This window comes from Macaca thibetana, chromosome 11 (assembly GCF_024542745.1).
Source record: "Macaca thibetana thibetana isolate TM-01 chromosome 11, ASM2454274v1, whole genome shotgun sequence".
Classification (NCBI taxonomy): Eukaryota; Metazoa; Chordata; class Mammalia; order Primates; family Cercopithecidae; genus Macaca; species Macaca thibetana.
In genome coordinates, this window is record NC_065588.1 from 31,901,552 (window position 1) to 31,973,232 (window position 71,681).

Genomic DNA, 71,681 nt, shown 5'->3' on the forward strand with positions numbered 1-71,681 from the left:
AACCTCCGCCTCCTGGGCTCAAGTGATTCTCCTGCCTCAGCCTCTCAAGTATCTGGGACTACAGGTGTGCACCACCACGCCCAGCTAAGTTTTGTATTTTTAGTAGAGATGGGGTTTCACCATGTTGGCCAGGAAGGTCTCCATCTCTTGATCTTGTGATCCACCCACCTCTTCCTCCCAAAGTGCTAAGATTACAGGCATGAGCCATTGCACCCGGCCCTGGCTTGGTATTATTTTTGATTGGGAAAATAGCTGGGGTCTTTAAGCTGTGTTTTGACTGGCACTCTTGTTTTAGCCTTCCCCGGTTTCCCAGTATACCATGTTAGCAGGTTAACCTGTTTATTAATGTGGTCTGGCACACTGTATTTTTGACTATTAGCAATTTCACTGACTGATGCTTCAGTTGTAGTAGTGCCCCTATTTCAACCACAATATCTCTTCCCAACAGGAGGACTGGGCAGCTTGGACTACTAGAAATTCCTGTTGGAAGATTTGTTTCTCAAATTGACAGATCAACGGAGGAGTGAAGAATCTTCTTTGTGGCTTTCCTTCCATTTCCATAACACTCATGAACTAGGAGGAAAGTCTTCCTGCACAAGCAGTAAGGACAGACTAATTTGCTCCTGTATCAAAAAGAAACTGAATTTGGGGGCCCATCACGGCCAGAGTTACCTAGGGCTCCTCAGTAGCAATTATAATGTTCCTGGACAGGGGCAGTGAGGAAGACCCCAGGCCCCTTCAGTCTTCATCTAATTCCTCCTTTTGCAATGCTAGAGTTTTGATTGACTGAGCCCCTCAGTGGGAGCTGGGGCAGTCAATCCTCCAGTGCCAGGGGTCATAACCAGTACCCTCACAGTTTTGGCAAGGGCCTGGCATATGCTTAGTACAATCCTTTGCCCAGTGTCTAGCTTTCTTGCATTTGAAGCAAGAACCCTTGCTGACATTATCCTTATGGCCCTTCTGGTTTCCTTTGGACACTCTTTGGGCATTCAGGGCATTGCCAATGATGGCTGCCATAATTTTGGCTTGCTATTTTTCTTTCTTTCTTTTTTTTTTTTTTTTTTTTGAAACAGTTTTCACTTTTCTTGCCCAGGCTGGAGTACAATGGCACAATCTTGGCTCACCACAACCTCTGCCTCCCGGGTTCAAGCAATTCTCCTGCTTCAGCCTCCTGAGTGGCTGGGATTACAGGCGTGTGCCACCAGGCTCAGCTAATTTTGTATTTTCAGAAACAGGGTTACTCCATATTGGTCAGGCTGGTCTCAAACTCCCAACCTCAGGTGATCCGCCCTCCTCGGAATCCCAAAGTGCTGGGGTTACAGGCATGATCCAATGCGCCTGGCCTGCTTGCCGTTTTATTTTGCTCCCTTCTTCCTTCCTCCAGGTCACGACTGTTATACACCATAAAGGTGATATCAAGAAGCTGATTTTGACTAGTTTGTGGCCCCATCTGTAGTTTTTGGAGCTTATGTCTAATAGCTGGGGCAGATTGGCTAATGAAATGTTGTGCCATTCATATTTTGCCTTTGGGAAGGAAGGGTCCAGATTAGTATATTTGTTAAAAGTTTCCTCCAGCCTGCCATGAAACATGGCTGAATTTTCCTCCTTTCCCTGTGTAACCTCCCTTACTTTATCATAATTTACTGCTTTAGTTATTCCCTTTCTCATTCCTCCAAGAAGAGCCTAAAGAAATTTAGCCCAGTTGTTCACTCCCGTGGGTGTGTTATAGTCCCAGTTAGGATCAGTAGTAGGGACTGTGTCTGGTCCTGGGTGATTTCCCTGAGAGTTTCGGGCAAATAAATCATTTGCTTCCTGGAGGGCAGCCTCAAGGATGCATTCCTTTTCAAAGGGGATGTAACAGCTTGCTAGAATGAATTGAATATCCTTCCATGAGAGATCAAAGGCAAGGTCAAAGTCTGGAGCCCATCTACAAATTTCCTGGAATTCTCAGAATAGCTTCCTCGCTTTCCCTTACATTATTGTATATTAGTTATAGAGAAGGGGACCTGCACTAGGACTGGCCCCTCAGCTCCTGCTACTTCCTAAGGGGTAGCAGGGCTGGAGGGAGAGTTGAATGTGCTGTTCCCCTCTGAGTTTGAGGGGAACCCAGTAGGGTCCCCAGTGTTTGGGTTTTAGCCTCAGGAACACTTGGCAAGGGGCTATATGGGGGCAGGTGCTGTCCACTCTGAGACAGTTGGCCCTTGTAAAAGGGGGTCATCTACAATATCTAGTTCTGCCTTTGGACTTTCCTTTGGGGGAATTATTAGGTTTTGGTATAGGGCCATGAAGTCCTATACATATGGGATTTCTGACCATTTGCCCTGCCTTTTAAAAAATAGGTCTAATTGCAGGATGGTGTCATAATTAAGGTTACTATTGACCACCCATTGTTCTAGGCTGGGCAGCTCATAATGGGAGCAAAGAGTATTGCAGAAACAAAAATTATATGTTTTCTCTTTAGATTGTCAGGGTCAAATTGATTTCAATGCTAGAGGATGCAGCCAAGTGGGGAATCAAGTGGAATCAATGGAGAATTGCCCAAAGTGGTCTGGAAAAGAGAAGAGAACTTTGAAAAGTCAAGGGCTCATTAGGTAACCCAAATTTTAGCTGGAGCATCCCACTGAAAAATTCTGGCCCCTGACTGGGGTTCCCAGGGGGCGTACCCCTTAAGGGCCCCATCTTAGTCTGTCAGACATCACTAAACTCACATGGGTGCTAGTACCACTTTGGAATGGTTCTCTCTACTACTGATGGCCCAACATGAGCTTTCCCTCTTGTCCTTGGATGAAGGCCTTGACTTTTTTTTTTTTTTTTTTTTTTTTTGAGACAGAGTCTCACTCTGTCACCCAGGCTGGGGTGCAGTGGCCGGATCTCAGCTTACTACAAGCTCCGCCTCCCGGGTTTACGCCATTCTCCTGCCTCAGCCTCCCGAGTAGCTGGGACTACAGGCACCCGCCACCTCGCCCGGCTAGTTTTTTTTGTATTTTTTTTAGTAGAGACGGGGTTTCACCGTGTTAGCCAGGATGGTCTCGATCTCCTGACCTCGTGATCCACCCGTCTCGGCCTCCCAAAGTGCTGGGATTACAGGCTTGAGCCACCGCACCCGGCCTACTTCTATAATTAATTTGTAGTTCAACCTTTGGATTTTTTTCCTATCCCACTTAAAATAATTCTTTAATTCTCTACATTTAGGCAAGATTAAATTGTATATAAATCCCCTCTTATGAATCCACCCCCATAACTCACACAGACCATCTACAACATGTCCAAGCCCTCTGACTTATCCTTAGCCAGTTGAGTAGGGAAGGAAAGAATTCAGCATAAGGAAAGAAGGTTTAAGTCACCTGAAACACGGAGAGTGGCCCTGGCCAGAAACATGCTGTTGCCTCCATGCTTAGGTACTGTCCACCAAGGATCCCAAATTGGAAAGGAAGAGAGAAAGAGAAAGAGGAAAAAGAGAAAAATAAATCCCAAACTTTGGGCTTACCTCCTGGCTGGCTCACCAAAATGTGTTACCAGTTGAGGGTAGTTGTCCTGGTTCTTGGCATTTTAAACAAAGAATTGGACAAACACACAAAGCAAGACAGCGAAAGCAAGAGATTTAGTTTAAATGAAAGTACACTCCCCAGGGTTGGAGCGATCTCCAGCAAGTGGTACCGAGGTACAGAATTTTCTGGGGTTTAAATACTCTCCAGAGGTTTCCCATTGGTTCCATGCAAATGAAGTAGTGCCAACAATCAGTCTGATTGGATGTGAGAGAGGTCCAATCAGAAGTGCCTTCATTTTTCCTATTTTTTGAGAGGGAGTTTCGCTCTTGATGCCCAGGCTGGAGTGCAATGGCAAAATCTCGGCTCACCACAACGTCCACCTCCCAGGTTCAAGTGATTCTCCTGCCTCAGCCTCCTGAGTAGCTGGGATTACAGGAATGCACCACCACGCCCGGCTAATTTTGTATTTTTAGTAGAGACGGGGTTTCTCCATGTTGGTCAGGCTGATCTCGAACTCTCGACCTCAGGTGATCCACTCACTTCAGCCTCCCAAAGTGTTGGGATTACAGGTGTGAGACACTGCACCTGGCTGTATGTTCATTTTTCAACTGCCATTCAGAAAAAGGAGGGGTTGAAAAGGGAGTGGCCTCTGATATCCAGTCAGCAATTGGCCTTAGGTTCCCTGCCTCCAGACCATATTTTTCTGCCTCAAATCTAGAGGCAGAAAAGTGGTGTTTTCATTCAAGAATGAGGGCTGAGCAGGGCACAGTGGCTTTTGCCTGTAGTCCCAGCTATGCAGGAGCCTGAGATGGAAGGTTTGCTGAGCCCAGGAGCTCAAGACCAGCCTAGGCAACATAGCAAGGCTCCATCTCTAAAAAATAAAAGAACAATAAGATCTGAATGGCTTGACCATGAGGTTAAGTGAAGCTACTAAGATTAAGTCTTCAGTGGCTTTAGTTAACTTTGCAGCTGCAAGTACCCAAAGAAGGTAGGCATCTGCTACAGGGCCAAATGAGAAGATATAAGAAGAAATGGATGTTTGATGTCCATCATACTGTTAACACCTCTAAAACTTCTCCTGATTTTTTATACACAAACAGAAAGTAGAGTTTATAACAATTAGGGAATTTAAGGGTAGTGAGTTTATTTGGGACAAGAACTCAGGTGTGTCGACTAGTTTTGATTATATAAAGTGGGAGCCAGTATAGACAAATTCAGAATCCAGTGTCTACAATATCATGAGTCCAAGAAATTCTCTAAATTATATTCTGGTAATTGGCCAGGTAAAATCATAAACAACTTCCTTTCTCTGAAGGTAAAGAGACTTTCTCTTTTGCATGATGATGTCATGATCAAGATAATTCACTTTAGTCTAATAAAACTGGATTTATCGCCAGGCATAGTGGCTCACACCTGTAATCCCAGCACTTTGGGAGGCTGAGGCAGGTAGATCAGGAGGTCAGGAGTTCAAGACCAGCCTGGCCAAGATGGTGAAACCCCATCTCTACTAAAAATACAAAAATTTAGTCAGGCGCGGCCACAGGTGACTGTAATCTCAGCTACTCGGGAGGCTGAGGCAGGAGAATCACTCAAGCCTGGGACACGGAGATTGCAGTGAGCTGAAATTGTGCCACTGCACTCCAGCCTGGGCGACAGAGTGAGACTCCATCTCAAAAACAAAATAAAACTGGATTTATCCTTTGAGAAGTTATATCCCTAACTAATTCTTCAAGATTTGGTTGGGCACAGTGGCTCACACCTGTAATCCCTGCACTTTGGGTGAATGAGGCAGGACAGCTTGAGCCCAGGAGTTTGAGACCAGACTGGGCAACATGGCATAATCCTGTCTCTTAAAATATATTTATAAAAAATAAAAATTCTTCAAGATCTTCTATCTGGAGAGCATAAGAGAAGATCCATTAATTATATAAGAGTTTCATCATCTCTGAATTCTGTAAGGAGATGAATTCATGGATAGAGATTACAGTATCCATCCTATAAATTCTTTTTTCTTTTTTTGAGATGTAGTCTTGCTCTGTTGCCCAGGCTGGAGTGCAGTGGCATGATCTTGGCTCACTGTAACCTCCGCCTCCCGGGTTCGAGTGATTCTTCTGCCTCAGCCTCCTGAGTAGCTGAGACTACAGGCGCATGCCACCGCACCCGGCTAATTTTTGTATTTTTTTTTTTTTTTTGGAGACGGAGTCTTGCTCTGTCGCCCAGACTGGAGTGCAGTGGCCGGATCTCAGCTTACTGCAAGCTCCGCCTCCCAGGTTTACGCCATTCTCCTGCCTCAGCCTCCCGAAAAGCTGGGACTACAGGCGCCCGCCACCTCGCCCGGCTAGTTTTTTTGTATTTTTTTTTTTAGTAGAGATGGGGTTTCATTGTGTTAGCCAGGATGGTCTCAATCTCCTGACCTCGTGATCTGCCCGTCTCGGCCTCCCAAAGTGCTGGGATTACAGGCTTGAGCCACCGCGCCCGGCCAATTTTTGTATTTTTAATAGAGATGGGGTTTCACCATATTGGCCAGGCTAGTCTTGAACTCCCGACCTCATGATCTGCCCATCTTGGCCTCTCAAAGTACTGGGATTACAGGCGTGAGCCACCGCACCTGGCCTCCATCCTATAAATTCTTAAAATAATCCTAAATTCTTCAACGAATTTTCCTCTTTATGTAGGAGGATTTAAAAGTTTCTTAACTAGATTATGCAAACCTGAACTTGACTAAGGTTTAAAACAATAAAGTTAGCTAAGTTGGTCATCATCATCACTTAGGTGTAAAGCATCACAAAGGGATATTGTCCATTGAAAGGGGGGTGTTTAGGAAGAAGCAATGAAGGAAAGCGAAGAGGACCTAAGGAAGACACAGCAGGAAGGGAATGAGTAGAAGAAAGGTGTTACGGGAAGTAAAGGACCCTGAACGGAGGGACCTGCTGAAGCCGCGGCAGAGGAACATAAATTATGAATATTTCATCTTAATATGGACATTTATCAGTTCTCAAGTAATACTTTTATAATTTCTTATGCCTGTCTTTACTTTAATCTCTTAATCCTGTTATCTTTGTAAGCTGCGAATGTACATCACCTCAGGACCACTGTGATAATTGTGTTAGCTGTACAAATTGATAGTAAAACATGTGTGTTTGAACAATATGAAATCAGTGCACCTTAAAAAACAACAGAATAATAGCGATTTTTATGGAACAAGGGAAGACAACCATAAGGTCTGACTGCCTATGGGGTCGGGCAAAAATATTTTTCTTCTTGCAGAGGGCCTAAAAACAGACGTGCAAGTAGGAAATATACTGCTAAATTCTTTTCCTAGCAAGGAATATTAATATTAATACCCTGGGAAAAGAATGTGTCCCTGGGGGGAGGTCTATGAACAGCCGCTCTGGGAATGTCTGTCTTATACAGTTGAGATAAGGACTGAGATAAGCCCTGGTCTCCTGTAGAACCCTCAGGTTTACTAGGGTTGGGAAAACTCAGCCCTGGTAAATTTGTGGTTAGATTGGTTCTCTACTCTCGAACCCTGTTTTCTGTTGTTTTGTTTATCGCTCTTGGCTTTCGGCTCGGAGGAGGCCAAGGTGCAACTTTCTTCGGTCATCCCAAATCCGGGTTCATCCGACACCAGCTGCCTCTACCATGCTGCCGAAGTTCAACCCCAATGAGATCAAAGGATACCTGAGGTGCACTGGAGGTGAAGTCGGTGCCACTTCTATGCTGGCCCCCAAGATCGGCCCCCTGGGTCTCTCTCCAAAAAAGGCTGGTGATGACATTGCCAAGGCAACAGGTGATCGGAAGGTCCTGAGGATTACAGTGAAACTGAGCCTTCAGAACAGACAGGCCCAGATTGAGGTGGTGCCTTCTGCCTCTGCCCTGACCATCAAAGCCCTCAAGGAATCACCAAGAGACAGAAAGAAACAGAAAAACATTAAACACAGTGGGAATATCACTTTAGATGAGATCATCAACATTGCTCAACAGATGCAGCACCTATCCTTAGCCAGAGAACTCCTGGAACCATTAAAGAGATCCTGGGGACTGCCCAGTCTGTGGGCTGTAATGTTGATGGCCGCCACCCTCATGACATGACAGATGACATCAACAGTGGTGCTGTGGAATGCCCAGCCAGTTAAGCACAAAGGAAAATATTTCAATAAAGGATCATTTGACAACTAGAAAAAAAAAAAAAGATGTTTATCAAGACAATACATACACCGCTGAACATAGACCCTTATCAGTGGTTCTGCTTTTGCCCTTTGCCCTGCGATCTTTGTTGGACCCTAATCAGTGGTTCTGCTTTTGCCCTTTGCCCTGTTCCCTCAGAAGCATGTGATCTTTGTTAGACTCTTATCAGTGGTTCTGCTTTTCACTCTTTGAAGCATGTGATCTTTGTACCTACTCTCTGTTCTTACACCCCCTCCCCTTTTGAAACCCTTAATAAAAACGTGCTGGTCTGAGACTCAGGCAGCCATCACAGTCCTACCAATAAGTGATGTCACCCCGGTGGCCCAGCTATAAAATTCCTCTCTTTGTACTGTCTCTCTTTATTTCTCAGCCAGACGACACTTATGGAAAATAGAAAGAACCTACATTGAAATATTGGAGGCAGGTTCCCCCAATAGAAAGGCAGGAGGAAGTTGAGGGCCAGGGGTCTAGGATGTAAGTTAATCCCGGGTTAGGCAAGAGACAGAGAAGAGATTTCAAGGTTGGCTTTTAGGTTCTCTACATTTTTATTGGCCTTTTCTAATAAGTCCTTAATAGAAGCTATTTTAGAATTTTCCTTTGGGAGGGCTCTTCCTGGTCATTTAAAAACACTAACTATTGAATATCTGGAAACTTTTAACCAGTGATTGTAAGGTGCCAAAAATGGATTAGCTTATTCACATCCAAAGTTCACCAGAACAGCCACTAAAGTTCTAGAATGTCCTTAGTAAGATTCTGCCACAGCATCCACTGTTTAATTCTATTTGCCCCACGATATTGAGCTCATATTGAAATAAAAAGAACAAAGAAGAAATAAATATACAGGCCCCAAAAATCTCTTGGAACTATGAGCCCAGGTCATCTGTGAGAACCTTGAGTAGTAAAAACAAATCACATCCAGAGGTTTATATCAAGGACAACAAAGATAACAAAGGCTTAAGTGGGGCTGGGCATGGTGGCCCACACCTGTAATCCCAGCACTTTGGGAGGGCAGATCACCTGAGGCCAGGAGTTCGAGACCAGCCTGACCAATATGGTGAGACCCTGTCTCTACTAAAAATGCAAAAATTAGCCAGGCGTGGTTGCCCAGACCTGTAGTCCCAGCTACTCAGGAGACTGAGGCAGGAGAACAGCTTGAACCCAGGAGGCGGAGGCGGAGGCGGAGGCTCCAGTGAGCTGAGACTGTGCCAGTGCACTCCAGCCTGGGCAACAGAGTGAGACTCTGTCTCAAAAAAAAAAAAAAAAAAAAAAAAAAAAAATGGCTTAAGTGGGCGAGGCACAGTAGCTCACACCTGTAATCACAGCACTTCTAGAGGCTGAGGTGGGTGGATCACTTCAGCCCAGGAGTTCAAGACCAATCTGGGTAACATGGTAAAACCATATCTCTACAAAAAAATACAAAAATTAGCCAGGCGTGCTAGCACACACCTGTGGTCCCAGCTACCCTGGAGGGTGAGGTGGGAGGATCTCTTGGGCCTGGGAGATTGAGGCTGCAGTGAGCCGTAATTTTACCACTGCACTCCAGCCTGGCAACAGAGTGAGACCTCACCTGAATTAAAAACAAACAAACAAACAAACAAGGCTGAGGTGATGATTCAAACTTGAGAGACGGTTGGAAGCAGGGCTCATTCAGCTGAGCAGTCCCTGTGACTTGTAAAGGAGAAATAAAAACATCTTAGGACCCCCAAACTTGTTATGCAAAGGGAAAGTTATGCCTAGAGACTGGGTCATGCAGCACTGCTATCCTTTTCCCAAATAGAGAGCTATTACTTTACGACCTGGTGTCAAAGCATCACACATTACCCAGACCCTCACAGAAAGGCAGAAGGCCTCATACATCTCCAGATGATGGCCCTCATAAATTTTTCCCAAGTAAACTCTTCGCTGGCCTCAAAATCTTTCAACATGTACATCCTCCCATAAAATAAGAACATGTCCATTGTAACTTTAGGTGTACCATCTAAGTCTAGCTCCTAAAACTAAAGTTTGCTAGAGTCACACTGATGATGTCAATTACAAGCTTATCTTCCCAGGTGCAGAACAAATCATTCCTCCACCTACCCTGAGACGTTTGCATAATTGATTCTTCCTCTACTCCCTTTTTCTCTGAATATTCACCTTATCTTGTATAAAATGTAGATTTACGGAGCTCTAATTAATTAATAGTCCCACAAAAGTATAACCATTTGCCTCACCACCCTACCCCCTCCTTCCCACATGCCTTCTCCCCTTTAAAGAAATGTATAAATACTGTATTAGTCTGTTTTCACACTGCTATAAAGAACTGCCCGAGACTGGGTAATTTATAAAGAGAAGAGATTTAATTGACTCACAGTTCCACATGGCTGGGGAGGCCTCAGGAAACTTACAATCACAGCAGAAGAAGGGGAAGCAAGGCACCTTCTTCACAAGGTGGCAGGAAGACATGCTGAGCAAGGGGGGAAGAGTGCCTTATAAAACCATCAAATCTCAAGATAACTCACTCAATATCACGAGAACAGCATGGGGGAACCACTCCCATAATCCAATTCCCTCCACCTGGTCTCTCTCTTGATAAATGGGGATTATAGGGATTATAATTCAAGATGAGATTTGGGTGGGGAAACAGAGCCTTACCACAGCTTACACATTTGATTTTTAAAAAATATTTGATAACTTTCATTTTGAATTAATTTCCTTTGTAATCTCACATATTTTATTTTATGCATTCAAAAGATTATTCTGGTCGGGATGGTGGCTCACGCCTATAATCCTAGCACTTTAGGAGACCAAGACAGGCAGATCACTTGAGGTCAGGAGTTTCTGACCAGCCTGGCCAACATGGTGAAACCCTGCCTCTAACGAGCCAGGCACGGTGGCCCATGCCTGTAATCCCAGCTACTCGGGGAGGCTGAGGCACGAGAATTGCTTGAACCTGGGAGGCAGGGGTTGTAGTGAGCTGAGATTGTGCCACTGCACTCCAGCCTGGGCGACAGAGCAAGACTCCTTCTCAAAAAAAAAAAAAAAAAAAAAAAAAAGATTATTCTAAGAAGGTGTCCATGGGCTCTACCAAACTACCAAAGAGGCTTATGGTCAAAAAAACAGAGACAAGTTCCAGCCTTCAGGAGTTATCTTTTTTTTTTTTTTGCACGGTTGAAATTAAGTTACTGCCATTTCCACATTCCAATCCAAGTAAATGTAAGAAGTTTCACAGTAAGCCATTCCTTTAGACAGAAGTTGCATATAACATTTCTTTTTATATGTCTGTGAGAACTGAAACTTGAAAACATCTAGCTGCAAGAGAGACTTAGGGGAATGTAATCTCTACTTACATTCCATGAGACTACATACAAAGTGACTTTGTACCCAACTAACTTTTACTAACAGGAAGGGGAAACAAACAAAGAAGGGGAGGCCTGGCACAGTGGCTCACACCTGTAATCCCAGAACTTTGGGAGGCTGAGGCAAGCGGATCACTTGAGGTCAGGAATTCTAAACCTGCCTGAACAACATGGTGAAACCCCATCTCTACTAAAAATGCAAAAATTAGCCAGGTGTAGTGCTGCAGTCCTGTAATCCCTGCTACTTGGGAGGCTGAGGCAGGACAATCGCTTGAAGCTGGGAGGCGGAGGTTGGAGTGAGCCAAGATCATGCCACTGCATTCCAGCCTGGATGAAAGAGTGAGGCTCCATCTCAAAAAAAAAAAGAATAAGGGGAAACAGATTATAGTGAGCAATCAAGAAAAGAAAAAGAACTAATGACCTCATTTACAACTTAGGCGTTTTTTTTGCAAACCAACATAATTTTTACTATAGATATATTAAAGATGTCATTAAAACATGTTCTAAAACATATTTTATAAGTTTAAGAGTTAACAAGCCTTGGCCGGTTGCGGTGGCTCACACCTGTAACCCCAGCACTTTGGGAGGCCAAGATGGGCCAAGTCAGGCGGATCACAAGGTCAGCAGTTCAAGACAAGCCTGGCCAAGATGGTGAAATCCCATCTCTACTAAAAATACAAAAAAATTAGCTGGGCCTGGTGGCAGGTGCCTGTAATCCCAGCTACTTGGGAGGCTGAGGCAGAGAACTGCTTAACCTGGGAGGTGGATGTTGCAATAAGTTGAGATTTTACCACTGCACTCCAGTCTGGGCGACACAGCAAGAAGGTGGAATTGAACCACCACCCTCTGAAATGCCCCCTTGACAAAAGATACAAGGTAGTGGCGGGTGGTTGGGGTGGTGGTGGTGGTGGAGGTGGAGGTGGTAGTAGAAGAGGCTGTGGGGGTGAAAGTGGAAGAGGTGGCTGGGGTGGAGGAGGATGGGGAAATGGTGGGGGAGAGGGAGAAGGGTAGTGAGGAGGAGGTGGGGTGGAAGTGGTAGAGGAGGTTTCCAAGGCAGAGGAGATGATGGCGGAAGAGGAGATTATGGTGGAAAAGATTATGGAGATCCATATAGAGGAGGTGGTGATGGTGGTGGATACCGCAGATATTGAAGACTACAAAAATTAAAAACCCAAATCAACAAACCTCAAGGGCAAAGGAATAGTCTGCCCTCTTATATCACAAGCACTAACTAACCACCTCTGCCCTTTCTCATTCCTTAATCATTCAGACAAGATTTCCTTGTTTACTTCCTCCTATAAAATCCCTAAGTCTATTTCCTTTTCTTTGAAAAGATTCCTCTGCATTAATGAATGTTGTCCTTACTGCAATAGCGTGAGAAAAAAAAGTCTCCTTATGCAGCTTAGCAATTTTCCAGGCTTGGTATCAGTGACTCCATCTCAGGCTACTGACTCCAGGCTGAGCTGCTGCTAAACTTTGAGGGCCACAAAGGAACTGTGAAAAATATTTCCTTCACAAACAACTATTATAAATAAAGCTTCGGCACTGCAAAAGAAATAGCACTCGAATATAAAATATTCTTAATTCTCAGCAAGGCAATGTACATTTTTTTTTCTTTTTTGAGACGGAGTCTTGCTCTGTCATCCAGGTTGGAGTGCAGTGGCGCAATCCCGGCTCACTGCAAGCTCCGCCTCCCGAGTTCACTCCATTCTCCTACCTCAGCCTCCTGAGTAGCTGGGACCACAAGCACCCGCCACCACGCCCAGCTAATTTTTTGTATTTTTTAGTAGAGACGGAGTTTCACCGTGTTAGCCAGGATGGTCTCGATCTCCTGACCTCGTGATCCGCCCGCCTCGGCCTCCCAAAGTGCTGGGATTACAGGCGTGAGCCACTGTGCCCAGCGGCAATGTACTTCTATAGAAGGGTGGGCCTTCACAGATGGAGCAATGGTGAGCGCACACCTGGGCAAGGGAGGTGAAAGGGTTCTTATTCCTGACGCACGTGGCCCCTGCCGCTCTGTCGTTCCCCTGTTGGCTAGGGCTAGACTGCGCAAGCTAAACTAATTCTGATGGGCTAATTTAAAGAGAGTGATGGGGTGAGTGGTTTGGCAAGAAAAATGGTTAAGGCAGTGCAGGAAATCGGAATGAGTCAGGGTGGGGCATGTAATCAGAATGAGTCAAGGTGCAGCAGGTGACTGAAATGAGTCAGGGTGGAGCAGGTGATCGAAAAAGGTTGCTTTACGAGGAAGTTTAAAAGTAGAAGGCAAAGAACTGAACATACTGACATATTGATTCTTTGAACAGAAATTTAGAATTCATATCTAACACAACCGTTTTCTCAACACACAACCCAAGAAAGCTGGTCTCAATATTATTATTATTGTTTTTCTGCAACAGGCTCTTACTTTGTCATCCAGGCTAGAGTTTAATGGCTCAATCTTGACTCATTGCAACCTCTGCCTCCCAAGTTCAAGTGATTCCCCCATCTCAGCCTCCCAAGTAGCTGAGACTACAGGCTCATGCCACCACTCCTGGCTAATTTTGTTTGTTTTTTGTATATTTTTTGTAGAGATGAGGTTCACCATGTTGGCCAGGCTGGTCTCAAACTCCTGGACTCAAGTGATCCACCCCAAAGTGCTGGGATTACAGGCATAAGCCATCACGCCCAATCCCCAATCTTTTTTTGTTTGTTTGTTTGTTTGTTTTGTTTCATGAGACAGACTCTCTCTGTGGCCCACACTGGAGTGCAATTGAAAGAAACCAGGCACATTCCTCCATATATCTCCCAACTCCCTGAGCCCAGCACAAACACATTCCTCCATATATCTCCCAACTCCCTGAGCCCAGCACAAACACATTCCTCCATATATCTCCCAACTCCCTGAGCCCAGCACAAACACATTCCTCCATATATCTCCCAACTCCCTGAGCCCAGCACAAACACATTCCTCCATGTATCTCCCAACTCCCTGAGCCCAGCACAAACACATTCCTCCATATGTCTCTCAACTTTAGAAAAACAACACCTGGGAAATCTCCGATAAGGACACAGCGGGAATCAATAAAAAATGCTAAATGTATAGTGTTAACCAATTATAGTGCTGTAACCAAAAGAATTCCCTTGTTCCTCTGTAACTTTACATATCCTGGTTACATCAGGCTATAAAAAGGCAAGCACTCGCATTGTTCGGGGCCCTCTTGTATGCTGTGGAATGGAGGGACCAAGTTCGAACTTGCAGTAAAAGATCCTTGCCGCTTGGCTTTGACTCTGGACTCTGGTGGTCTTCTTTGGGGAACAAACGGTCTGGGCATAACATCATGGCCACTGCAACCTCTGCTTCATAGGTTTAAGCAATTCTCCCGCCTCAGCCTCCGGAGTAGATGAGAATTACAGGCGCCCACCACTACACCTGGCTAATTTTTGTATTTTTAGTAGAGACAGGGTTTCACTATGTTGGCCAGGTTGGTCTCAAACTCCTGGTTTCAAGTGATTCACCCGCTTCAGCCTCCCAAATTGTCAGGCCTCTGAGACCTAGCTAAGCCATCATATCCCCTGTGACCTGCAGTATACATCCAGATGGCCTGAAGCAACTGAAGATCCACAAAAGAAGTGAAAATAGCCTTAACTGATGACATTCCACCATTGTGATTTGTTTCTGCCCCACCCTAACTGATCAAAGTACTTTGTAATCTTCCCCACCCTTAAGAAGGTTCTTTGTAATTCTCCCCATCCTTGAGAATGTACTTTGTGAGATCCACCCGCTGCCCGCAAAGCATTGCTCCCAACTTCACCGCCTATCTCAAAAGGTATAAGAACTAAAGATAATCCCACCACCCTTTGCTGACTGTTTTCTAACTCCGCCCGCCTGCATCCAGGTGAAATAAACAGCCTTGTTGCTCACACAAAGCCTGTTTGGTGGTCTCTTCACACGGAGGCACGGGATACAAAGTGCTGGGATTACAGGCCTGAGCCATGGCGCCTGGCCACCCCCAATCTTTAAGAATATTCTGGGCCGGGCGCGGTGGCTCAAGCCTGTAATCCCAGCACTTTGGGAGGCCGAGACGGGCGGATCACGAGGTCAGGAGATCGAGACTATCCTGGCTAATACGGTGAAACCCCGTCTCTACTAAAAAAAATACCAAAAAACTAGCCGGGCGAGGTGGCGGGCACCTGTCCCAGCTACTGGGGAGGCTGAGGCAGGAGAATGGCATAAACCCGGGAGGCGGAGCTTGCAGTGAGCTGAGATCCGGCCACTGCACTCCAGCCTGGGTGACAGAGCGAAACTCCCTCTCAAAAAAAAAAAAAAAGAATATTCTGGCCAGGCACGGTGGCTCACGCCTGTAATCCCAGCACTTTGGAAGGCTGAGGCGGGCGGATCACCAGGTCAGGGATGAGACCATCCTGGCTAACATGGTGAAACCCCGTCTCTACTAAAATACAAAAATTTAGCTGGCCGTGGTGGTGGGCTACTGTAGTCCCAGCTACTGGGGAGGCTGAGGCAGGAGAATGGCGTCAACCCGGGAGGCGGAGCTTGCAGTGAGCCGAGACTGTGCCACTGCACTCCAGCCTGAGCGACAGAGCGAGACTCTGTCACACACACACACACACAAAATATTCTGTATATAGTTTTTTTTGTTTTGTTTCTGACAGACGCAAATGCACCCTTCTACTAATGATTAAAGACTTCTTCGTTTAATCCACCAATGAAATAATCTGACAATTTATGTAACAAATAAATTCCTATAAACATAAGCTCCCTTGCTCCTCTCCAGTGGCACAATCTCTGATTTGCTATCCTGGTTGCAACCTTCATTACTAAGTAAACGCTTATGTAAACCTTAATAATGAGATTCGAGCAATATGATTAAATATTGGTTTGAGTGCAAATTTTGAGGATGGCGACCTGATAGGCCACAGACTCCAAAAGATGGGGGTCAGTGCTTCGAAAGCGAGAAGTCTGAGGGTCGTTTATACATGCAGGGTCTGGGAAGCTTAACAGGATGTCAACATTTTCCATAGAAGGTTAACGTATAGCAATTTAATTGGTTCTAGGCAGTGTTTCTTTTTGGGAAGGGTCTATTTAACATTCCACATTAAGGATGTAATAGTCAAGGGGTCATTTATCTTATTCAAGGCGTATTTTATCTCAGATGCCATCTGGTCTGTGCTGGGAACAAGAAAATAAGGGAGTTAATCTATAACAAAAGGTTGGCAATTAAGAGGTCGTGCTTCATGATCTGGTCTCCAAAGTCAACTTTCCTCAGGGACTTTCAGAAGCCCCAAATAGATTATCCACTGTCTTTCACACTTATTTGCCTCTAAGCTGTTGATTTTCTTTTTTTTAAGGGTTAACAGTCTCTTGGGTGCACTCTGACTCCCATGCGCTTTATAGAAAAAATTGGTCCTGAGGCCAGCAACAACAGTGGGTCTCAGGAACTTGTTAGAAATGCACATTTTCAGCCCCCACCCCAAACCTACTGAGTCAGTAGTTTTGCTGGCAGTTCTCAATCTCTCTTTAACATGCCCTCTGGGTGCTGCGGATGCCGGTTAAAGGTAGAAGATCGCTGCGGGAGATTTCCGCGTCGGGCAGATGAAAGCGCTCTGCAAGCCCTGGTGCGATCCGCTGGCCGTTCCGCGGCTTCTCGGGTGGCACTAGGACCGCGGCGGCGCGGCCCTCGTAGACACCGCCTCGGGCGTGAGGCGGAGCCTAGCTGTTCCTGGATCCTGGGCCTGGCTCCTCGACCCGCCCCTGGAGGCGGACCCCACTTGACTTAAACTCTGGGGCCCGGGAGGCCGCCGGCTTTACCCCTGCTTGCTGGGGTGGTCCTCTTCCCTTGTCGGTAAGTGTGAGGCGAGCACCCCGAGGTTCCCTCCTTCGCCTTCCGGGGTGCGGGCGGGGCGGGGGCCGGGAGCCAGAGGCGCTCACGGCCGGGGCCGGCGCGCGGCGCGGAGCGCTTTTGTTCTGCGGCGAGAACGCAGTCGCGGGCGGCCCCGGAACCCGGGCCTCGGGCCCCGCCGGCTCGCGCGTCCCGCAGTCCGCCGCCCGAAGCTGGGCTCCGCCGCCGCGCTCTCTTCTGCCCGCCGTACTGGGGACGGCCCTGGGCCTCCGCGGACGCCGAGCCTTGCACCGGAGGGCGGGCCTCGCTGGCTGTTTTCCCTCATTGCCTGGCGCTGCGCGATAGAGGTCGCGAGTGGCGAGGGCGAGGACGCGTTTTGTTGAACTGCGAGGCGCGGCTGGTGAGGCGGGTGGGTATGAGAGCTGCTTATGTTTTTAAGGCTTTGCTGTCACTGGAGTGGAAAAAAAAAATCTTTGTTTTCCTATTTCCCGAGGGTTCTCCTCCTCCCCTGCCCTCTTAAGTCGAAGCCTCCTGGAACGGAATTGCTGTACTGGCATCTGTCTCCAAGTGGTCCGCGAACGCAAAGCGCCGGCGATGCTTTCTGTTCCTCGGCAATAGTTCCTTGAGGCATTTTTAAATGCACAAACGCATACCCATCTTAGGTGTTCTCGAGGGACACGGATTCCCTAAGCAAACGTCCTTAGGGTCCTGAGTTTAGCAGCAAACTTTCGGGGAATAATTTCCGTGGAAACAATTTGTAGTACATCGAGTGCATAACCGTCTTAAGACAAGGATGTGTATGAGCTTGAGGCGCGTTTTCGTTTTGTGGGGGGCCGGTGCATCTCAGTAGGCGGGCCGCAGAGCTTGTTTGGAGATTGTATTTTTCTGCTAAATGTGTTAGCTTTAATCATGTTTCATTCATTGTTAATGTGCATGTATGTTAAGGTTTTAGGTTTTTTTCCCCTCTGCAGTCGGATTTTTTTCTATTTAACATTAATCCAATAAAGACAAGTGCAGAGATAAAGTGTTACTGTTTTGCAGTGATACTACAATAGCCGACCTAGAGGAGCGCACATAGATTCTGACTTAAGTGAATGGTGCTTTCAGGCCAGACCTAGTTTCTATTTCTGTTAGTTAGGACACTTAATAAGAATTCAGTAAAGTTAGCATGTTTTCTGTGCAGCCTTAAAAGAAAACAGTTTTGCACAGCAGTGTCATATCTAGTAAACACATTAGCATGTCCTCTTTTATTACAAAACGTTTCTTGTTGTCCCTAGGACCAAAGAAGTAAATACTGTATGGAGGGGGACTGATGTGTTTGGAGTGAAATGGGAACATACACAATAATTAAAGACTAAAGTTGTGCTTAACGGTAAGTATTATCACCTCTAAGAAACCCACCCTGATTTAACCAGGCAGTTACTCACATGTAACTATGGAGTAATTTACCTGTTACCGAATTAAAATTACTAGCTCAGTGAATCAACATTGGTTAAAAATTAAACTGTGGGACTCAATGGATTTGACAACAAAGCTTGAGAAGAAGAAATGTTGTCGGCATAGTACTGAAAAATCAGTTGTTAATCTTAGCAAAATGAGAAAGAGGTCTGTGGTAAGGTAATTGTAGTGGAAGTTACCTGGGCAGAGGTCTGCTTCTGTCTGTGCTGTGTTTCTTATGTGATTGTTTTTATTATATTTTATTACTGTTGGTGGCACATAGGGGAATGTGGCACAGAGCACCACTCTGAAGGATGCATCCTGTACAGCCAAAGTGGGCATGTCCAGGGCTTTCATCTGTAACCACAAAATGTCTTAGGAAGTCTCACCTAATGATAAAGATCATGGTCCCTGTAACCACACTGCTTTGGTTTAAATCTTAGCTGTAGCACTCAGCAGTATCTGTACAACCCTGGAAAAATAAACCTCTGCCTGTTTTCTCATCTATAAAATGGGGAAAAGTACTAATGTCATAGGATTGTTATGGTAGAGTTACAGGAGTTTCATGCATATCACAGTTAAACAGCTCTTGAAACATGGTGAGTGCCCAATAAATGTTAGCTATTGTCATGTTAGAGGAAATAGATTTTGTGGCCTGGGACATGTAATGCTGTCTTAGCAGAAATTCAGCTGGTTCATTTAAGCTCTAACTTCATGAGCTTTTTGTTGATTAAACCCATCACTGTAGATCCTCTTAGATTCTCTTTTTTGTAGGTCCTGTTTTGTTAGAAAGTATCCGTCACTACTGGTCCACATCTGGATTTACCTGCAGTGTTGTTTGAAATAAAAAATGCCTCCACTGAATTCCTAGGCAGGACAAACTTGCCCCAAAGCTTTGTTCTTCTACATTATCTCTGTGATTGTACAGGAATCTCTCTTCCCTCCTAGATTATCAGTGTCTTGGAGATAGTTGGAGCTCAAATGCTTAGGGAATTGATTTAATGTTGCTTAAAACTTACTTGTAGGCCAGGTGTGGTGGCTCATGTCTACAATGCCAGCACTTTAAGAGGCTGGAGCGGACAGATCACTTGAGGCCAGGAGTTCAAGACCAGCCCTGGACTCAAGTTGGCCAACATGGCGAAACCCTGTCTCTACTAATAATACAAAAATGAGTCAGGCGTGGTGGCACACGCCTGTAATCCTAGCTACTCGAGTGGCTGAACCTGGGAGGCAGAGGTTGCAGTGACCTGAGGTCACCCCATTGCACTGTGGGCCTGGGCAACAGAGCAAGACTCTTGTCTTTAAAAAAAAAAAGGTATTTATGAAGGTGAATTTCAAGAATCTAATCAGGCCTCCCTCCCTTCCCCATTAGAGGCACACTCTATTATGTAAAACAGACAGGGAGTGTATTCATTTTGAGATAAGTCCAGGAGAATAGTCGACTAACCCTGGCTATAGATACGCAAGTTAACATTCACTTTGGAAGGAGGTTATGAAGAAAGAATCTTGGACCTTGAGGAATTCTAAATGCTTTGTTGGGTGGCAACTATGCAACACTTATACTATTCCTAATACCTTAAGTGTACTTGTACGTGAAGAGCAAAGTTGGAGGCTGTTGAGGTAAATATCTCAAGTGAGATTGGAACTATACATTTTATGCTCCTGGTTTTCATGATCGCAAAAATTTAATGACAGTAACTTAGATTCTTTTGATGTGTCAAATTACAAGGTTTCATTTGTAAATAAAGTCTTGTGATTAAAATGACAAAGTGTATTAAAAGAAGTTGTATTGTCCAGTTAAGTTTCAAGAAACAGAAACCATAAGGAGATTATTATTTTCCAAGCCCCAGAGGAGAATTCATTAGATGACATACTTTTAAAGTTCATGGAGCAGGGCCGGGCGTGGTGGCTCACACCTGTAATCCCAGCACTTTGGGATGCCAAGGTGGGCAGATCTCCTGAGGTCAGGAGTTGGAGACCAGCCTGGCCAACATGGTGAAACCCCGTCTCTACTAAAAGTACAAAAAATTAGCTTGGTGTGATGGCACATGCCTGTAATCCCAGCTACCCGGGAGGCAGAGGTTGCAGTAAGCCAAGATCGCACCACTATACCCTAGCTCGGGTGACAGAGTGAGACTCTGTCTCAGAAAATAAAGTTCATGGGCCAGTCGTAGTGGCTCATGCCTGTAATCCCAGCACTTTGGGAGGCCAAGGCAGGTGGATCATGACGTCAGGAAATTGAGACCACCCCTGGCTAACAAGGTGAAATCCCAAAATTAGCTGGGTATGGTGGCATGTGCCTGTAGTCCCAGCTACTCAGGAGGCTGAGACAGGAGAATCACTTGAACCCAGGAGGGAGAGGTTGCAGTGAGCTGAGATCACACCACTGCACTCCAGCCTGGGCGACAGAGCGAGACTGTGTCTCAAAAAAAAAAAAAAAAAAAAAAAAAAAAGTTCATGGATCAGAACCTTTGGGTTTTGATAGATCCAGGATCTAAATCTGAAGGAAAGTTTTAAAGATTTGGGACACTGTATCTTTGAGCTCTGCTGTCCTCTGCCTTGGTTCCCAGGCAGACCATTTCTCCACTGGGCAGCCCTGACATCTCCAGATACATATGCAAGCAGCTTCAAGTTGTTCAGAGCATACCTTTTGTAACTATAGTTAGAGATAAAATTTATAAGCCATTGATTCACCCATTTACACACAGTGTACAGTTTCAGTGGTTTTTAGTATATTCAGATTTGTGTACCCATCACCACTATCAATTTAAGAACATTTTATTGGCCCCCAAAATACCTCCATATTCAATAGTGGTAACTCCCCATTTTCTCCAATGCACCTTTCCCCAGGTAACCATTAATCTATTTCTGTAAGTTTGCGTATTCTGAACATTTCACGTAACTAAAGTCATAATATGTAGTGTGATGTGGTTTCCCCCAGCATGTTTTCAAGGCTCATTTATGTTAACACATGTATGTTACTTCATTCGTTTTTATTGCCAAATATTCCATTGTATGGATATACCACTTTTGCTTATTCTTCGTCAGTTAACAGACCTTTGACATGTTTTCACTCTTGGCTACTATGAATAGTGCAGCTATGATCATTCGTATATTTATGTAGATGTGTGTTTTCAGTTCTTTTGGGTAAATATCTAGGAGTGAAATTCCTTGGTTATGATAACTGTTTAACATTTTGAGGAACTGCCAGACTGTTATCCAAAGTAGATTTACTGTTTTATTTTTATTTTTTTATTTAACTTCTGCTTTACGTTTGGGGGTACGTGTGTAGGTTTATTATATAGGTAAAATTGTGTCATGGGAGTTTGTTGTACAGATTATTTCATCACCTAGGTATTAAGCCTAGTACCCAATTGGTTGTTTTTTTTGAATCCTCCCCCTTCACCCGCCTGTAGGTCTCAGTGTGTTAGTTCCCTCTACATGTCCATGTGTTCTCATCATTTAGCTCCCACTTATGTGAAAGCATGCAATATTTGGTTTCCTGTGTTAGTTTGCTAAGGATAATGTCCTCCAGCTCCAAGCACCTACAAAGGACATGATCTCATTCTTTTTTTATGACTGAATAGTATTCCCTAGTGTATGTGTACTGTTTTCTTTATCCAGTTTACCATTGATGGGCGTTTAGGTTGATTCTGGGTCTTTGCTATTGTGAATAGACATGCACCATTTTATAAAGCAGTGTTTTAGAGTCCTCATTTGTCTACATCCATAGTTAACTTTTATAGCCATTAAAGTGAGCCTGAAGTGGTCGCTCATTGTGATTGTGATTTGCATTTCCCTGATGATTAGTGATGTTAAGCATCTTTGTATGTGCATATTGATTTCTTTGGAGAAGTATCTATTCAAAACCTTTGGCCTTAAATTTGTGTTGTCTTTGGATTGTCAAGTTGTAAGTTTTTAAGATATCCTGGATTCTTCTCATTCCTTACTAGGGACCATAAGTGAAGGTTTATCTCTGGGTTCTAGGTTCTATTCTATTGATTGATGCCTGTCCTGTGTCAGTACTATATGGTTTTATCTATTGTAGTTTTGTCGTTTTGTTTTTTTGTTTGTTTTTTTTTTTTTTTTTGAGACGGAGTCTCGCTCTGTCGCCCAGGCTGGAGTGCAGTGGCCGGATCTCAGCTCACTGCAAGCTCCGCCTTCTAGGTTCACGCCATTCTCCTGCCTCAGCCTCCCCAGTAGCTGGGACTACAGGCGCCCGCCACCTCGCCCGGCTAGTTTTTTTTTTTTTTTTTTGTATTTTTTTTAGTAGAGACGGGGTTTCACCGTGTTAGCCAGGATGGTCTCGATCTCCTGACCTCGTGATCCGCCCGTCTCGGCCTCCCAAAGTGCTGGGATTACAGGCTTGAGCCACCGCGCGGAGTCTAGCCGGTCGCCCAGGCTGGAGTGCAGTGGCCAGCCTTTTGTTTGTTTTTAAGACGGAGTCTCACCCTGTTGCCCAGGATGGAGTGCAGTGGTGTGATCTTGGCTCACTGCAACCCCCGCCTACGATTCTTCTGCCTCAGCCTCCAAAGTAGCTAGGATTACGGGCACCCGCTACCACGCCGCGCTAATTTTTGTATTTATGGTAGAGGCGAGGTTTCACCATGTTGGCCAGGCTGGTCTCGAACTCCTGACCTCAAGTGATCAGCGTGCCTCTGCTTCTCAAAGTGCTGGAATTACAGGCGTGAGCCACTGCTCCCTGCCGGCTACTCCCTTTTCAGCCCCTCCTTTTTCTGCGTGGAAGTTGCTGAGTGGCAGTCAGAAAATGAAAGTACCTCTGATTGGTCCCCTCCCACAACCAATCAGGCTAGTGGCTGGCCACTACTTCACTTACATAAAGTGAATCAATGGGAAACCTCTAGAGAGTATTTAAAACGCAGAAAATTCTGTAACTGACTGTCTTGAGCCACTTGCTGCATCTGTTCCCACCTTGTGGAGTGCACTCTACTTTAAAATAAATCTCTGCTTTGGCTGCCTTGCTTGTGTAGTTTGTTCAGTTCTTCGTTAAGATGCCAAGAACCTGGACAACTACCCTCAACTGCATGCTTTAGAGGAACTCTTCTGTTCCACTGAAGGCCTTTTGTCTATCTCCAGTGGCCGAAAATTGGCTTACTCCTATTATAAGAAGCAATACTTCCTAGCCAACATGGTGAAACACCATCTCTACTAAAAATACAAAAATTAGCTGGGTGTGGTGGCGCTATCTGTAATCTCAGCTACTGGGGAGGTCGAGGCAGGAGAATCGCTTAAAGCCAGGAGCTGGAGGTTGCAATGAGCCAAGATCACGCCACTGCACTCTAGCCTGGTGACAGAACGATACTTTGTCTCAAAAAAAAAAAATAAAAAAAAAAAGGAAGCGATACTTATACTTCGAATACAGTTTTTACCTCAACACAGTATTGTCTTAATATGGTTTGTACCCGCCTGCCACACACTGATGTGTCATGTGTACTTGGGGGTACTTGTCAGCGCTTTTCAGATATTTAAGATCACCACACCTCTAGTACACTGTGTGTCCAATCTTTTGGCTTCCCTAGGCCACTTCGGAAGAGGAATTGTCTGGAGCCGCACATAAAATACACTAACAATAGATGATGAGCTTTAAAAAAAAAATTGCAAAAAAAATTCTCTATGTTTTAAGAATGTTTATAAATCTGTGTTGGGCCTCATTCAAAGCCATCTTGGGCTGCATGCTGCCCATGGGCTGCAGAGTGGACAAGCTTGATCTAGTAGATGTTTCCTTGAGGTGGGTATCCAGAGGGCTCCAAAATGAATTACGTGGCAGAATTCTGGTAGGGTAAGTGGCTTCCACTTCATGTATTCTCTATTGTCTTTAATTCCCATTTTAGGGAATAATACAATATAAAACATGGTCTAAAATTTGTCTGTGGCATCTCTGCTCTGAAGGCACAACAGACTAGTGTCAGTATGCTAGCCTGAATGATGATAGTCTGTTGCATTGGTCTGAACTTCCTGCTGGCCAGTCAAGATAGATGTGATTGCGAGCACTTCTTGCTGTACCTGTGTTAATGAGTCAGAAAAAGTAGAGCAATTTATTTCTTCCTTTTTAAGGGAGAAAGCCCTGTCACTCTCACTGGTGAAGCTTTGTAGTTGGGATATATTTAGTTGTCTCTGCATGGGGAACCTTGCGGTATATCCTCCACAATAGGTGTGATCATCCTGCTGGGAATCACCATTGCAGGCACTTTTTAATCCATTGTTGCTTAAGACAAAGTACAATGGATTAGGGTATCCGATCAGATGGCCTGTGGTTCTGAATAGAGTTTATAGCTGGATACATGAAAGATTGGAAGGCAGAGTTGTAGGTGAACAGCTTCACCATGGTGCCCTGATGACTTGCTCTTCTCATAGACCATGGAGGCAAAGCTTAGGCTTAATCACAGGCTGACCCATATTCTGGCCGGACACCCTGCAGGTCCTCCAAGAACAAAGTGAGAGAAAAGCAGCCCTGTGAGGAACAGTCACAAAGCTGTTTCTCATCTGCCTCCTTGGTTTCAATTGAGCATAGGACTTTACCACCTTGGGGGAGGTATAGTTGCTGGCTATAAAATGGCCACAGTTTGGTGTTCTCATCTGACTTGGTGTCATCCTGTGGGGCTGAGGATACTGATCTTGATTTTGCTGTTGGACTTAGTAATACATGAATCCATTTGGCCTTTTGCTGACTGCACTTACAGAAGCGTAGAGAACTGTTCTGCCCCTTCTAACCACTGTGCTGTAGAGGGACGATTGCAAGTCTTTGTTAATTTGTTGTAACATTTAAATGAGATAAAGTATATAAAGCATTCCGCATAGTTCTTTACATACAGATGTTCAAAAGTTAGTTGTTTATAATAGTACAGATGTACCTCAGCTTATGATGGAGTTACATCTCAATAACCCATATTAAGTAGAAAATAAAGTCAAAAATGGGGTTTTATAGACATGATGGGATGGGAAAACACAACATCCAAAAAAACTTAGCTAGCACAGTACACCATTGATCGTTTTTGTTTTGTTTTGTTTTAACGCACTGTGGGAGGGGCAGCCCCCGCCCCCCGCCCCACCAAAACACCAGCGTGCCTCTGCAGGAGGGATTTTTTTTTGGTATTGATTGTTAATGCTCATGATCACGTGACTGGCTGCTGTGGCTTGCTGCCACCACTCAGCGTGGAAGAATATCATACTGCCTATCACAGGCCTGGGAAAAGATAGAAATTCAAAGTACAATTTCTGCTGAATGCCTGTATCACTTTTGCATCATTGTAAAGTCAAAATTATTAAGTCATACCATTGCATTGTGGTCCAGGACCATCTGGGCTTAGAAAAATGGATTCTCAAAAGCCTATTTAGGGACTGATAGGCTAATTTTTTCTGTGACTAAGGATACAGAAAGCCAGAGCTAGTACAGGTTGAATAAATTGTGTTACATTTGGAATTCCTGAAAAGTGGCTTTTTACACTGAATTGTTAGTAGTGGTGGTTTTGTTAACTTTCTAGAGGTATCTCTAATTTTTCTAATGCTTATATTGCAAATCAGGTTTTCAATGGAAAATAGACTTTTCTCAATTTAACCATGTCAGTGGATACTCTTCAAATAAGCTTTGCTTTGTGGAACATAAGAGATGGAACTTACAAAGCCATAAGGGAAATTTTCAATTTAAAATACCAGAGCAAATTTACATATTTTAGGTATGAGAATAGTATTTCAATGTATATTATATATTTCTTAAGTCCTATGTGTTTTAGGTACTGAAATGCTTACAGATGAAATCATGCTGTGTCTGTGGTTGGCATAGATAGAAAAGGAAACAGAAGGGGTCAGGACTTTTTCCCATTTAGAAGTTTACATTAGGACTTCTCTTTAATGTGGTGTTGAGATAATGTTTGTTTATTCAGAAAACACTGAAACCTGCTAGACATTGTCTAGATGGCGTGTGTCTTTTGGGTTGGCCTGAAAGACTTTTTTATGCCTGTTGTATTGGCTGTTAATAGTACTTTGATTTACTCTAATAGTGTTGCTCTTACCTTTAATAAATTGTCAACCCACTTTTCCTTTTTTGAGACAGATCTTGCTGTGTCATCCAGGCTGGAGTACAATGACACTACCATAGCCCACTGCACTCTCAACTTTCCATGCTCAAGTGATCCTTCCACCTCAGCCTCCCACGTAGCTGGGACTATAGGCATGCACCGCCACACCTAGCTAATGTTTCGATTTTTGTTTTTATTTTTTTGTAGAGACTGGGTCTTACTGTGTTGCCCATGCTGGTTTTGAACTGCTGGACTCTGCCTCAGCCTCTCAGCATGCTGAGATTATAGGTGTGAGCCACCACACCTGGCCAGTGGTAACCCCTATATATAAAACAATTCTTAGGCTGAGGTGGGTGGATCGCTTGAGTTCAGGAGTTCAAGACCAGCCTAGGCAACATGGCGAAACCTCATCTCTACAAAACAAAAAAAAATTAGCCGCATGGTGGCATTCACCTGTAATCCCAGTTACTTGGGAAGCTGTGGTGAGAGAGTTGTTTGAGCCAAGGAGTCGGAGTTGCAGTGAGCTGAGATCATGCCACTACACTCTAGCCTGGGTGACATAGTGAGACCCTGTCTCAAAAAAAAAAAAAAAAAAAAAAACCAAATTCTTGCTGTGACTCAGTTTATACTTCCATATTCTATTTTTTGCTATTTTATCTGACCTACAGCAGACCTGGCCACCATGCCATATGCACAGTGTTAGGTTCATTTTCTGGTTTGGTTGGTTTTCTTTTGTTTTTGAGACATTTCTTGCTCTGTCGCACAGTCTGGAGTGCAGTGGCATGATTCCCGCTCACCACAGCCTCAACCTCCTGGGTTCACCCAATGCCTCAGCCCACCAAGTAGCTGAGAATACAGGCCTGCACTACCACAATGTTGCCCAGGCTAGTCTCGAACTTGAGCTCAAGTGATCTGCCCGCCTTGGCCTCCCAAAGTTTTGGGATTACAGGCGTGAGCCACTGTGCCCAGCCTGGGTCTATTTTCTTATAGTTCTTTCTATTCATGTGTATGTGTGCTTGTGCATGTATGTTTAACATGGATAGTATATGGTTATTCCTTATAGGTATTATTTTAGATTACTTTTTGCTTTGTAATTTTCTGTAGTAAGCCCAGTTTACAAATAAAGGAAGCTGTTGGGTTAACAGCTTTTCAGTTATTTGCATTGTGTGGATATAGAGTATTTTTAAATTTTCACAGATATTGTTAATCTTAGTGAGATCTTTGATATGAAAATCCACATCCATAATTATATTTATGCTTTCTTGCAGCTGTTTACTTCTAATTATTTCCTGATTCACAAATTAATTTTTGCAATTCACAACTTCCAAGAATACTTGTACTGTTGGATTCAATCCGCAGTAATCTGCAGAAGAAGAGAAGCAGAATTATACCTAGAAGTCAACTAATGGACAGTTAGTCACCCACCTACATGTTGAGGTATTCTGGGCCTTTTTCTTTCACCCTCACTGGAAGGGAATGTGGGTGGGAATTTAAGACATCTACTTCCTTGTTGATTTTCCGCCTATTTGTTCTATTCATTATTGAAAGTAGGGAATTGAAGTCTTCCACTCTTATTGGTGAATTGTGGTTTTTACTTTTTGTATTTTGATGCTCTCTTAGGTATTAATAATCTACAGATCACATTTGACAGTTTTAAGTAAACAGGCTTCCAGATTAACCTGCTTTGGGGAGGTCTTGTGATACAAGGTGGTGACATCCTGTCCTTGAGTAAAGAATCTTACGCATTCCTCAAATTGATATACTGATCAATACATAACCTAACGCTCAAAAGGGTGCTGCTTTATTTGTAAATCATCAGGTTTTATTGATGCAAGTTTTCTTGCACATAGACATTTTAGCCTATATGTTGCAATCAGTAACCAATGATTATAACCTCAGTATTGTATCCTCCAACGAAAAACAACAATTTGAGTATTAGGAGTCCCCCTCCCTTCTCCTAAAGTTTCCCATAAAAGCCTTCCAACTTGTAGCGGACTCCAGAACACTTCAAACTCTGTTGGTATGTCTTCTCAGATTGATCCTCACATCTGCTCTCCAGTAAACTTTTATCAGATTATTTCTACCTCAACAACCTTCGTTTTAGACAACAGTGCACATATGTTTGTAATTGTTATCTTGGTGGGTTGATCCTTTTATCATTATAGAATGCATCTTTTTATCAACATTTTTTGTTTTAGTCTGTTTTGTCTGACACTAGTATAGGCTTTCCAACTTTCTTTTGTTGTTGCCCAGGCTAGAGTGCAGTGGCACAATCTCAGCTTATTGCAGCCTCTGCCTCCCAGGTTCAAGTGATTCTCCTGCCTCAACCTCCCAAGTAGCAGGGATTACAGGCATGTACCACTATGCCCGGCTAATTTTTTGTATATGGTGGAGACGGGGTTTCACCAGGTTGGTCAGGCTGATCTCGAATTCCTGACCTCAGGTGATCCACCCACCTCGGCCTCCCAAAGTTCTGGGGTTATAGGTGTGAGCCACTGCACTTGGCCTGCATTCCAGCTTTCTTGGAGCTATTTGTGTGATATTTTTTCATTGTTTTACTTTCAGTCTGTGTTTTTGGATCTAAAGTGTATCTCCTGGAGACGATAGCGTATAGTTGGATAGTTTTTAAAATCCAGACTGACATTCTCTGTCTTTTGGATTGTGATATTATGAAATATATCTCTGGTCTTTATCCCTGTTTTCAGGCATACAAGTCCTAAAATTCGTGCAATCTCCAAAGTGATAAATGCTTTTTTGGGTTTTTTTGTATGCTAATAAGTTGACTTATGGCTGGCATCCCCTAGTTTCAGAATGGAGGGCTGGTCACCTGAAAGACCAAGGCCCGATTAAAGGGTTGGGACTTTTCAGCCCTACTCCTAATTCCTGGTACCAATTGTCTATCTTAGTCCATTTTCTGTTACTTATAGCAGAGTAACTGAAACAGGGGCCTTTATGAAGAAAAGGAATTTATTTCTTACACCTGTGAACTCTAGGGTTGAAAAGGGTACACCTGGTTGAGGGGGAGGGGGTGAGGTTAAGTTGATCACCAATAGCCAATGGTTTAATTAATCAAACCTGTGCAATGAAGCCTCCATAAGACTGGAAAGGATAGAGTTTGGAAGGCTTTTCAGATTGCTGAGCAAGTGGAGGTTCCTAGAGGGGGGCGCACCCAGAGAGGGCATGGAAATTATGTGCCCCTTCTCATGTGACCTTGCCTTCTACATCTGTTGATCTGTATCCTTGGTAATGCACTTTATAAATAAACTGATAAGGTGTTCCCCGGGTTCTGTGAGCTGCTCTAACACATTAGTCAAACCAAAGGAGCGGATCATGGGAACCCCAGTTTACAGTTGGTTGGTCAGAAGCACAGGTAAAATAACCTGGGGCTTGGTGTTGGCATCAGAAGTGGGGACAGTCTTGGCACGGTGGCTCACGCCTGTAATCCCAGCACTTTGGGAGGCCGAGGTGGGTGGATCATGAGATCAGGAGATCGAGACCATCCTGGCTAACACAGTGAAACCCTGTCTCTACTAAATATACAAAAAATTAGCCAGGCATGGTGGTGGGCGCCTGTGGTCCCAGCTGCTCGGGAGGCTGAGGCAGGAGAATGGCGTGAACCTGGGAGGCAGAGCTTGCAGTGAGCAGAGATCGCATCCCTGCACTCTAGCCTGGGCGACAGAGTGAGGCTCATTCTCAAGAAAAAAATAAATAAAAATAAAAAGGGGGCAGTCTTGTGGGACTGAGCCCTAAACTTATGAGATCTGACACTATCTTCATCTAGATGGTCTCGGAATTAAAATGAATTAGGACACCCACCTGGTGTGTACACTGCAGAACTGATTGCTTGTTACGTGGGGTGAGACACCCACACATTTGGTGTCAGAAGTGTGGGAAGCTTTATTCTTATATTCTCAGAATTGTTTATATAAAAATGTGATTTTTTAATATAATTACATTTACCTCTGTTTTTGTTTTTATGTCTCATTTCTTTTTATTCCTTTTTTATTCCTTAGTGGGATTTATTTTGCATAACTGAGTATTTTCTAATGTAGCATTTTAATTTCTTTTTTTGCTTTTTTGTTTTTAATTTCTTTTTTGAGACGGAGTCTTGCTCTGTTCCCCAGGCTGGAGTGCAGTGATGTGATCTGGGCTCACCGCAAGCTCCACCTCCCGGGTTCACGCCATTCTCCTGCCTCAGCCTCCCGAGTAGCTGGGACTACAGGTGCCCGCCACCACGCCCAGCTAATTTTTTGCATTTTTAGTAGAGATGGGGTTTCACCGTGTTAGCCAGGATGGTCTCGATCTCCTGACCTTGTGATCCGCCCGCCTCGGCCTCCCAAAGTTCTGGGATTACAGGCGTGAGCCACCTCATGTTTTTAATTTCTTTAACAATATTTTCACTGTATTTATTGTTACTTCATGGAAGCACAAATTCTTTTTAAAAGTATTTTTTATTTTAAAGTATCAGTGATGGAGGCTGGCAGAGAACTTGGGGCAAGAATTTATTTTCTCAGAGAAATGGTAATGATGGACTATGGAAACCTTATCTGTGGTAATCTGTGTTACAGTATATTCTCAAAAGTTCTGAGAATACATTATATCCACCAGCAGATTATGACTGCAGCTGACCATTGAACAACTTGAGTTTGAACCATGTGGATCCACATACACATGGATTTGACTTTTTTTTTTTTTTTTGGAGAGATGAGGTCACTCTCTATTGCCCAGGCTGGAGTGCAGTGTACAGTCATAGCTCATTACAGCCTCAAACATCTGGGCTCAAGCAGTCCTCCCATCTCTGCCTCCTGAGTAGCTGGGACTGCATCCACACACTACCTTGTCTGGCTATACGTGGAGTTTCTTCTGCATCTGCCACCCTAAGTTGTAATCCCTGTGTTGTGTAAGGGTCGATTGTATTTTCCTTTCACAATCTCTTTGTGTAGCTAGAGGCAATCTTCCGAAGAATGCAACATCAATTTAGGTCGTTCAGGAGTGCTTTTCCAGTTTTCCGTTTTCTTCTATGCCAGTAAAGGAGAGGGATGGAGAAAAAAAACCCAAGTTAACATAAAGACGGTTTCCCTTCCTACCCATATGCTCTGTATTAATTTGCTAGGGCTATGTTTGAGATAGGAAAACTGAAACTTCTTCACACAATTGACCACTTCACCTCTGGTCACCAAACTGTATTTGGATTTCTCCCCATCCGCAAACTGTTTTCCAGCTGACAACAACTGGGTATCCTACAATTCAATTACATGTTGGCACCATCTACCTGGAGAAAGCATCAGAGCCCACAGGTTGAGGACTCAGTCCCACAAGACTGCCCCTAACTTCGCCAGTCCCGGGTCCCGGGTTGTGACCTGTACTTTTGACCAAGCTGTTACAAAGAGGGGATTGTCAAGACTCCCTCTGTGGATTTGATTAATTTGCTAGAGCTCACAGAACTCAGGGAAACAGTTTACTTATTATAAAGGCTATTAGATGAAGAGCCAGGTGGAAGAGATGCATGGGGGAATGCATATGTGAGCGCTTCCATGCCCTGTCCACCCTATGGTCACCTCTATGTTACCAGACACTCCTAGGAGATTATAGAGGTCTCAGGAGATCTGTGTCAGGAACCTAGTTCAAAGACCACATATTAGTGCAAAAGATTGTATACCCCAGTCTATAAGAGTTTTAGCTGTCCTGTGTCTGGAATCCTGGGCAGAGACCAAGTATGTATTTCTTTTTTTTTTTTTTTTTTTTTTTTGAGACGGAGTCTCGCTCTGTTGCCCGGGCTGGAGTGCAGTGGCCGGATCTCAGCTCACTGCAAGCTCCGCCTCCCAGGTTTACGCCATTCTCCTGCCTCAGCCTCCCGAGTAGCTGGGACTACAGGCGCCCGCCACCTCGCCCGGCTAGTTTTTTGTATTTTTTAGTAGAGACGGGGTTTCACGGTGTTAGCCAGGATGGTCTCGATCTCCTGACCTCGTGATCCACCCGTCTCGGCCTCCCAAAGTGCTGGGATTACAGGCTTGAGCCACCGCACCCGGCCCCAAGTATGTATTTCTTATTGTGGGCTACTATGACAGAATGCCACAGACTGGGTGGTGTAAACAACAGAAATTTATTTCTCCCAGTTCTGGAGGCTGGAAGTCCAGGGTCAGTATGTTTGATTTCTGTTCTCCTGAAGCTTCTCTCTCAGTGGCTTGCAGGTGACTGTCTTCTTGCTGTGTCCTAACATAGTCCTTCCTCTGCAGGCCAATGTCGCTGGCGTCCCTCTTCCTATGGGGGATACTATTCGGATTAAAGCCCCACTCGAATGACCTCACTTAACCAATTACCTCCCTAAAGGCCCTATCTCCAAATACACTGGGACTTAGGGCTTTCATGTGTGAATTTTGGGGAGGGTACAATTCAGTTGATGAGACTCCCTCCTCCAAGTGGACGTAAAAGCCAGGGGACACTGAGCGGGGCAGGGGCAGTTATTAGGCATCATTAATTCTCCTTAGAAGTACTGCTTTTCTGCTGTCAGTGAACACTGTGACCCATTCTGCTTCCAACCTTGTAGACTAGTCAAACCAGTGAGGAACAAAGTCCTAACGTGTGAGAGTGGCAACATGAGTGTCAGTATATGGTGGCTGCCTTTTTTTTTTGTTTGTTTTAAGATAGACTTTCTTTGCTAGAGGAGTTTTAGGTTTAAAGAAAATTGAGGTCGGGCATGATGGTTCACGCGTGTAATCCCAGCCCTTTGGGAGGCCGAGGCAGGTGGATCATGAGGTCTGGAGGGAGTTTGAGACCATCCTGGCCAACATGGTGAAACCACATCTCTACCAAAAATGCAAAAAATGAGCTGGGCATGGTGGCACATGCCTATAGTCCCAGCTACTCAGGAGGCTGAGGCAAGAGAATCGCTTGAACCTGGGAGGTGCAGGTTGCACTGAGCCCAGATTGTGCCACTGCACTCCAGCCTGGGCGCCAGAGCGAGACTCCCGTCTAAGAAAAAAAGAAAAAGAAAATAGAGCTTATAGTACAGAGCATTCCCATATATGAGCTTTATAGGAACCTCCCATCTCCACAACTCTAAGGTTTCACTATTAGCAACTTGGATTAGTGATATTGATATGTTGTTATTAAAGTCCCTCACTAACTTTAGAGTTTTCTCTGTATCTTGTGGGTCTTACAGGTTTTGATAAATGCATAATACTATGCATCTACTATTATAAGAGTTTTAAAAAATAACTTTATGAAATCAAAACATACCTAAGAAAGGGTAAAAATGGTAAGTGTATAGCCCAGTGGGTTATGTAGGGAACATACTTGTGTGTAAGCACCACCCTGGTCAAAAGCTGTCTTCATGCTACTTACTACCAATTGCTCTTCCATCACACCTTATAAAAAGTACCACTACAGTCCCTAGATGATTGGTTTTGTCTGTGTTTCAATCTTTATATAAATGGAATCATGGTTTATTCTTTCGTCTCTGGCCTTTTTCACTCAGTAGTGTGTTTGTTAGATTAATTCATATTGTTGCATATAGCTGAGTTTATTAATTTTTGTTACTATAGTGTTTCATTAATATGAATACATTTCTGTTTTGTTTGTTTCCAGTTTTTGCTTACTGCACCTAATGCTGCTGGCAGTGTTATAATTATGCATTTCTGTTTGGTACATAACCTAGGAATGAAACTTCTAGGTCTCAGGGCTTGCGTTTATTAACCCTTGGTAGATGATGCCATACATCTTTCCAAAGTGTTGGTCAATTTAAGGGTCATTATATACTCCTATCACCATTGTATGAGAGTTCCATTTGTTCCACTTTCTTGCCAACATTTGGTATTGAGAGTTGAAAAAATTCTAGCCATTGTGAGTGTATAGTATTACCACCTTATGGTTTTCATTTACATTTCTGACATTAATAATGGATTTAGCACTTAACCAAAAATTTTGCCATTTAAATATAGTTGACCCTTGAATAACATAGGAATTAGGATAACTGACATTTGTGCAGTAAAAAAAAAATCCACATTTGACTCCACCAAAACTTAATCACTAACAGCCTGCTGTTTAGTGGAAGCCTTACCAATAACATAAATAGTTGATAAACGCACATTTTGTATGTTACATGTATTATATGCCGTAGTCTTAGAATAAGCTCGAGAAAAGGAAATTTTGTTAAGAAAATCATAAGGGGTCGGATGCGGTGGCTCACGCCTGTAATCCCAGCACTTTACAGCTCACGCCTGTAATCCCAAGGCGGGTGGATCACAAGGTCGGGAGTTCGAGACCAGCCTGGCCAACATGGTGAAACCCTGTCTTGACTAAAAATACAAAAATTAGCCTGCCATGGTGACGGGACCCTGTAATCCCAGCTACTCGGGAGGCTGAGGCAGGAGAATCGCTTGAAACTAGGAGGCAGAGGTTGCAGTGAGCCGAGATCATGTCACTGCACTCCAGCCTAGGCAGCAGAGCGAGACTCATCTCAAAAAAAAAAAAAAAAAAAAAAAAAATCATAAAGAAGAGGAGGATATATTTACTATTCATTAAGTGGAAATGGATCATCATAAAGGTCTTTATCCTCATCACATTTATCTTGACTAGGCAGAGGAGGAGGAAGAGAAGGGGTTGGTGTTGCTGTCTCCAGGGTGGCAGAGACAAAAGAAAATCCACATATAAGTGGACCCACGCACTTCAAAGCCACATTCAAGGATCAACTGTAGTGTCTATCACATGGTATTTAATTAAGCTTCATGCTTATTTTTTATTGAGTTGTCTGCATTTTTCTTTTTACGTAATTCCCTATACAGGCTGGATATGAGCTCTTTGGTATGTACTGTAAGTGTACTCTTCTAGAGAGTGACTTTACTTTTTCACTTCCTTAATGGTGTTTTTTGATAAACAGGGGTGATTAATTTTGATGCAGTCCATTTTATGGACCTTTTTTCTTATTGTTCATTGTGTCCTGTTTTACAAACCTTCCCCTATCCCGAGGGCATAAAGATATTCTCTTCTATTTTTGAGATGGAGTTTCGCTTTTGTTGCCCGGGCTTGAGTGCGGTGGTGCGACCTCAACTCACTGCGACCTTGGCTCACTGCAACCTCCGCCTCCCTGGTTCAAGCGATTGTCCTGCTTCAGCCTCATGAATAGCTGGGATTACAGGCATGTGCCACCATGCCCAGCTGATTTTTGCGTTTTTAGTAGAGACAGGGCTTCACCACGTTGGTCAGATTGGTCTCAAACTTCTGACCTCAGGTGATCTGCCTGCCTCAGCCTCCCAAAGTGCTGGGATTTACAGGCGTGAGCCACCATGCCCAGCCTGTTTCTGGAAACTTTAAAACGATAATCTACCTGGGATTGATTTGTTTGTGTATGTCTCTGGGTGTGTAATTGGATAAGGCTTATTTTCATTTGTGGCATATAGATAACCAATTGACCTAGCTTCATGTATTGAAAAGAACTTTTTCCTAACTTTGTCATAAAACAAGTGTCTGTATATATGAAAGTGTATATATGTCTTCACTATTCATGCTTGTTTTGCATTTCTGTGGAAAGTTTATAATCAAGCTTGTAAATTTACACCAAAAAATCCAGTGGGATTATTGGAATTGCATTGACTCTTTATTACTTTTTCTTTTTCTTTTTTTTTTTTTGAGACAAGATCTCATTCTGTTTCCCAGGCTGGAGTGCAAATGGTGCAATCTCAGCTCACTGCAACCTCCACCTCCTGGGCTCAAGTAATCCTCCCACCTCAGCCTCCCAAGTAGCGGGTACAACAGATGTGCACACCTGGCTAATTTTTTTTTTGTATTTTTGGTAGAGACAGGGTTTCACCATGTTGTTCAGGCTGGTCTTGAACTCCTGACCTCAAACAGTCACCCAGCTCTGCCTCCCAAAGTGCTGGGATTATAGGCAAGAGCCACTGCGCTTGACCTAAATTTTGAGATCATTGGCATCTTTAATGCTGCCTTCAAAAACTTGAACATGGCATATCTTTACACTCAGTTCTTTGTTGTTAGAGATGTGACACATCCTTCATTTTTGAAGTATTTGTTTTTTTATGGTATTTCTAAAAATTACTGCTGATAATATTCCTGCATATTGACCTTATTTTCAGGGATTGTAATAAACAGTAGAACAAAAAGAAAATCTCTACATAGTTTTGGATTTTCTATATAATATCTGATACTCAGTTTTGTGTTTTCCTCTCTGCTTCTTATACTTCCTAATATTTTTTTCTTTATAGCAGCTGGGATCTCCAGTAAAATGATTAATAGGAGTGATAGTGGCATCTTCTATGTTACTATTTAATTGTTTCACCTACTTCAAAAGAAATTTCTATCCTTTATAATTTTTTAATTATGTAGGGGATTTGATTTTTTTTTTAGATGGGCTCTCGCTGTGTCACCAGGCTGGAGTGCAGTGGCGCAATCTCGGCTCACTGCAGCCTCCCAGGTTCAAGCAATTCTCCTGCCGCAGCCTCCCGAGTAGCTGGGATTATAGGCGTGAGCCACCACACCCGGCCCCACAATGCTTCTGACACTAGATGTGTGGGAATTTTTTCCCAACTGACCAATTCTTTCCACATACCAACTGGATGGTTTGTGATTCGATTCAATTCTGACACTGTCTACCTGACATTACCATCAGAACCCACAAATTAAAGGGCTCAGTCCTACAAGACTGCCCCCACTTGAAGCCAGTCACAAGTCCAGGCTCGTACTTCTGACCAACTGGCTATAAAGCAAATAAGGCATGCTTTCTCTGAGGTCACTACCTTCCCAGCACTTCAGTGTGTTCTGTTCACCAACCCAGAAGCTCGGTTCATCAAATCTCAATGTTCAAGAGTTTTGTTTTGTTTTTTAAAAAAACAGTCTTACTCTGTCACCCAGGCTGGAGTGGAGTGGTGCTACCATGGCTTACTGCAGCCTCGACCCCCAGGCTCAGATGATCCTCCCATACTGCCTTCTGTTTTGAGTGGGTGGCTGGGACTATGGGCATGCACTACCATGACGGGCTTTTTTTTTTTTTTTTTTTTTTAATTTTAAATTTTCAGTAGAGACAGAGTTTCACTATGTTTCCCAGGCTGATCTTGAACTCCTGGGCTCAGGAGATCCTCCTGCCTCAACTTCACGGACTGCTGGGATTACAGGCATGAGCCACCACACCCAGTTGAGAGTTTTTATAGAGTGCAATCTCCAGCTCCCCCCACCAGCTTTATGGAGGTCAGTGGTTAGAACTAAAAGTTCCAACCCTCTAATACTTGGTATTCCTGGTGACTATCAGCTCTATCCTGATGGTATCTAGGGCCCCCCACTTTAAGCCACCTCAGTAGCATAGACTCAGGTGTGTGCAAACAGAGTTCATTATGAATAACAAGATATTTATGAATTAGTGTTTGCTTGTGCCAGAAATTTTCTTTTCCTTTTTTTTTTGAAACAGAATCTTCACTCTGTCACCCCGGCTAGAGTGCAGTGGTATGATCTCAGCTTACTGCATCCTCTACCACCCAGGTTCAAGTGATTCTTGTGCATCAGCCTCCTGAGTAGCTGGGATTACAGGTGTGCACCACCACACCCAGCTAATTTTTTGTATTTTTAATAAAGATGGGGTTTGGCATGTTAGCCAGACTGGTCTCAAACTGTTGACCTTAGGCAATCCACCTGCCTCTGCCTCCCAAAGTGCTAGGATTACAGGCATGAACCACAGCACCCGTCCTTATGCCAGAAATTGACTGAGTTCATTAAAGTAACCTTGAATAGCCCTGAGGAGTTTAGACTTTGCGAATGAACAGTAAGAATATTTTTTAGCCATATGTTTGAATTTTTTAAAAAATTCTCATTCTTATTGTCATCTTAGCTTTTTAAAAAAATACAGTTAGCATGGATTACTTAGAAGAGAGTCTTAAAAATAAGTAAAAACAGGCCAGGCGTGGCGGCTCATGCCTGTAATCCCAGCACTTTGGGAGGCTGAGGCGGGCGGATCACGAGGTCAGGAGATCGAGACCATCCTGGCTAACAACATGGTGAAACCCCGTCTCTACTAAAAATACAAAAAATTAGCCAGGCGTGGCGGTGTGCACCTGTTGTCCCAGCTGCTGGGGAGGCTGAGGCAGGAGAATGACGTGAACCCGGGAGGCGGAGCTTGCAGTGAGCCAAGATTGCGCCACTGCACTCCAGCCTGGGCGACAGTGAGACTCCATCTCAAAAAAAAAGAAATAAAAATTAAAAAAAAAAAAATTAAAAACAGAAGGTGATTGGCATTTAAATGTAACAGAAAGCTAGCTGTTATTTTGTGGAATGAATTTCTGTTAAACACTTTAGAAATTTCATTGACACTTGCCTTATTTATTGTTGTATCTATTGCTCTACCACTTCCCAAATTAAAGATGAGGCTGCTCTGAAGATTCAGTAATTAGGATGGACAGTCAGTTACTAATTTTCTTAGATATTCTATCTAGGCAAAACAGCATTTTAATAAAATATCTTTATTTCTTACAGATTCCTGACATACAAACAACTGACTTGTAACTGACTTACAACTGACTTGTAATACACTGCTACTATATCAAACCGACAATGAATTGGAATGAAAAACCAAAGAGTGCTACATTACCACCACTGTATCCTAAAAGCCAGCCACCTTTTTTGCATCAGTCTTTGATAAACCAAATTACCGCAACACCTCAAAGTTCTTTCAGCTATCCTGGAAGTAATCAAGAAGCATGCATGTATCCCAGTAATTCAAATCCAATTTCACAGCCACTGCTGAATATCCAAAATTATCCTCAACAAATCTCTGTTTCTGATATGCATAATGGGACAGTTGTGGCCTCACACACTTCAGTAGAAAGAATAACATATGCAAATGTTAACGGACCCAAACAACTAACTCACAATTTGCAGATGTCGTCAGGAGTTACACAAAATGTATGGTTGAATTCACCAATGAGGAATCCTGTGCATTCTCATATAGGGGCAACTGTATCTCATCAAACTGATTTTGGAACTAATGCACCCAATATGCCTGCACTACAGAGTCAACTGGTAACATCAGATACCTATTCTATGCAAATGCAAATGATCCCTTCTAATCCTACACGACTTCCTGCAGTTTACCAAGGAAATCAGGGACTAAACCAGTCTTTTTCAGAGCAACAGGTTGATTGGACACAACAGTGTATATCTAAGGGACTGACTTATCCAGATTACAGACCACCTCCAAAGCTGTACCGTTACTCACCACAAAGCTTTTTACAAGATTCTACCATTCAAAAACAAAACTTTATGCCACGTACATCATTACAAGTTAAAAACAGTCAGCTTCCAAATTCTGTACTAACTTTACCATCAAAGCAGACTGCAGCTGTACCATCACAGCAGTATGCCACGCAAACTGACAAAAGACCTCCTCCTCCTCCTTACAACTGTAGGTACATAAGCCAGCCTTTGCAAAGTACTCAGCATGTTACTAAACACTTGTCTATGGAAGTTCCTCAGAGTCGAGAAATGCTCTCATCTGAAATAAGGACCAGCTTTCAACAGCAGTGGCAAAACCCTAATGAAAATGTCAGCACAATTGGAAATTTCACTAACTTGAAAGTAAATACCAGCAGCAAACAACCTGTTAATGATCCCATTAGATCTTCTGTGGATGGTATTCAGACTCTTGCTCAAACTAATGAAGAGAAAATAACGGATTCTTGTAATCCAACTTCAAATCAAGTACTGGACACAAATGTCACAAAAGAAAAGCTAGTAAGGGATATTAAAACATTAGTAGAAATAAAACAGAAGTTTTCAGAACTTGCAAGGAAAATTAAAATCAATAAAGATCTTTTGATGGCAGCAGGTTGTATTAAAATGACTAATACTTCTTACAGTAAACCAGCTCAGAATTCTCAGTTGTCTCTAAAACAAACTACCAAAATCCAGTCTGGACCCCAGGTAACTCCAGTAATACCAGAGAATGCAGAGAGACAACCACCAACAGTAGTGGAATCTACAGAAACAAATAAGACTCAATGTATGATGAATTCTGACATTCAGGAAGTCAATTGCAGAAGGTTTAACCAAGTTGATTCTGTTTTACCAAATCCTGTCTATACTGAAAAGCGGCCAATGCCAGACCCGTCTCATGATGTGAAAGTTCTCACTTCGAAGACATCAACTGTTGAGATGACCCAGGCAGTATTGAATACTCGGCTTTCATCAGAAAATGTTACCAAAGTTGAGCAGAATTCACCAGCAGTTTGTGAAACAATTTCTGTTCCTAAGTCCGTATCCACTGAGGAATATAAATCAAAAATTCAAAATGAAAATATGCTACTTCTCGCTTTGCTTTCACAGGCACATAAGACTCAGAAGACAGTATTAAAAGATGCTAATCAAACTATTCAGGATTCTAAACTAGACAGTTGTGAAATGAATCCAAATACCCAAATGACTGGTAACCAACTGAATTTGAAGACCATGGAAACTCCAAGTACTTCTAATGTAAGTGGCAAGGTTTTGGACAACTCTTTTTGCAGTGGACAAGACTCCTCAACGAAAGGAATGCCTGCTAAAAGTGACAGCTGTTCCATGGAAGTGCTAGCAACCTGTCTTTCCCTGTGGAAAAAGCAACCTTCAGAAACTACAAAAGAAAAGCAGTGTGATAAACTCAGAACAAACACAACAGTAGTTGGAATTTCAAAACCTGCTAACATCCACATTAAGAGTCCTTGTTCGGTTGTGGGAAATTCAAATTCTCAGAATAAAATAAGTAATCCCTCACAGCAGACAGCTTTATCGATGGTAGTGCACAATTATGAGTCTTCAGGTATAAATATAACAAAGGGAACAGAACTTCAGATTGCTGTAGTGTCACCGTTAGTTCTGTCAGAGGTCAAAACATTGTCTGTCAAAGGAATAACACCTGCAGCATTACCTGAAACAGTGTATCCCGTTATTAAAGAAGGTAGTGTCTGTAGTCTACAAAATCAATTGGCAGAAAACGCAAAGGCAGCTGCTGCTTTGAAAGTCGACGTTAGCGGACCAGTAGCAAGTACAGCAACATCAACCAAGATTTTTCCACTAACTCAGAAGGAAAAGCAGAATGAGTCAACAAATGGTAATTCAGAAGTTACACCTAATGTCAATCAAGGGAAGCATAACAAATTAGAGTCAGCTATGCATTCTCCTATGAACGATCAGCAGACCTCACAGGAATCAAGGAATAGTACTGTTGTGAGTAGTGATATATTACAGATTGACAATATTTGTTCTCTGGTTGAAGGTGATACCTCTTACAATTCCCAAATAGCAAAGATATTCAGCTCTCTTCCTTTGAAAATGGTTGAGCCACAGAAACCTTCTGTACCCAATCAGCAAGGGAATGGCAGCAGAGAACCAGAAAAACAATTAGATAATACAGCTGAAAATAAAGACTTTGGTTTTCAAAAAGATAAACCTGTACAGTGCACAGATGTTTCACATAAAATATGTGATCAGTCAAAGTTAGAGCCACCCATAGAGTCATCTTGTAACGATCTTGAAACAAACAGAGGAATTCTAGAGAAAAGTAGTGTGGAGCATGCCACTGAAAAAAGCACAGCTAATGATACATGCTCGTTGGCTGCTATTCAGGAGGATATTTACCCTCAGGAAATAGATGCATCCAGCAATTATACTCCCCAAGATCCTGCAAGAAATGAAATTCACAATGATAAGGCACCTGTCTTATACCTACACGACCAGCTGTCGGAACTTTTAAAAGAGTTTCCTTATGGCATTGAGGCTGTGAATACACGTGAAAGTTCTGTGGGCCAGCAAACTGCATACCAGACCTCAGAAGATCAAACTGCTGATAAAACCAGTTCTGACTCCAAAGACCCAGCAGATCAAATACAAATTACAGTATTAAGCTCAGAGCAAATGAAAGAAATATTTCCTGAACAGGATGATCAACCCTATGTAGTAGACGACTTGACAGAACCTCAGAAAGATGAGCCCATCACAGAAGTAGTTACCCAGGCACCTGCAGGAGGAGAAAGTCGTGATTCTGTGGTACTGGACTCAGAGAAAGACGATATCCACTGTTGTGCATTGGGATGGCTCTCCATGGTTTACGAAGGAGTACCCCAGTGTCAGTGTAATTCCATCAAGAACTCAACTTCAGAGGAAGAGAAACAAAAAGAGCAGTGTTCTTTGGAGACCAACAGTTGTAAACAAGGAGAGAGAACCTCTGATAGAGATGTCACTGTTGTTCAATTTAAGAGCCTTGTAAATAATCCAGAGACTCCTCCAACTTCTCCAGATGGGAAAAGTCATTTTCCTGAACTACAAGACAACAATAGAAAAGAGACATCCAAAACAAAACATAAAAGCTTGCCAAGGACGGAGCAAGAATTAACTGCTGGTGAGTTTTCATCTAAATGTGATAAACTAGATCCCTTGCAAAATCACAAAAAAAAACCACTGAGGTTTCACGAGGTAACCTTTCACTCTAGTAATAAAATGACAGCATCTTATGAACAAGCTTCTCAAGAAACCCGACAGAAGAAACATATAACACAGAACTCACGTCCATTAAAAGCAAAAACAACTTTTTTGCCAAATAAAGATCTATATAAGAAGCATAGTTCTTTGGGACAGTCATCATCACCAGAAAAGGTAAAATTGAAATTCAAATCAGTTAGCTTCAGACAAAAACGGAAGTTAGACCAAGGGAATGTATTAGATACGGAAGTAAAGAAGAAGAAACATGATAAACAAGAACAGAAAGGAAGTGTGGGAGCTACATTCAAATTAGGTGACTCTTTGTCAAACCCAAACGAAAGAGCCATTGTTAAAGAAAAGATAGTATCAAATACTAAGTCTGTAGACACGAAAGCGAGTTCATCTAAATTTAGTAGAATTCTAACTCCTAAGGAGTATTTACAAAGGCAGAAGCATAAAGAAGCTATGAGTAATAAAGCATCGAAGAAAATCTGTTTGAAAAATATACCATGTGATTCTGAACATATGAGACCAAGTAAACTTGCTGTGCAGGTCGGAAGTTGTGGGAAATCAAATGAGAAACACAGCAGCGGTGTACAGACCTCTAAAGAATCATTAAATGGCTTGACAAGCCATGGTAAAAACCTCACAATCCACCATTCTCAGGAGTCTAAAACATACAACATTCTAAGAAATGTTAAAGAAAAAGTTAGTGGGAAGCAGCCTGACAAAATATGGATTGATAAGACTAAATTAGACAAGAAATTAACCAATATAAGCAATGAAGCTCAATTTAGCCAAATGCCTCCCCAAGTAAAAGATCAAAATAAATTATATCTGAATAGAGTTGCGTTTAAATGCACGGAACGTGAGAGCATTTGTCTCACCAAATTAGAAAGTTCACCCAGGAAGCTTCATAAAGATAAAGAGAAGAGACAGGAAAATAAACATAAGACCTCTTTACCTGTGAGAGGTGACACAGAAAAATCAAACATGCTGGAGTTTAAATTATGTCCAGATATCTTACTAAAGAATACAAACTCTGTGGAGGAACGGAAGGATGTAAAGCCTCATCCCAGGAAGGAGCAAGCCACTGTGCAAGGTCCAGTATGATTTTCTTGGTGGTGTCTACAACATTGTAAAGAGTTGTAGGTCAATATTTGGGCTAGCACCTCTCATGCTGTCTGGGCTGCTGGGAAAGACTTCAATGTGTTATGCCGCTACCTAGTATTTGTTTAGCCTGGTAAACCGGTGTTTCATTGGGCCATATTTGTTTTATGTTTATTGCCACCTTACTGTAAATTGTAGAAAATTGGTAGTCATGACAAGCTATATGAAACTTGCCAGATAGAAATATTTCAGTTAGTGCCAAGAAGGCTGTACTGTGAAAAACATTCCACATTCCTTGTGGGCATGTCAGAAAAGTGTCAAGTAGCTGATAACGTTAAGAGTCTTGGTTTTGTAAATTCTCCTTTGGACTTGTAATTTGAAAGCCCTGTGAACTTGAAATTTTCTTCTGAATGTTAGAGGATAAATAATGATTAATACTGAAGTCTTGTTCATTTGGAAATGGGTCAACTAATTGTCCTCTTTGAAACAGTTGATGACTGCGTTATCACTATAGTTAAAATGGTAACATCTAGCATACTCATAAGATAGAAGAACCATGAAAGCAGTATTGTCCAGTGTTCGAATTTTTTAAAAATCTGTAAAGCCAAGCTGGCAGTTATGAATATTAGGTAGCTTAATGGTAGACTTCTCAACGTAGTGCAGGAAGGAAGGAGAAAATTGATAACTAGTTATTTGTGGTACTAAGGGAACATTTAGAAGTAGTGGATATTATATATAAAGCATTGTGCTGAGAAACTCAGATTGGGAAATTGAAGGATTTGAATGAAAACTGGAGCCTTTGCTCTGCTTTTCTGACTATATTTTTGGGGTTCATAAAACAATAGCATAAACAGGATACATTTTCCTGGAAAAGGAGATAGGGATATATTCATTTGTAAAAAATTGGTGATTTCAGTAGGTCCTTTCATTTGGATCCTTAGAACTTGAGTTGTGGATATAATCAGAACATTGGAAGTGGGTGGGGGCAGTGTAACTTTCTATCTCGTGTCCTTTAATATCTTGAGATGTATTAACCTGTTCAGCCCATGTGAGGGGAACATAATTACATAGTAAAGACAAACTCATTTTTAATTTTGAGATAAGCATTTCAAATAGGAGAAATCATTTTTCCAGTCCTTTATTTAGGGTTGTGTTATATATGGTTGTATCTAGTGCCTTCCAAAATCTATTTTCAGCTTACATGATTTTCCTTTGTTTTAGTATTAAAGGAGATGATTAGCAATATCTAGAGTTCTGAAAATGAATATTTAAATAGTTTCAGGAATAAAAAGTACAAAAGAAGACTGGTTAAAATGTGTTGCTACAAAGAAAAGGACACAGAAAGACAGCCAAGAGAAAGGTAAAGTCATCTTTTTAAATCTTGATTCTACTTATCTCCCTATGTGATATATGGAAGTTGGATTATAGTTATGATACGATTGTAAAGTATGATTTTATCCATTTTTTTTTGTTCAGTCATTCAGTGTTTGTGTTTGAGTGGTAGGAGGACACTTTTTTGTGTTGTCATGCTGTGGAATGAAAAGCTGAGATTTATTTTCTTTTAACAGGAAAATAATTCTTACTACAATGAGTTAGCTAAGAGGTTTGCATATTTTACCTGTTAACAGGACCAAACAGCAAATACTTTAGGTTTTCTGGGTCATAAGGTGTCTGCCCTGACTGTTGTTTCAAGGAAATAACTGCAGATAATATGTAGATGAGTTTCAGCTGTGTTCTGATTAACTATTTATTTATTTATTTATTTTTTATTTTGAGACAGAGTCTCCCTCTGTCACCCAGGCTGGAGTGCAGTGGCGTGATCTTGGTTCACTGCACCCAGATTCAAGCGATTCTCATCCCTCAGCTTCCCAAGTAGCTGGGACTGCAGGTGCATACCACCATGCCCAGCTAATTTTTGTATTTTTAATAGAGGTGGGGTTTCACCACGTTGGCCAGGCTGGTCTCAGCCTGACATCAGGTAGTCCACCTGCCTCGGCCTCCCAAAGTGCTGGGATTACAAACATGAGCCACCGTGCCTGGCCTCTAATTAAACTTTATCTACCAAAATAGGCAGCAGGCTTGACTTAGTTTGCCAGACCCTGGATTCAATTATTTACATGTTAATTTGATTTATCGTCAATACAATTTAGACAAGGGTATTTCCATTTTATAGATGAGAGGTTACATCATCTGACTTAAGTTTCATTTCTAGTTACTGAATAGGGACTTGAATCTGGTCCCCTCTCTTCAAAGTCCATTAATTGTGGGTGAGGTATAGTCAGCCCTCCACATCTGCATGTTCTATATCTGTGGATTCAAACAATTGTGGATCAAAAATATTTGGGAAAAAAAATTAATACAACCATAAAAATAGATACTTAAAAAGCAATACAGTATAACAACTGTAGAGACTGCGTTTCTTTTACAGTGTTGGCCAGGCTGGTCTCAAACTCCTGAACTCAGTAATCCACCCACCTCGGCCTCCCAAAATGCTGGGATTACAGGCATGAGCCTCTGCGTCCAGCCGAGTATATGATTTAATTAGTACCCGCTCAAGAGTTTTGTCTTAGTTTTGGTTCATTACACAGGCAAAGAGGGGGCCAGGCGTGGTGGCTCACGCCTGTAATCCCAGCACTTTTGGGAGGCCGAGGCAGGCGAATCATGAGGTTAGGAGATCGAGACCATCCTGGCTAACACAGTAAAACCCCATCTCTACAAAAAATACAAAAATCCAGCCGAGCATGGTGGCAGGTGCCTGCAGTCCCAGTTATTTGGGAGGCTGAGGCAAGAGAATGGCGTGAACCCAGCAGGCGGAGCTTGCAGTGAGCCGAAATGTCGCCACTGCACTCCAGCCTGGGCGACAGAGCGAGATTCCGTCTCAAAAACAATAGGCAAAGAGAGGTTCAGAGCCTCAGAAATGGAGAGCAGCAGAATCTCACCAAGAGAAACAATAAGCAGCAGCACATTTTATAAAAGGAATTGCCAAAGGTTGTGAAGAGAGCTTCAAACAGATACACAGAAGCAGGCATGTAAAAGTTGAGTAGAGGCTGGGCAAGGTGGCTCATGCCTGTAATCCCAGCACTTTGGGAGGCTGAGGCAGGCAGATCGCATGAGGTCGGGAGTTCGGACACGCCTGTAATCCCAGCTATTCAGGAGGCTGAGACGGGAGAATCACTTGAACTCGGGAGGCAGAGGTTCCAGTGAGCTAAGATCGCGCCACTGCACTCCATCCTGGGCGACAGAGCGAAACTCCGTCTCAAAAAAAAAAGTCAGTTAGCATTGAAACATGCATATGGGAAAAAACTTGCATCAACGAAGAAATGCACTCTTAATCAGGACAGGACAAATAACTAAAGAGGAGGGAATGAAGAGCAGTGAGAGGCCTGAGAGTGGGAAACAATGCCCCTCTCGGGTTGGAAGACAGAAAGCCAAAAATGAGAAAGATACAAATGGGCACGAAGATTGGAGTAAGAAAAAGCTTGGAAACAGGAGAGGCATGATTATTATCTCAAAGAGAAAGCGAGAGGCATGTTTGGAATCTGAAGCTGAAAACACTCAAAAGGCAGATACACAGATTGACCAGAGACGCTCAGAGATAAGCATGAGTTGAATGACATGTGCAGACAGCACAGCAGGATGAGCAATGCATGGTGAATGTGAGGCTGAAATACTCAAAATCATGATGAAAAGAAAATACAAGCCAGGTCACGAGTACACTAAGGCAAAGCTGGGTGAGACAATCCAGGAGACAAGTCATATAGCTCTGTCATAGCATGACAAGACACAAATAGGTGAGACCTAAGGGAGAAGAAAAAAATCTCAGGTGCTGCTACATGGGCATTTTTATTTACTTATTTATTTTTTATTTTTTAGATAGAGTCTCGCTGTGTTGCCTAGGCTGGAGTGCAGTGGTGCAATCTCAGCTCACTGCAACCTCCGGTTCCTGGGTTCAGGTGATTCTCCTGCCTCGGCCTCAGCCTCCTGAGTAGCGTGAACCAGCACACCTGGCTGATTTTTGTATTTTTAGTAGAGACAGAGTTTCACCATGTTGTCCGGGCTGATCTTGAACTCCAACTTCAGGTGATCCACTGGCCTCGGCCTGCCGAAGGGCTGGGATTACAGGCATAAGCCACTGTGCCTGGCTGCATGGGCATTTTTAAAATGCGTATTAGGGATGAAGGAAGCTGGTTCTGGAGAAGGGATTTCTGGGAAATAGTGAATTATACACCTTAGACGAAGAGGCTGGAGAACAGTGAACCAACTATGAACTGAGAGAAAAATGCCACGAACTCCCAAACTGCTATAAAGAAACATACATCTGACCTGGTGCGGGGCCCATGAGGGTCATCCCAGCACTTGGGAGGCCAAGGCCAGAGGATGACTTGAGCCCACGAGTTTGAGACCAGCTTGGGCAACATCAGGAGTCCCCGTCTCTCCAAATAACTTTTTAAAAAATTAGCCTGGCATAGTGGTGTGCACCTGTGGTCCCATCTGCTTGGCAGACTGAAGAAGGAGGATCACCGGAGTCCAGGAGTTGAAACTGCAATAAGCTCTGATGCAGCACTGCACTACAGCCTGGGCAACAGAGGCAAGACACTGTCTCAAAAAAAAAAAAACCCCACAGGAGAAACAGATGTCTAAATTCGGTAGCAAAGGTTGCAGCAGACTTGAAGTCCTAAGTTAGAGTAAAGAGATAAAGAGGAAATGACAAGAATTTCTTGGAAAGCAACTTAGAGACCCATCTTGGGCCTCTAATGTTACTAGTGTTACTAATTCTGAAAGAAAGCAAACAAGAAAGTGGAAGACTTTGCAGCAGATCTAAAGAACTAACAGGACAGAATACTCCACTCACACAGATAGAAAAAGACAAAACAGGACCCCATTATTCAGAAGGAAAAAGCTGCAGCAGGAATGAAATGTACAGATAGTCCCTGACTTGCAGTGATTTGACTTAGGATTTCTTGACTATGATGGTATGAAAGTGATACACATTCAGGAGAAAGTGTATTTCGCATACCCATACAGCAATTCTGGTTTTCATTTTCGCTATTCATTATTAATTTTCATTTCACTATAGTATTAAATCACGGGACATTGAACTTTTTTTTTTTTTTTTTTTTTTTTCAGAATGGGCTTTGTGTTAGATTTTGCCCAACTGTAGGCTGACATAAGTGTTCTGAGCGTGTTTATGGTAGGCTAGGCTATGATATTCAGTAGATTACATGTATTAAATATATTTTCAGCTTTTTTTGTTTTGTTTTGTTTTGTTTGTTTTTTGAGACAGTCTCGCTGTGTCGCCCAGGCTGGAGTGCAGTGTTGCGATATCGGCTCACTGCAACCTCTGCCCAGCTAATTTTTGTATTTTTAGAAAAAAAGGGTTTTGCCATATTGGCCAGGCTAGTCTCGAACTGGCTTCATGTGATCTGCCTTCCTTGGCCTTCCAGAGTGCTGGGATTAGAGGCATGAAGCACCACACCCAGCCTCAACATATTTTCAATAGGTGACGGGTCATTATGAAAAAAGGACACTAAAGCTAATGTAACATTGAAATGATCTAAAGAAACAGGAAACTATAGACATGTTTTAGAATATCTAATGCATGGTGAGACCAAAATATGAAACCTATCCTTTTCATGTACTGTTTGGGACCGACTCGTATTTGTACTCTTCGTATTGCTAGTTTAGATAGCCATTTAAAAAGTCACATTCATATTAATGATTCATATTAATGATATGTAATGATACATTTTATTGAGCCAAGAGTAAGGTAGAACAGAACAGCCCAGGGCAATGAAGATGGGGCAAGGAGGTAGGAGTAGAAAACAGCCCTCAAAAGAAAGGCAAGATATCATTTATATGTAACTTACAATTCTGTAGGTGAAGAGCTGTGGTACTTTTGCTTAACTCCTTGCCTTAATTTTTTATCCCACCAATATATATTTTCCTTCTGAATTTTGATTATATATTGATCACAGCTAACATTAAGAGAAATAAAGTAAGTAAAATTTTTATTTCCCTTAGATAATGTTAATTCAAGACTCGCAAAGAGAAGCTTCAGTGCAGATGGATTTGAGATGCTACAAAACCCAGTAAGAGATTCAAAAGAAATGTTTCAAACCTACAGACAGATGTACCTGGAGAAGAGAAGCAGAAGCCTTGGTAGCAGTCCTGTGAAATAATTATAAGATGTGGTTTTGTAATTGTCACTGAGAAATTTCCTTTTCTGTTCAAAATATTTTGCTAATGAGAAATGCCATGATAAAGATTTCTCAGAGTTTGGTTCCCATTTTCTTTGTATTTCATTGAAAGTGCTTAATTGAAAAGGCTTGAGAACTTTGGGTAGCCATGTGTAAGAAATGGATGGTATTCACCGAGGAAACCATAAGGTATTTGAATTTCTATTTTATTGAGCCAGGTTTACCATTATTTTAAAAGGAGTGCTTATACAAATCAATTTGAAATTCTATCCATCCTGAGGGAGGACTATTCCTCAGTTAAGGACTTGTTTATTTAAATGGGACTGTAAATATGTTTTGGTTTTTAAGCTATATTAGCAAAACTTATTTTTCAAAAATACCCACTGTGATGTGAATGTCAAAATATATTCTTAAGTGTTTTATAACTAATTGTAAACTGTTTTTCGGAAGTCTTATTTTATACTTGTGAAACTGAACACAATTTTGGGACAACGTTTAAACATTACTTTTCATACTTGAAATAAACATTTATTTTTTAAAAAACTAATTTGAAACCCTCACAGCTCAGTTTCTTTTTAGTTTCCTACCTTTAAAAGGACGCATTTTGGAAAGTGCTTTCAAAAGCTGAAATGCGAGGTGGCTCACGCCTGTAATCCCAGCACTTTAGGAGGCCGAGGCAGGCGGATCACGAGGTCAGGAGATCCAGACCATCCTGGCTAACACAGTGAAACCCCGTCTCTACTGAAAATACAAAAAATTAGTCGGGCGTGGTGGCAGGCGCCTGTAGTCCCCGCTACTCAGGAGGCTGAGGCAGAAGAATGGCATGAACCTGGGAGGCAGAACTTGCAGTGAGCCGAAATTGCACCACCACACTCCAGCCTGGGCGACAGAATGAGACTCCGTCTCAAAAAAAAAAAAAAAAAAAAAAGCTTAAATGCCACAGCAGCTGTGACAGTATGTATTTTTAGATTGCATTCACATGAGAACACAAAAAATTTACTAGGTTCAGGAAATTTCAAGAAAGTGTGGAAGGCAAGATATAACTAACTGTTTCTAGTTTTACTTTATCTACTAGAAAAGGGTCGGAGTTTTTTCTTTTGAGACTGTCTCACTCTGTTGTCAAGGCTGGAGTACTGTGGTGTGATCACGGTTTACTGCAATCACTGCTCCTGGGTTTAAACAATCTTCCCACCTCTGCCTCCTGAGTAGCTGGGACTACAGTGTGCTAACATACCTGGCTAATTTTTTTAAAAAAATTATTTAATTTGCTAATTTTTGTATTCTTCCAGTTTTAGTGTGTATGCTGCCAAAGTGAGCACATAATTTTGTTTTTGGTTTTGTTGTTGTTGTTGTTTGTTAATCTTTGGGATTTTTTTATGGTTTTTTGTTTCTTTGTTTTTTGAGATCGAGTCTCGCCCTATTGCCCAGGTTGGAGTGCAATGGCGTGATCTTGGCTAACTGCACCCTCCGCCTCCCAGGTTCAAGTGATTCTCATGCCTCAGCCTCCAGAGTAGCTGGGATTACAGGTGCCTGCCACCATGCCCAGCTAATTTTTGTATTTTTAGTAGAGATGGGGTTTCACCAGGTTGGCCAGGCTGGTCTCAAACTCCTGACCTCAGGTGATCCGCCCGCCTCAGCCTCCCAAGTGCTGGGATTACAGGCCTGAGCCAGCACTCCCTGCCTGTTTGTTTTTTTGAGACGGAGTCTCGCTCTGTTGCCCAGGCTGGAGTGCAGTGACGCCATCTTGGCTCATTGCAACCTCCAGGGATTCTCCTGCCTAGTAGCTGGGATCACAGGCGCCCGCCACCACGCGCAGCTAATTTTTGTATTTTTAGTAGAGATGGGGTGTCACCATGTTGGTCGTCAGGCTGGTCTCGAACTCCTGACCTCGTAATCTGCCTGCCTCAGCCTCCAAAAGTGCTGGGATTACAGATGTGAGCCACCACACCCGGCCCTGAGCATGTAATTTTAAAATACATACATTTTTGGAGACATGAGATTCCACCATGTTGTCCAGACTGGTCTTGAACTCCTGGGCTCAAGCAATCCTTTGGCCTTGACCCCCAAAGTACTGGGATTACAGATGTGAGCTACCATGCCCAGAGCATGTTGGTTATTTTTATAAAATCTTAATGCTGTATATATATATATATAATTTTCATTTAAAAACTATGTACAAGGCAGACCAATGGATTTTAATGAAACATTGCAATTTCTTGTGCTTTTAGCTTTCATATTACAACCAATCTTTAGGAAACAACTGTGGTCATGCATCATTTAATGACAGGGATATGTTCTGAGAAATACAGCTCTAGGTGATTTTTTTATTGTTGTTGTTTTTTGAGATGGAGTCTCACTCTTTTGCCCAGGCTGGAGTGCAGTAGCATGATCTCCACTCACTGCAACTTCCACCTCCTGGGCTCCAGCAGTTCTCCTGCTTCAGCCTCCCAAGTAGCTGGGATTACAGGCACACACCAGAACGCCTTGCTAAAGTATTTTTAGTACAGATGGGGTTTCATCATGTTGGCCAGGCTGATCTTGAACTCCTGACCTCAAGTGATCTGCCCGCCTCAGCCTCCCAAAGTGCCAGGATTACAGACGTGAGCCACCACGCCCAGCCTACTTCATTTTGTAAATAATAAAAAACTGTAAATATTATCATGCTTAAATGCCTAAAAAAGAGATTGATTCACCTCAGGTGATCTGCCTGCCTTGGCCTCCCAAAGTGCTGGGATTACAGGTGTGAGCCACTGCACCTGGCCAGTTTGGTCTTGTGTGACTATCCTAGAATGTACTAGGTTTGTGTAAACCTAGATGGTACAGGTTGAATATCCTAAATCGAAAATCCAGAGCTGGGCACGGCTCATGCCTGTAAGCCCAGCACTTTGGGAGTCTGAGTTGGGTGGACCACCTGAGGTCAGGAGTTTCAAGACCAGCCTGACCAACGTGGCGAAACCTCATCTCTAGTAAAAAACCCGCCTCTACTAAAAATACAAAAAAATTAGCCGGGTGTGGTGGCAGATGCCTGTAATCCCAGCTACTTGGGAGGCTGACACGAGAATTGGTTGACCCCTGAAGGCGGAGGTGGCAGTGAGCCGAGATTGTGCCATTGCACTCCAGCCTGGGCAACACGAGCAAAACTCTGTCTCAAAAAAAAATAAAATCCAAAATGTTCCAAAATCTGAAACTTCTTGAATGCCAATGTGACACTCAAAGAAAATGCTCATTTGAGCATTTTGGATTTTTGTATCTTTGGATTAAGGATGCCTAGGTGGTGAGTGTAATGCAAATATTCCAAGATCCAAAAATATCTGAAATATTTTGTCCCAAGTATCTCTAATAAGGTGTAGTCAACCTAGATGTCCTACTGCATACCTAATCTGTATGGTATATCTTACTGCTTATAGGCCGCAAATGTGGACATCATGTTACTGTACTGAATGCTGTAGGAAATTATAACAGTAGTTAAGTATTTGGGTCTAAACATAGAAAAGCTACTGTAAAAATACAGTATAAAAATAAATGGTGCAGGGCACAGTGGCTCACACCTGTAAACCCAGAACTTTGGGAGGCCAAGGCGGGGGGGGTGGATCACCTGAGTCAGGAGTTCGAGACCAGCCTAGCCAACTTGGTGAAACCTCGGCTCTAGTAAAAATAGAAAAATCAGCTGCGTGTGGTGGCGCGTGCCTGTAATCCCAGCTAGTTGGGAGGCTGAGGCAGGAGAATCAGTTGAGCCTAGGAGGTAGAGGTTGCAGTGAGCCGACATTGTGCCACTGCACTCCAGGTTGGGCTACATGAGCAAAACTCCATCTCAATGAAAGAATGAATGATGTACCTGTATTGGGCACTTAATATGAACCATAAATGGCGCTTGCAGGACTGGAGGTTGCTTGCAAGTCAGTGCATTGCTCTGAGCAAGTGAATGTGAAGGCCTAAGACATTATTGTATACTACTATCAACTTTATGAACACTGTATACTTAGGCTGCACTAAATTTATTTTTATTTTTTATCGCGAACCGGGGTCTCACTCTGTCACCCGGGTTGGAATGCACTGCTGTAGTCTCAGCTGGCTGAAACCTCTGCCTCCCTGTTTCGAGCAATCCTGTCACATTAGCCTCCAGGGTAGCTGGGAACACAGGCACAACCCAGCATGCCCAGCTAATTTTTTGTGACTAAATTTATTTAAAACTTCAGTAGAACTTAGCTTATGGTAACTATATAAACTTTCTAAATTTTTAACTTTTTTTTTTTTTTTGAGACGCAGTATTGCTCTCTCTCCCATACTGGCTAGGGTACTGTGGTGTAATCTCAGCTCACTGCAACCTCCATCACCCAGGCTCAAGCTGTTCTCCTGCCTCAGCCTCCCAAGTAGCTGCGATTACAGGTATGTGCCACCACGCCCAGCTAATTTTTGTATTTTAACTGAAGACAGAGTTTCAACCATGTTGGCCAGGCTGGTCTTGAATTCCTGACCTCAGGTGATCCACCTACCTTGGCCTCCCAAAGTGCTGGGATTACAGGCGTGAGCCACCACATCTGACCATTAATTTTAATTTTTAGTTTTTTAATTCATTTCAAGACAGGGTTATGAAACTGCTAATTTTGTATTTCTGGTAGAGACAGGGTTTTGCTGTGTTTCCCAAACTGGTCTCGAACTCCTGGGCTGAAGCAGTCCTCCCGCCTGGGCCTCCCACGATAAAGTGCTGGGATTCCAGGTGTGAGCCACTGTGCCTGTCTGCCAAATTCTTAGCTTTTTAACTTTTAATAACAGCTTAAAACACAAGTACACTGTAGAGCTATACAAAATCTTTTTTTTTTTTTTTTTTTTTTTTTTTTTGAGACAGAGTCTTGCTGTCTCGCCCAGGCCTGGAGTGCACTGGTGTGATCTTGGCTCACTGCAACCTCCACTTCCTGGGTTCAAGTGATTCTCCTGTCTCAGACTCCCGAGTAGCTGGGATTACAGGCACCTGCCACCACTTGCCCAGGTAATTTTTGTATTTTTAGTAGAGATGAGGTTTCACCACGTTGGCCAGACTGGTCTCGAACTCCTGACCTCAGGTGGTCTGCCCGCCTCAGCCTCCCAAAGTACTGGGATTACAGGTGTGAGCCAGGACACCCGGCCTTTTCAAAATTTTCTTTATACTTTTTGTATAAGCTCTTTTTTACTAATTTTTGTTTTTTTAATTTAAACTTTTTTTCAAATTGAAAACTAAAACAGGGCCTGACATGGTGGCTCACGCCTGTAATCCCAGCACTTTGGGAGGCCAAGGCGAACAGATTGCTTGAGTCCAAGAGTTCAAGACCAGTACAATGTGCTGAAACCCTGTCTCTACAAAAAGTACAAAAAGTAGCCGGGTTTGGTGGTGTGCACCTGTAATGCCAGCTACTTGGGAGGCTGAGGTGGGAGGATGACTTCAGTCCTGTCCCCCTTCGAAAAACACACAGAACCCGAAAAACATTAACCTTGGCTTGCATGTAGTCAGGATCATCAGTATCACTTGTCTTCCACCTCTACATCTTACCCCATTGGAAGGTCACCAAGGGCAGTAACACGCATGTAGCTGTCATCTGTTATGATAACAATGCCTTCTGGAACACCTGAAGGACCTGGCTGAGGCTGTTTTATAGGTTTTGTTTGTTTTGAGACAGTCTTGCTTTGTTGCACAGGCTGGAGTGCAGTGGCACCTTGGCTCCGCCGCAACCTCCGCCTCCCAGGTTCAGGTAATTCTCCTGCCTCAGCCTCCCGAGTAGCTGAGACAACAGGCGTGAGCCACCGCACCCAGCCTATTTTTTATTTTATTTAAATTTTAAAAATATTCTTTAATTTTTTAAAAAGTAGAAAACCGGGCATGGTGGCTCATGCCTGTAATCCCAGCACTTTGACAGGACGAGGCAGGCGAATCATGAGGTCCAGAGATTGAGACCATCCTGGCCAACATGGTAAAACTCCATCAGTACAAAAAATTAGCTGGGCATGGTGGGGCACGCCTGTAGTCCCAGCTACTCGGGAGGCTGAGGCAGGAGGATCGCTTGAACCTCAGAGGCAGAGGTTGCAGTGAGCTGAGATTGCACCACTGCACTCCAGCCTGTCGACAGAGTGAGACTCCATCTCAAAAAAAGATAAGTAGGAATACATTAACATACATAAAAAGCATAATATACTAAACACAAACCACTAACAGTCATTATCACTGTCAAATATTATGTACTATATATATTTTTAAATCAGATTTGCAAAAATATACAACTGCCCATCTTTCCTCATTCTCCTGGTAAGTATTTTTCATAAACATTTGGCTGGGTGCAGTGGCTCATGCCTGTAATCCGAGCACTTTGGGAGGCCGAGCTGGGCGGATAACCTAAGGTCAGAAGTTTGAGACTAGCGTGGCCAAAATGGTGAAACCCCGTCCCTTCTAAAAAATACAAACATTGGTGGGCTTGGTGGTTCACGCCTATAATCCCAGCACTTTGGGAGGCCAAGGCAGGTGAATCACGAGGTCAGGAGTTCGAGACCAGCCTGGCCAACATGGTGAAATCCTGCCTCTACTAAAAATACAAAAATTAGCTGGGTGTGGTGGCTTGTGCCTGTAGTCCCAGCTACTCAGGAGGCTGAGGCAGGAGAATTGCTTGAACCCGGGAGGCTAATGTTGCAGTGAGCCAAGATGAAGCCACTGCACTCCAGTCTGGGCACCAGAGTAAGACTCTGTCTCAAAAAAAAAAGGTGTGGTGGCACTCACCTGTAGTCCCAGCTCCTCAGGAGTCTGAGGCAGAGGTTGCAGTGAGCCAAGACTGCGTGCCACTGCACTCCAGCCTGGGAGACAGAGCGAGACTCAGTCTCAAAATATATATATATATATAAATGTAATGGGTTCATCATTTTAAAATGAAGTATCTTCAAAATTTGTTTCAAGTTCTCATGGAATAGATACTGATAAATGTTTCTTGGTAGTCTTCAGTTTTTAAGGTTGTAAAAATAAATACTTTTTTCTTTTTTTTTTTTTTTTTTTTTTTTGGGAGATAGGGTCTCTCACCCAGGCTGGGATGCAGTGGCGTGATCACGGCTCACTGCAACCTCCACCTCCTGGGCTCAGGCAGTCCTCCCACCCTAGCCACACAAGTACCTGGAACCACAGGCCCGTGCCACCAGCCTGCTAATTTTTGTATTTTGGGGATTTTTTTTGTAGATAATGGGGTTTCGCCATGTTGCCCAGGATGGTGAACTGGGCTGAAGCAATCCGCCCACCTCAGCCTCCCGAAGTGTTGGGATTACAGGTGTGAGCTGCTATGCCCAGTCCCAAAGTCAGTCTTTTTGTAACCTAATCTCAGAAATGGCATCTTTGTCAATTTTGCTACTCTCTGTTTGCTGAAAGTGAGTCACAGAATTCCAGCCCATACTCAAGGGGGTTACTTACCCAAGGGCATAAATATTAGGAAATGTGCTTTTTAAAAGTTCTGGAGGCTGGGTGCCATGGCCATGCCTGTAACCCCAGCACTTTGGGAGGCTGAGGTGGGTAGATTACCTGAAGTCAGGAGTTGGAGACCAGCCTGGCCAACATGGCAAAACCTTGTATCTACTAAAATTACAAAAATTAGCCAGGCACGGCCAGGTGCGGTGGCTCACACCTGTAATCCCAGCACTTTGGGAGCCCAAGACGGGCGGATCATGAGGTCAGGAGATCGAGACCATCCTGGCTAACACGGTGAAACCCCATCTCTATTAAAAATACAAAAAATTAGCTGGGCGTGGTGAGGAGTGCCTGTAGTCCCAGCTACTCGGGAGGCTGAGACAGGAGAATGGCGTAAACCTGGGAGACGGAGCTTGCAGTGAACTGAGATCACATCACTGCACTCCAGCCTGGGCGACAGAGCGAGACTCTGTCTAAAAAAAAAAAAAAAAAAATTAGCCAGGCACGGGGGTGCATGTCTGTAATCCTAGCTGCTTGGGAGACTGAAGCAGGAGAATCACTTGAATCCAGGAAGTAGAGGCTGCAGTGAGCCGAGATCACGCCCCTGCACTCCATCCAGCCTGGGCAATACAGCAAGCCACCGTCTAAAAAATATAACAGGTCAGGCGTGGTGGCTCATGCCTGTAATCCTAGCACTTTGGGAGGCCAAGGTGGGCGGATCACCTGAGGTCAGGAGTTCGAGACCAGCCTGGCCAACATGGTGAAACCGTCTCCACTGAAAAATACAAAAATTAGCCAGGAGTGGTAGTGGGCGCCTATAATCCCAGGTACTCAAGAGGCTGACGCAGGAGAATTGCTTGAACCTGGGAGGTGAAGGTTGTGGTGAGCCGAGATTGTGCCACTGCACTCCAGCCTGGTCAACAGTGAGACTCCATCTCAAAATAAAATATATATATATGTGTGTGTGTGTGTATATATATATGTGTGTAGAGAGAGAGAGAAAGGCAGGTGCAGTGGCTCACGCCTGTAATCCCAGCACTTTGGGAGGCTGAGGCAGGTGGATCATCTGAGGTCAGGAGTTTGAGACCAGCCTGGCCAACATGGTGAAACCACATTGCTACTAAAAATACAAAAATTATCTGGGCATGGTGGAATGAGCCTGAAATCCGAGCTACTGGGGAGGCTGAGGCAGAAGAATCACTTGAACCTGGGAGGTGGAGGTTGCAGTGAGCCAAGATTGCCCCATTGCATTCCAGCCTGGGCTACAAGAGTGAAACTGTGGAAAAAAAAAAAAAAAAAACAATAAAAAATACAACAATTTAACCCAATATATTTAAAACAACATGTAATTAATATTTTAAAATTATTAAAATACACTTTATATTGAGAATGAGTTCTGGTATGTATTACACATGTACATCCTAATTTAGATTAGCATTTCAGATGCTTAGTAACCATCCATCCATGGCTAGTAGCAATTAAGTTGGACAGCACAGACCAGGCATGGTGGCTTATACCTGTAATCCCAGCACTTTGGGAGGCCAAGGCGGGCAGATCACTTGAGGTCAGGAGCTTGAGACCAGCCTGGCCAATATAGTGAAACCCGTCTCTACTAAAAATACAAATACTAGAGATAGAAAATTACTAAAGATAGAAAAATTACCCTGGTGTGGTGTCACATGCCTGTAATCCCAGCTACTTGGAGGCTGAGGCAGGAGAATTGCTTGAACCCAGGAGGTGGAGGTTACAGTAAGCCAAGATCATGCCAGTGCACTCCACCCTGAGCAATAGAGCGAGACTCTGTCTCAAAAAAAAAAAAATGGACATCACAGGCTAGCACATAAAAGGTGCTCATTTTTTAATATTTTACTTTTTGGGTTTTTTTACACACAAAGCACCAAACTGTTGTTTTTTTTTTTTTGAGACGGAGTCCTGCTCTTGCCGCCCAGGGTGGAGTGCAGTACTGCAGTCTTGGCTCACTGCAACCTCTGCCTCCCAAGTTCAAGCTATTGTTCTGTTTCAGCCTCCTGAGTAGCTGGGATTACAGATGCTTGCCACCACACCTGGCTAATTTTTGTACTTTTAGTAGAGACGGCGTTTTGCCATGTTGGCCAGATAGGTTTCAAACTCCTGACCTCAGGTGATCCACCCGCCTTGGCCTCCCAAAGTGCTGGGATTATAGGTGTGAGCACCGCTCCTGGCCTTATTTTTGTTTTTTGAGACAGTCTGGTCCTGTTGTCCAGGCTAGAGTGCGGTGGGGCTCCAGGTGAGAAGTGGTCTCACCTTAGCCTCCCAAGTAGCTGAGACTACAGGCACACATCACCACACCTGTCTAATTTTTTAATTTTTCTTTTGTAGACGAATCTCACTGTGTTGCCCAGGCTGGTCTCAAACTCCTAGCCTCAAGCAATCCTCCCTGCTTGGCCTCTCAAAGTGTTGGGGTTACAGGGGTGAGCCACCTTGCCTGGCTGTTTTTAGTTTTTTGAGGAACCTCCATACTGTTGTCCATAATGGTTGTACTAATATTCATTCCCGGCAACAGTGTAACAGTTCTCCTTTCTCTGCATCCTTGTCAACAGTTTTCTTTGTCTTTTTGATAATCATTGTTCTGGGAGTTGCTCATTTTTTGCGAATTTGTCAAGTGCTATGCCGATTTATTGCTTGATCCTTGGTATATAGTTATCTCATTTAATACACACACAAACCTGACATGCAGGTATCTTTATCCCCAATGTTAAAAAGAAAGCTGTTTTATTCACCATTGTACCCAATTCCTGTCTTGTTTTCCTAATGAATATTTATTCTATAAGTAAATGAATGACTACTGAGGAATGAACATTTGGGCTTAAAAATGTTAACTTGTCCAGGTGCATGACAGAACCAGGATTCAAACCCACTCTGACCAACGCTACGCTCTCATGTCCTCCTCTACGGACAGATGGGCGAGCTGATAAGTTGATAATTAGCACATTAATAAGGATTTTAAGCCCTACCAAAAAACTAATCCATCATTTATTGCTATATGAAGCAGTTAGTATATAACTAAATATCAAAAAATATACAAAAGTGATTGGGGATATTACGGAAATAAGCATTAAGAGACACTTGTGATATTATGGTATGTGACCAAAAAAGAATTAATTGATATTGCAGCCAACCTGATTATATCCTGCCACCAGGAACAACTGAGAATACTAGCTTTTGAGTTGCTTATTCTGCAGTATTGTATAGCCCTTCTTGAGCAAATTTTGGGGAGTGATTAAAAGTGAAGTGGAAATCCGACCGGGAGCAGTGGCTCATGCCTGTAATCCCAACACTTTGCAAGGTTGAGGTGGGCAGATCACTTGAGGTTTGACGTCTGGAGTTCGAGACCAGCCTGGCCAACATGGTGAACCCCATCACTACTAAAAATACAAAAAAAATTAGCTGGACCTGGTGATGGGTGCCTGTACTCTCAGCTACTCAGGAGGCTGAGGTTCATTCACATTTATATCTCTACAAACCAGCATAGTGCAGACAGGGAAAAGCTAACATTAAACAACCGGCAGAACATGCACGGGGAATGTCCTGTCTGGTTTGATGGGCCTTTAAGAACCTTGTCCCTTAGGTATTTAGGGGAATATCACTGTGCTATTCCTTTCACCCTGAGTTTTTATGGCAAAACTGTCTGATAGTTTTGTATCTGCACTGTCTTAGCCCTGTGACTGCTGGGCACTTGTGACTACCGCAGAACTAAATTAGTTTTATTTTATTTTTTGTAGACAGAATCTTTCTTGCTCTGTTGCCAGGCTGGAGTGCAGTGGCATGCTCTCAGCTGACTGTAACCTCCACCTCCCAGATCCAGGTGATTCCCGGATTCAAGCCTTGGCCTCCCAAGTAGCTGGGATTACAGGTGCATGCCACCACGCCCATCAATTTTTTGTATTTTTAATAGAGACCAGGTTTCACCATGTTGGCCAGGCTGGGTGGTCTTGAACTCCTGGCCTCAAGCGATCCACCTGCCTAGGATTAGGATTAGAGGCATGAGCCACCGTGCCTGGCCTTAGTTTTAATTAGTTTAATTAAATAGCTACCTCTGGCTATTTGGCTATGGGTACCTTATTGGATAGCACAGTCTTACAGGATAGATGAATAATTTCCATAAATGTATATCTGGTTCTGGCACGGTGACTCACACCTGTAATCCCAGCACTTTGGGAGGCCGAGGCAGGCAGATCACTTGAGGTCAGGAGTTGGAGACCAGCCTGGCCAATGTGGTGAAACCCCATCTCTACTAAAAATACAAAATAATTAGCCAGGCATGGTGGCATGTGCCTGTAATCCTAGCTACTTGGGAGGCTGAGGCAGGAGAATGGTTTGAACCCAGGAGGCAGAGGTTGCAGTGAGCTGAGATCATGCCATTGCACTCCAGCCTGGGTGACAGAGTGAGACTCTGTCTCAAAAAAATGAAAATGTATATCTCTGTCACTGGGATTCCTATAAGCTTGTGCCTAGACAGGATAGTTATTTTATCTTTAAGACCCTATTAAAGCCTGCCTGAGGTCTTATCTGCATTCCCCTGTGGGCTGACTCAGCATCTGGTTGCCTTATATTCTCCTGATCATGAATCTTTCAACCTCTAGGACATGGACCATTAACATTTAGTATACTTGGCTGTGGCTACTTTAAGCTTAGATATTTTTGTCTTTGAATATTCTACTTTTTTTCAAATAAAATATAAATGTCTAGTGATTCTTTTGTTGTTGCTTTTATTTTTTGGAGACGGTCTTGCTCTGCCACCCAGACTCAAGTGCAATGGTGTGGTCACAGCTCACTGCAGCCTTGACTTTCTGGGCTCAAGTGATCCTCCCACCTCAGCCTCTCGAGTAGCTGAGACCGCAGGCGTGCACCACCATCCTTGGATAATTTTTTATTTTTTGGAGAAATGAGGTCTCCCTGTGTTGCCCAGTCTGGTCAGGCTCAAGCAATCCTCCCATGTGAGCTTCCCAAAGTGCTGGATTACAGGCATAAGCCACCATGCCTGGCCGTATCCTGCTTTCTGTTATAATAGAGTGGATTTTGTCATCTTGATAGCCCACACAACATTGGTCCATTTCTTTGATGATGTGCTAATTGGACCCGACAAGCAGAAAATAATATACATCCTACAAGACTTAATAAAACACATGCATGACAGGGGATGGGAAGGAAATCTTGAATAAAAATTCATGATTGACCACATCCCTGAAGTTTTTAGGGTCTGATTGTAGTCTTGTGTATATTGTACTATCTACCACAAAGAAAGAGGAATGTTTGATGAGCCTGTGTGAAGTTTGGAGGGAACGTACACCATCTATGGACATGCCACCCTAAGCAATTTATCAGGTAACTCACACAGCTCTAATTTCTTTCTCTTTTCTTTTCTTTTCTCTTTTCTTTTCTTTTCTCTTTTCTTTTCTTTTCTTTTCTTTTTTTTTTCTTTCTTTTCTTTCTTTTTTTCTTTTCTTTCTTTTTGAGACAGAGTCTCATTGTGTCGCCCAGGCTGGAGTGTGGTGGCGCAATCTCGGCTCACTGCAAGCTCCACCTCCCGGGTTCACACCATTCTCCTGCCTCAGCCTCCTGAGTAGCTGGGACTACAGGCGCACGCCTCCACACCCAGCTAATTTTTTGTATTTTTTAGTAGAGACAGGGTTTCACCGTGTTAGCCAGGATTGTCTCGATCTCCTGACCTCGTGATCCGCCCACCTCGGCCTCCCAAAGTGTTGGGATTACAGGCATGAGCCACCACGCCCAGCCCACACAGCTCTAATTTTATGTGAAGCCTCAAGCAAGCAAAGACTCCACAGCAGGACCAGGCTGTGATGCAACATGCCCTGCTCCTCAGGCCTAGTGGCCCAGCAGGCCCAATGGTACAGGGAATTTCTACTCTGTATGAAACCTCTTGCTTTTGGGAGAATCCTAGTTAACCCCCTATGACCATGTCCTGTTTTCTGACAAGTACATTCCATTTGAACACAAATTGTAAAACCTGAACTGTTCATGAATTTGATGTTATCTGATTCCAAAAACCATAAAATTTGACTTGTGCAGCAGCATTTCATTGTTAAATGAAAATAGTATATATAAGACTAGCCCAAGCAGTTCCTGAGGACACAATTAAAACATACAAGCAAGTAGCTTGCTCAGGGTTCCATAACACCTCTTCCTTCTGCTTCTCTGGCTTTCCCTCAGTCCACACATAAGGCTTCATGAGAGTTGACCGAAAACAAGAATGGAGGGTCCTGGTTTATGAATTGGTCTGTACAGTCTGCTGAGTCCAGCTGGAAGTATTACATAGCCTCACTTAGAGATGACCCTAAAAGACAGTGATAAAGCCAACCTCACATCTTGCTACCAGAAGCAGATGAGAGTAATTCTTTTAAGAGGCTTTAAAATCTCAGCTACTCAGGAGGGTGAAGTGGGAGGATCCCTTGAGCACAGGAGCTTGAGACCAGCCTGGACAACATAGTAGGACACTGCCTCAATATATTAAGTAAATAAATAAATAGCTTTTGAGTTATCTATACTGTGATATAATACACCACAGCCTTTACAAGAGCAAATTCTGGGGCATGATTAAATGAAAAGCAAAAATAGTACTTCATAGCATCTGCAAACTGGCATAGTGCAGACAGGCAAAAAGCAATGGTAAATAACTACTGGAACATATGTAGAAAATGCCCTGTTTGGCATCTACTGCAGAGTAGGCTTTCAATCAGGTGGGTAAGATAGCTAGTCCTATGGATGTCAGCCTTTTTCCCCAGCCACCCTGGTGCTTAATAGGCCCATTTATAAAGTACCATGGCAACAGGAAAGGAGGTCTGCATGGACTTCTCACTGAGGCTTCTCTGCCCATGCACCAATAGTCAAGGCTGTGCCGGGCCCCTGACTGATCACACTATTCTCCAGGGAACCAATGAGCCCTTGGTGGTAGATTGATACACTGGACCCTTTCTATACGGAAGGAGAAGCAATTTGTCCCTTTGGGAATAGAAACATGTTGCAAATATGAATTTGCCTGCCAGACATGGTCCTGCCAGCACTAAGCTGTAGAAGACTACGTTCTCGCAAATGAGACGTTCCCGATAAGTCCCGCTCTTGCAAACGAAGCAGGGCGTTCCTTCCCTGCAAACAGGGAGGACAAAGGAGCCAGCCGCAAACAGCAGACCCTGGGGGCTGATTTATGTGTACACATCTTGAAACTCCAGAAAGTCAGGGAACAGTCAGAAAAACAACAATGTGTCTTGTGACTTGGCAACATTCCACAAACAACTGTATAAAATAAAGCAGAGCATGTCATTCGGGGCGGCCGCCATGTTTGTCTCGTCCTGTTTGTCTCATCCTGTGTTGTCTTGTGTGTTCATTCCTTTGCTTAGGAAACACGCGGACCCCAACATCTGGTGCAGCGAGCAGGGTCTGTGGCTCCATGAGAGCAAGGAACTGGAGGGGGAACACCCCGGGCAGGTAAATAAAGAAAGGGGGACCCACGGGAAAATTATGGGGAATTCCACCTCTCTGGCCTCTGAATATTTGCAGTTACTCCAGGGATTGTTGATGTCTATAGGAGTAGAAGTAAAATAAAAGACTTTGAAGCGATTGTTTGCCCATGTTGAACAACATTGTTATCGGTTTCAATATCAAACCAAAGTGCAGTTAAATCGAAAGGAATGGTTACAAGTGGTTAAAGTCCCGTGTCGAGCTCATCAGGGAGGGCAAACGATGCCTCTGACTTTGTGGACTTTGTGTAGTTCCATTACTCAGGCATTAGAGTTAGTTGAAATGGACTCAGAGCGTGGCAATACTGCCACGGGAGGTGAGGCATCTGAAGCTTTAGAGAGGAATGATCCTAGAGAGAAACATATTTATGCCCCGGTTGCTGAGGACAAGGAATTAGAAGAAGAGCTAATGCGTCCTTCATCTGAAGGAAATTCTGATTTGCAGCGTATTTTAGAGATGTTACAACAGTTGTTAAAATTGCAAGGTGCTGCTGCTCCTGTTTCTCCTTCCGCCACAAGCCTTCCCTGTTACCTTCCCTTCTGCTCCTTTGGAAAAAGATTTCCCTTTGGCTCCACCTCCAATCTCTTTGCCTATGTCAGGTCAGGTTTTCTCTGTGCCTTTCCTCCTGTAGGAGAAAAGAAGGAATCAAAGGAAAAGGATGATTTCAAGGAATTAGATCTATTCCCAATAACACGGGCTGCTTTCGGCCCCAATGCTCAGTTCCCAAACGGTGGCCAGAATGTGACTTTTACAGCCCTACAATTTAAATTTTTGAAAGAAACGAAAGCTGCAACAAAAATTATTAAGACCTTTAAAGGCCAGTGGAGCTAATTTAGATGAGTATATTCGGGCTTGTGCAGGTGTTGGAGGAGCTATTTACAATGCTCAATTGTTCACTGGAGCACTTTCTAAGGCCTTAAAGAGTAATTCTAAACAAGGTATATGTTTTCATTGCGGGAAACCCGGTCATTTTAAGAAAGAATGCCAAAAAAAACTGGGCTCCCCAACTGCTAAAGAGAAAAAGTTACCTTCTGGGGAGTGCAAACGATGTGGAAAAAGTCGACATTGGACAAATGAATGTCGTTCAAAAACTGATAAGAGTGGAAATTTATTGTCACCCCTCCCGGGAAACGGGAACTGGGCCCCGCAGGCTTGGGGCTCCAACAATTACAATACAGGACAACATCAAGGAATGACTTCGAGTCATCCTTAAGGGTATCACCCCCTACCCCTGTTTCCCAGCTTTATGCGGCAACTAAGCAGAGTGCTGCTGCTGACTTCGCTATTACTAACTACTGGAGTGTGTGGCCCTTTGCCAAAGGGACATGTAGGACTTTTGTTAGGCCGAAGCAACAGCGCTATGCGGGGGTTAATGGTGGTCCCAGGAATTATTGATCCTGATTTTACTGATGAAATCCTTATTATGGTACAAGTCTCATAATTTATGCGCCTAGAGGCAGGGGAACGTATTGCACAATTGCTTTTACTGCCTTTTTTTTCCTTTCTTATCTAGAGATGTGTCTCGTCAAGGAGGTTTCGGTAGTACTGGGAAAACTGTTTTCTGGGAAACTTTAGTTTCTGATCAAAAACCTTTATGTTCATTGCAAATTAATGGAATACTTTTTGAGGGATTAGTTGACACAGGAGCGGATGTATCTGTTATATGCTTGGCTCAATGGCCTGATCATTGGAAAAAGACACAAGTATCGGTTACTCTATCCGGCCTAGGTACTGCTTCTATAGTCTACCAAAGTGTCGAGCCCCTGAGCTGTGTAGGACCTGAAGGACAACAAGGAAAAGTGTTCTTTTATATTGTTCCCATTAATATTAACCTTTGGGGCCGTGAGCTTTTACAACAATTTGGTGCCTTTTTAAGCATTCCTCATATTTCTTCAACTGCCAAAAATATGATGTTCAAAATGGGCTACAATCCTTTAAACTCTTAGCCACCGTCCACAAGCCTCAAACTTTACAATTGAAGTGGAAAACTACAACTCCTGTTTGGGTGGAACAGTGGCCATTATCTAAAGAAAAACTTAAGGCTTTAAAGAATTTAGCTAAGGAACAATTGGCCGAGGGGCATATTGAACCAAGTACTTCTGCATGGAATTCCCCTGTGTTTGTCATTAAAAAAAAAAAAAAAAAAGGAAAATGGCACTTATTAACTGATCTTAGAGCTGTAAATGCTTGTATTCAACCTATGGGGACTTTACAACCTGGGCTTCCTAATCCAGCTCTTATCCTACAAAATTGGAAATTAATAGTTTTAGATCTTAAAGATTTTTTTTTTACTATCCTGTTACAACCCCAAGATTGTGAAAAATTTGCCTTTACTGTTCCCAAATATAATAATGGACAGCCTACTCCAAGATATCAATGGAAAGTTCTTCCTCAAGGTATGCTTAATAGTCCTACTTTATGTCAAGAGTTTGTTCATAGAGCCTTAAACCCTGTTAGATGTCAATTCCCTACTGTGTTAATATACCATTATATGGATGATATTCTATTAGCAACTCCTGACGAAGTCCTACAAGGTCAAGTTTTTCAGGTCTTATAACAACAATTAACGCAATATAATTTACATATTTCTTCTGAGAAAATACAGACTCAATTTCCTATTCAATATTTGGGATACCTTTTAGCAAAAAAGCATATTCGGCCACAAAAAGTTCAAATTCAAAGAGATCAACTTTAAACCCTTAATGATTTTCAAAAACTGTTAGGAGACATAAATTGGCTTCATGCCATCTTAGGCATCCCTACTTACAAATTGCAGCATCTATTTGCTACCTTGGAAGGAGATTCAGATTTTAGTATATGTGCTGCCGAAGCGAGCACAGGAGATTCACATTTAAATAGTTCTCGTCAATTATCCCCTGTAGCAGAAAAAAAAAAATTGTCATTTGTAGAAAATAGAATTAGTGAAGCTCACCTTGAATATATTGCACCCAATCTTCCACTTTCGTTGTGTCTTTTTCATACTCCCCATTCACCAATGACCGTTTTACACCAAGATAATAATATTCTGGAGTGGCTGTTTTTGGCTAATAAAGCCATTTAAAAAATTCACCCATATATTGATAAATTGGCTGAATTAATTATTAAAGGATGACATCGAGCTCGTCAGTTGCTTGGTGCTGACCTTATAAAAATTATTACCCGATTATCTAATCAATACATTGAATCTCTATTGGAAACTCATGAGGGTTGGCAAGTGGCTTGCGCTGAGTATACTGGTTCTTTTTCTCAGCATTATCGTAGTAATAAATTATTTGCTTTTCTGCAACAATATTCTTTATTGCCATATAATCCTCTCTTACACTCCGGTTAAAGGTCCTACCTTTTTTACTGATGCTTCCAGCAATGGAAGCTGGAAAAGCTGGATACTGGACATCAGATAATTCAAAATTTCTCACTACCCATTTGAATCAGTACAACAAGGAGAACTTTTTGCCATTCTTATGGTTCTACAAGATTGGCCTCAAACCCCTTGTAATATAGTTAGTGATTCCCAATACGCTGTATATGTAACTAAATATATATCTCAAACTTCTTTACCATTATTTCCTCCAACTCCTTTACAAAAATTATTTTCTTTATTATTTATAGCTCTTACTCCTTGCACTGCCCCCCTTTTCATTACTCATATTCGCTCCCATTTGGCGTTGCCAGGACCTTTAACTTTTGGGAATAACCAGATTGATTCCTTACTTATTGGAAGTGTCCAACGGGCTCAGGATGAGCACCAACTACATCATACTAATAGTTTAGGATTACAACGGCGATTTTCTATAACACGCCGTCAAGCCCGAGCTATTGTCAGAGCCTGCCCATCTTATGCTCCTATTATTGCACCTTTTTAAAGTCCAGGTATTAATCCTCGAGGCACTCAACAAAATCACATTTGGCAAATAGATGTAACTTACGTTCCTTCTTTTGGTCGTTTAAAATATGTTCATCATACAATTGATACCTGGTCACATTTCCAATGGGCTACACCATTGCCTTCTGAAAAGGCTGACTCTGTTATTACTCATTTACTTACTTGCTTTGCGGTTATGGGAGTTCCTGCTGAACTAAAAACTGATAATGCCCCTGCTTATTGCTCTCGTAAATTGGCTGCCTTCCTTTCTTTATACCATATTCGTCATTCCACTGGTATTCCATTTAACAGTCAAGGTCAAGCAATTATTGAAAGAGCCAATGCTACCTTAAAATTACAACTTTTAAAACAAAAAGGGGGAGATGGGCAAGATTCCCCAAAATATCAAATTCTGAAAGCCCTTTTTACTTTAAATTTTCTCAACCATTGGCGCCAATTACAGCAGTCTGCAGCGGTGAAACATTTTCAACAGCCTTTAGAAAAGCTGCAAAACAGTAATCTGTGGCAAGTTTTAACATATATTTTTAGGAGGCTTAGCTACAACTACTCTTAATTAGAATGACTTGGAGGAGTCCCACTTTTCTGACCCTCTCATACCAGATGAAATTCCAAAAGCTGGGCTGGGCACAGTGGCTCATGCCTGTAATCCCAGCACTTTAGGAGGCCGAGGTTGGTGGATCACCTAAGGTCAGGAGTTCGAGACCAGCCTGGCCAACAGGGTAAAACCCTATCTCTACTAAAAATACAAAAAATTAGCCAGGCCTGGTGGCGCATGCCTGTAATCCCAGCTACTCGGGAGGCTGAGGCAGGAGAATCGCTTGAACCTGGGAGGCGGAGGTTGCAGTGAACCAAGATCATGCCATTGCATTCCAGCATGGGCAACAAGAGCAAAACTCTGTCTCAAAAAATATATATATATATTAGCCGGGCGTGGTGGCAGGCACCTGTAATCCCAGCTACTCGGGAGGCTGAGGCAAGAGAATCGCTTGAACCCAGGAGGCAGAGGTTGCAGTGAGCCGAGATTGCGCCACTGCACTCCAGCCTGGGCAACAAAGCAAGACTCCATCTAAAAAAAAAAAAAAAAAAAATCCAAAAGTTCCTGTGGGCCGAAGGATTCTTCCCCAGCTTTTTCTGTCTTGGCTTATCTCTGTTGCCGACCTGCTGTTTTAACCACTGCCCTCCAGTTGCCGCATGCCTGTTGGTGATAGGAGTGTCCTGGCACATGATCAGTAAGCACCTTCAGGAGGCTGGTGATGCTTATCGGTCTCAGCCTGCTGCTACCATGACCCCCTAGACTGGGCCTCAGGCAACCAGAATTTAAGCTTCTGCAACATCTAGAAGTGTAAGTTCTCTTCCTTCAGTTACTTCACCTATAAAAAAAAACAAGAAGAGTTTCACTCTACAGTTTTTAAAGTTTGTTGTATCACCTAATTCCAAAGGGATTAGGCCTTCAGAAGATGATGTAGAAAGTTCAAAAGAAATTAAAAATCATCTAAAATCCCATCCAGTAGCAGTAACAATGATTAATATCTGCCTATATTTCAAATAGCTTGTGTCCAGGGCCCCTTCCAGAGCTCTAAGTGTCTTCTTTTGGATGCAGTGGACATTTGTGTAAGTTTACTTCACTTCAGTTACACTGGCCTTTTTTGCAGCCCTCAAGCGCTCTTCTTCTTCTTTTTTTTTTTTGAGATGGAGTCTCACTCTGTTGCCAGGCTGGAGTGCAATGGCGCAATCTTGGCTCCCTGCAGCCTCTGCTTCCCCGGTTCAAGTGATTCTCTGACCTCAGCCCCCTGAGTAGCTAGGATTACAGGCACGTACCACCACACCTGGCTAACTTTTGTATTTTTTTTTAGTAGAGACAGGGTTTCACTATCTTAGCTAGGTTGGTCTCGAACTCCTGACCTCAGGTGATCCCCTGCCTTGGCCTCCCAAAATGCTGGGATTACAGGCGTGAACCACTGTGCCTGGCCCAGTGCTTGTACTTTTGACCATATTCTACACTATACAGAATAGTGCCTGGCACATAGTAGGTACTTAATAAGTGCTAGTTGGATAAAAAAGTGTTTTGTGTGATCTTCCTTTGACCAAGTTCTAACTAGTGTTTGATTTCAAGGCAGACATTGCATCTTTGAATTATAGATACCAATGACTAACACAAGGTTTGACTATTAGCTAGTAGGAAGGTCAGGATGTAATCACTGCTCTCTGAGTTGACTTGACTTTTTTTTTTTTTTTTTTTTTTTGAGAAGGAGTCTTGCTCTGTCACCCAGGCTGGAGTGCAGTGGTGCCATCTCAGTTCACTGCAACCTTCACATCCCGGGTTTAAGCAATTCTTATGCCTCAGCCTCCTGAGTAGCTGGGATCACAGACACGCATCACCATGCCCAACTAATTTTTGTGTTTTCAGTAGAGATGATGTTTCGCCATGTTGTCTGGGCTGGTCTTGAACTCCTGGCCTCAAGTGATCCGCCTGCCTCAGCCTCCCAAAGTGCTGGGATTACAGGCATGAGCCACCGCGCCTGGCCTGCTCTGCAACTTTAAATCCTAGTGTATTCCTTGAGTTCTGTTGAAGTCTGGATCACAGACCATTGTGGGAGGTGGCAACTTTCTAATGCATTAATTGTTAGATTGAGAGATTTGAAAAAAAAGTTTTCCTGAGATTACATCAAAGTAAATAGCCTCTGCACAGCAAAGGAAACAATCAACAAAATGAAAAGGCAACCTATGGAATAGGAGAAATATTTACAATCTCTATATCTGATAAGGGGTTAATATCACAACTATTTTCTTTC

The 71,681-nt window shown here is 43.1% G+C and overlaps 1 protein-coding gene, 1 long non-coding RNA gene and 2 pseudogenes across 6 annotated transcripts; 3 read left to right on the top strand and 1 right to left on the bottom strand.

Annotated features, from left to right (window-relative positions):
- Positions 1-7,115: 7,115 nt before the first annotated feature.
- On the top strand, positions 7,116-7,715 carry LOC126931811 (60S ribosomal protein L12-like; annotated as a pseudogene).
- Positions 7,716-10,926: 3,211 nt separating this feature from the next.
- On the bottom strand, positions 10,927-16,740 carry LOC126931813 (uncharacterized). The gene is made up of 2 exons (XR_007717932.1): positions 16,493-16,740; positions 10,927-11,365 (listed from the first exon to the last, which is right to left on the bottom strand). It is a non-coding gene; the product is annotated as an uncharacterized LOC126931813 (long non-coding RNA).
- Positions 16,734-50,630, top strand: RESF1 (retroelement silencing factor 1). 5 transcript variants are annotated; one of them, XM_050750271.1, is made up of 6 exons: positions 16,734-16,854; positions 18,129-18,223; positions 27,593-27,761; positions 38,799-43,878; positions 45,163-45,246; positions 49,908-50,630. In XM_050750271.1, exons 4-6 carry the CDS (start codon positions 38,877-38,879, stop codon positions 50,063-50,065), a joined length of 5,244 nt encoding a protein of 1,747 aa, XP_050606228.1. In that variant the 5' UTR covers positions 16,734-16,854; positions 18,129-18,223; positions 27,593-27,761; positions 38,799-38,876; the 3' UTR covers positions 50,066-50,630. The 5 variants fall into 5 exon arrangements, 4 of the variants coding, with proteins under 4 accessions (XP_050606228.1, XP_050606229.1, XP_050606231.1 ...); XR_007717929.1 differs by having other exon boundaries at positions 16,788-16,854; positions 45,108-45,246; positions 49,908-49,922; XM_050750272.1 differs by lacking the exon at positions 27,593-27,761 and having other exon boundaries at positions 16,777-16,854.
- An 18,434-nt stretch (positions 50,631-69,064) lies between these two features.
- LOC126931578 (putative uncharacterized protein encoded by LINC00596) overlaps positions 69,065-71,681 on the top strand; it is an 11,631-nt pseudogene continuing 9,014 nt past the window's right edge.

Excerpts from the sequence above, each read along its gene's own strand:
- RESF1 (XM_050750271.1), top strand. The coding sequence starts at position 38,877 with ATGAATTGGAATGAAAAACCAAAGAGTGCTACATTACCACCACTGTAT. Across the intron at positions 43,879-45,162 it reads GGAGCAAGCCACTGTGCAAG|TTTCAGGAATAAAAAGTACA; the intron begins GTCCAGTATGAT and ends ATATTTAAATAG. Across the intron at positions 45,247-49,907 it reads GAAAGACAGCCAAGAGAAAG|ATAATGTTAATTCAAGACTC; the intron begins GTAAAGTCATCT and ends TATTTCCCTTAG.